Source organism: Argentina silus (genome assembly GCF_951799395.1).
Source record: "Argentina silus genome assembly, chromosome: 18".
NCBI classification, from domain to species: domain Eukaryota; kingdom Metazoa; phylum Chordata; class Actinopteri; order Argentiniformes; family Argentinidae; genus Argentina; species Argentina silus.
Window position 1 is genome coordinate 14,864,661 of NC_139672.1, and position 63,458 is coordinate 14,928,118.

General features: G+C 47.8%; 6 protein-coding genes across 6 annotated transcripts; 2 read left to right on the forward strand and 4 right to left on the reverse strand.

Annotated features, from left to right (window-relative positions):
* Positions 1-2,749: 2,749 nt before the first annotated feature.
* Positions 2,750-10,072, reverse strand: elovl8a (ELOVL fatty acid elongase 8a; the record flags this gene model as incomplete). Its single annotated transcript, XM_083689609.1, is given in 9 exon segments — positions 2,750-2,806; positions 2,808-2,883; positions 3,070-3,110; positions 4,103-4,159; positions 4,578-4,622; positions 4,626-4,658; positions 6,996-7,038; positions 7,040-7,159; positions 9,969-10,072. Coding segments are annotated over 9 exon segments (576 nt in total).
* A 111-nt stretch (positions 10,073-10,183) lies between these two features.
* Positions 10,184-11,668, reverse strand: selenop2 (selenoprotein P2; the record flags this gene model as incomplete). The annotated part of the gene is made up of 4 exons (XM_083690654.1): positions 10,184-10,234; positions 10,443-10,551; positions 11,009-11,221; positions 11,439-11,668. The coding sequence occupies 4 exons, from the start codon at positions 11,666-11,668 to the stop codon at positions 10,226-10,228; spliced, it is 561 nt and encodes a 186-aa protein (XP_083546780.1). The 3' UTR covers positions 10,184-10,225.
* Positions 11,669-13,612: 1,944 nt separating this feature from the next.
* Positions 13,613-16,420, reverse strand: LOC310819402 (THAP domain-containing protein 1). Its single transcript, XM_083690684.1, has 4 exons — positions 16,022-16,420; positions 15,688-15,844; positions 15,315-15,490; positions 13,613-15,110 (listed from the first exon to the last, which is right to left on the reverse strand). The coding sequence occupies exons 1-4, from the start codon at positions 16,169-16,171 to the stop codon at positions 14,730-14,732; spliced, it is 864 nt and encodes a 287-aa protein (XP_083546810.1). The 5' UTR covers positions 16,172-16,420; the 3' UTR covers positions 13,613-14,729.
* A 205-nt stretch (positions 16,421-16,625) lies between these two features.
* Positions 16,626-20,419, forward strand: toe1 (target of EGR1, exonuclease). Its single transcript, XM_083689590.1, has 7 exons — positions 16,626-17,116; positions 17,375-17,415; positions 17,624-17,720; positions 17,832-17,990; positions 18,125-18,384; positions 18,876-19,056; positions 19,336-20,419. The coding sequence occupies exons 1-7, from the start codon at positions 17,003-17,005 to the stop codon at positions 20,125-20,127; spliced, it is 1,644 nt and encodes a 547-aa protein (XP_083545716.1). The 5' UTR covers positions 16,626-17,002; the 3' UTR covers positions 20,128-20,419.
* Positions 20,420-22,268: 1,849 nt separating this feature from the next.
* Positions 22,269-48,748, reverse strand: tesk2 (testis associated actin remodelling kinase 2). The gene is made up of 11 exons (XM_083689661.1): positions 48,392-48,748; positions 45,530-45,864; positions 40,401-40,522; positions 37,613-37,661; positions 31,688-31,834; positions 29,911-29,993; positions 28,172-28,250; positions 27,647-27,730; positions 27,230-27,316; positions 26,122-26,257; positions 22,269-24,163 (listed from the first exon to the last, which is right to left on the reverse strand). Exons 2-11 carry the CDS (start codon positions 45,752-45,754, stop codon positions 23,154-23,156), a joined length of 2,022 nt encoding a protein of 673 aa, XP_083545787.1. The 5' UTR covers positions 45,755-45,864; positions 48,392-48,748; the 3' UTR covers positions 22,269-23,153.
* A 1,583-nt stretch (positions 48,749-50,331) lies between these two features.
* On the forward strand, positions 50,332-52,652 carry tmem53 (transmembrane protein 53). Its single transcript, XM_083689941.1, has 3 exons — positions 50,332-50,516; positions 50,944-51,047; positions 51,601-52,652. The coding sequence occupies exons 1-3, from the start codon at positions 50,459-50,461 to the stop codon at positions 52,309-52,311; spliced, it is 873 nt and encodes a 290-aa protein (XP_083546067.1). The 5' UTR covers positions 50,332-50,458; the 3' UTR covers positions 52,312-52,652.
* The last annotated feature ends 10,806 nt before the right edge of the window (positions 52,653-63,458 follow it).

Genomic DNA, 63,458 nt, shown 5'->3' on the forward strand with positions numbered 1-63,458 from the left:
TTTCATCCCCCTTTCAGTTCCCCTTATCAAACGTCCACAGCTGAGGGACGTGAGGCGCGGATACTTAAAGTGACAGTGGCATTAAAGAATGGCCTTCATCGGGCGTCTCAGGGGAGGAATGACATTTAACTGCAACTCCCAGCAACCTGGCAGCTGTTTATTACAGCAGACATTGAGGAGACAGATACAGTAAATCAGCTGTCTCAGACCGGCACCGGCTTCAATCAGAACCAGCGCATCCCTCTATCCCCCCCCGTTCCTGTCTCTCAGACCCTTGCCTTAACAGACAAGTCCTCGACCGGGAGGACATCTTGTCTTGTCAGGATACGTGACAGGCCTCAGGAGCATTCGTTTGTCCTCTGGTTATAATAGGAGAGGGGGTTGGGGAAACAGTGCTGTTTATCAATCTGGCATTCATGTCAAGTCTGTGTGTTATTCTGCATAGATACAATCAATGTGACGGTGGAAAAGGGAGACAGCATATTCTGGAGTGGAGATGTTCGTCAAAGCCACAGACGTGAGCCTGTGGTCTTGTATAGGTGGGCAACCGGGTTCGAACCGAGGTCTCCTCTGCGCCACAAGACTGTGTTAGCCCGCTGAGCTAAAGCCTATGCATCAGCATTGGGAGCTGACACGCGTCTTTAGAGGTCTCCAGGCAAGGTTCCAAACCACCTCCGTTACAAACGGCGGGGATATAGACTGACAGCAATACGGCTCGTCGCAACCGTCTCTGCTGTCCTACACGTCCCAGGAGCAGCAATGTGAGGCCGACTGAAGTGACACACATGTCCCCAAATGTTCTCTTGGCAATCTGGGGAGGATATGAGCTGTGACACTCATACTAGCAGAGAGAGGGGGAGAGGGAGAGGGAGGGAGGGAGGGAGGGAGAGATAGATAGATAGAGAGAGTGAGTGAGTGAGAGAGGGAGGGAGAGAGAGGGTAAGAGAGGGAGAGAGAGAGGAATAAACAGAGAGAGAGACAGATAGACAGATAGATAGATAGATAGATAGATAGATAGATAGAGAGAGTGAGAGAGAGCAATGAGCTTGCCAGCAGCATATGGGCCTGCAACTCTACACAGCTGTATCAAAGAGAGAGACAATTATGGCAACAAAGCCCCCCTCTGTCCCCGGCGGTGACACGTGTCACTGTGACGTCACGGTGCCCGGACGATTGTGCTGGCTGAATATGAAACTGCTCTTTAAACAGACAGCTGGCACGGTGTCCCACACAGCAGTCTTGTGTGAATGCTTTCTGAGGCAAGGCTCGGGCTATAGGCCCGAGGCTACGTCATGTCCCAATGCTTATGAATGGGGGGAGTTATGCCCCGCGATGGAATACTAGAATAGTCCGTCATTCCAGAGCTTCTAGAATGGTCAGTCGTTCTAGAATAGTCGGCCGTTCTAGAATGAGAATGATCAGTCGTTCTAGAATGGTCAGTCGTTGGGGATCCTACTACCAGGCATCACTTGACATGTTCCACCCCAAGGCAGCTGACCACAACCCAGAGAATAAACAAGTATACACAAGCTGGAAAACCCTTCCAAGCCCTGGATGGTGGAAAGACACACAGACATATTATAACCAAGGGGTTGAGCTGAGAGGCAGGAGGCTCTCCACTCACAACCCTTGAGGACAATATTGAGTTAAAAATGAATGAAATGTCAACAATAATAAAAGAGGAACCTGACCTGCAGGAGTAGGCTACGTGTGTGTGTGTGTGTGTGTGTCTGTGTGTGTGTGTGTGTGTGTGTGTGTGTGTGTGTGTGTGTGTGTGTGTGTGTGTGTGTGTATATGTGTGTGTGTGTGTGCTTTTAAAATGGTGGCCTGACTGTTTCAGGGAACTGGAGCTAATTGATGAGCCCTGATCTTGGGCCCCTGGCCTGATGGACTGGTGTGTAAATGGTGCCTGTCAGGGGGATGGGCAGGGTGGAGGGGAGGGGAGGGAGGGAGGGAGGGAGGGAGGGGGGGGGGGGGGGAGGATAGGGGATGGATGGGAGTGAAGTGGGGTGCAGGAGTCAATGGGACTCCCTACGGAACACAGAGAGAGGGTGGGGGGGCTTACTACTAGGCCGCCCAGCTGACTGGCTATTGGCTCCTTCCCAGCCAATGACTCCAAAGACAAATGGAGTGTCACCGAGGGAGATTAGATAAGTAAGTGGAGAGAAGAGCAGGAGGCGCGCTCGGCTTTATTTCAATTTGGCAGAGTCGCCAGAGCGGGGCTGGGACTTCATCCTTAATGACCACCGGGAGGGGGAGGGGAGGGAATGGGAGACGGGTGTGTGTGTGCAGGGGAGAGAGAGAGCGATATATTGTGTATGTGTGTGTGTGTGTGTGTGTGTGTGCGTGCGTGCCTGTGTGTGTGTGTGTGTGTGTGTGTGTGTGTGTGTGCGTGCGTGCGTGTGTGTGTGTGCGTGCCTGTGTGTGTGTGTGTGTGTGTGTGTGCGTGCCTGTGTGTGTGTGTGTGTGTGTGTGTGTGTGTGTGCGTGCGTGCGTGCGTGTGTGTGCGTGCCTGTGTGTGTGTGTGCGTGCCTGTGTGTGTGCGTTACCTCACACAGTCTAGAGACGAGGTAGAAACAGACTTAAGAGTCACTTAGCTTCAGTAAAGACCTGCTTCACCAAAACATAACATCAACACACCAAGCATTTAAAAAGACAACGTCTTTGGTTTACACACGTATCACATGTCAACAACATACGTAACTGGCCATCCATCCATCATTGCCTCTCCTCTTTTCCCCAGTCGGGGTCATGGGTCAAGGTAGCTCTGGTAGTAGAAGTTACTGAAGAGGGCTCTGAGACTGAGGGGGCGGGGCGTAGGAGAACACCATCACGTTCATGGAGTCAGGGAGGTCACAGCCAGAGAACACGTTGTAGGGGGCGCTTGGTGGCGTAGCACACTAATGCGCTTACCACGTAATCGCAAGGTTCCTGGTTCGATTCCGACCTTCGACATGTCTTGCATGTCATCCCTCCTCTCTCTCACCCATGATTCCTGTCAATCTCTACTGTCTCTGTCCCAATAAAGCAGAAATGCCCTAAAAATATATAAAAAAAAAAAAAGAGAACACGTTGTAGGAGCTGTGGACCGTCAACAGGACGAACTGGAGCTGGAGGAGGAGGACAAGACAAAGAGGGTCAGGAAAACCAACCGCTCTCCTAAACAAACCAACTGCTCTACCTTCCCTTTCCATCACTAAAAGCAAGAAAGTTTAGATACTTCGGTTCCACCTTATGTGGCTCTGCAGATAATACCATGTCTGATCGGAAAGATTGTGCGGTCTTTCAAAAACCTCAAACAGAGACAAAAAAAAAAAAACCTAATCAGAGCCTTAATCAGCAGACTAACCAGTCAGCTATGCGTCAGCAGAACTAACGCTAAATACATATGGTGCCGTTTCCATTGTCTCGTTACAACAGTAATCCACTCTTCCCAGATGGGCTCTGTAACCTAAGGCCCAGGGTTAGCCCGGGTTAGAAGGGGTTAAGGGGGTTAGGAGCGTTGGGGGGATAGAAGGGTTATTAGGGGGGTTCGGGGGGAGGGGTTAGTAATGCTCTGATGCTCATTATCCCCCCCCCCCCCCCCCCTCCCCCCAGGACTAAGGCTGTTAACTGGTCTTCCATTGACCAGTTGGATGACTGGGTTAATTAGTGGGGAGCACTGGGAGACGCGGAGGGGTTAAAGGGACCACGTTACCACGTGTACGAGAGAGTTGATCAGGCCTATGAGGCTGGGGAGAACACACACACACACACACACACACACACACACGTACACACGTACACACGTACACACACACACACACACACACACACACACACACAAAGCGTGTACTATTCACCCAGTTTATTCCCAGAAGAGATTTCCTCTAAAGGTAGTTTCTGTTGTCTGTCATTTGGTCACACAGTTTCATTTAACAGGTAAACAATAAACAAAACCATATTTCAGTTGTTGGTGACGTGTACGAGACAGCCCTTACCCTGACGCCCCCCCCCCCCTCCCCCCCGGCACGTACCTGACCCCTGGCCCACCAGTTGGCAGGCTAAAACAGCGTTGTAACATGCAGACAACCAAGGTTCAATCCCCTGTGGATGTACTCACTGCGTCACTGAGTTCTATGACTTTGGAGAAGTAGAACCACCAGCAGACTTCAGCCATCTGTCGACCACAAAGACCAGATACATTTCAACAGTAGGCTTATGTCTGTTCACATGGACACCAGTGTCTTTCCTGTAATACCCCAGTTTACCGGTTTCACACGTTTCATTAAAACGTAGCCTAACGAACTGATCAGTGAGAAAGGAAGGATCAGACGTACTCTGTCGTCAGAAGATCGTTAACTAACTGTAGAACTGCGTGGAGGCAGAAATCGGAGGACGGGCTCAATGTAATGCGTGGAATGGAAAGAGGAATGGTATCAATTCCATGCATTACAATGAGCCCCTCCTCCGGTGTCTACCTCCATCAGCCCCCGCTGGATCAGACATACTGTTACGAGAGAGGATCATTAACTAGCTGTATAACTGCCATTAGACAATAGCAGCGTATTGCCATGACAATAGGCAGACTTAGTTACCGTGGTTGCCAGCGGGTTATCACCATAGTCCACCGGCTGACACAGCTAACTGTAGTTGGCCAACGAGGAGGAAGCTGTGAACTGGGAGAGACAGAGGAAGGCATTAAAAACACACTCATATTCACAGGACAAGCCTATTAACTGTTCCTCGTTGATTACATATTCAGTAGATGAAGTTACTAGTAAAGTGCACTCTAGACGTCCATCCAACAAAAGGTTCCGGTCAATCAAGACCAAAACCTCGCGCCACCTGAACAGTTTCTTCCCCATGCCAGTGGGGCTCACAAACAAGCTCCCTGCCTCTCACTGACTCTGGGACTTTTTTATTTTTTATTTTTTTTATTTTGTAAATTTGCTATTGTTTTCTATGTTTGATATATTTATGTTTTGAACCTCACCAAGTCAATCTCCTGTATGTGCAAATAGAATTCTTATTCTGATTCTGATTCTAATTCTAATATAGTGCTATAAGAAGATAATATGCACCATAAATATTGACATAGTTATTGTTATTCCAGTTCTGGAGTATGCACATCCAACAAGAACAGAATCTGAGAATAACTGAAAGATGATGACAGACACCAGACTGTCGGCTTCTGTTTACAACATGAATAATACAGTATAATAATAAGCTGTATTTATATACTGTATATATTTCTGCTTAAGCTAACCTTTCACTGGGTGGCACTCAGTGAAAGACAATATTACATTTATGGGTAATAAAAGTCAATGGAAAAGCCAAGGGAGTTGTCCAGTCTGTCTTAGGTAGACCATGTCTCAGGACCTCGTAGAACATGTAGGGGGACAGGTAGACCATGTCTCAGGACCTCGTAGGACATGTAGGGGGACAGGTAGACCATGTCTCAGGACCTCGTAGGACATGTAGGGGGACAGGTAGACCATGTCTCAGGACCTCGTAGAACATGTAGGGGGACAGGTAGACCAAGTCTCAGGACCTCGTAGAACATGTAGGGGGACAGGTGGACCATGTCTCAGGACCTCGTAGGACATGTAGGGGGACAGGTGGACCATGTCTCAGGACCTCGTAGGACATGTAGGGGGACAGGTAGACCATGTCTCAGGACCTCGTAGGACATGTAGGGGGACAGGTAGACCATGTCTCAGGACCTCGTAGGACATGTAGGGGGACAGGTAGACCATGTCTCAGGACCTCGTAGGACATGTAGGGGGACAGGTAGACCATGTCTCAGGACCTCGTAGGACATGTAGGGGGACAGGTAGACCATGTCTCAGGACCTCGTAGGACATGTAGGGGGACAGGTAGACCATGTCTCAGGACCTCGTAGGACATGTAGGGGGACAGGTAGACCATGTCTCAGGACCTCGTAGGACATGTAGGGGGACAGGTAGACCATGTCTCAGGACCTCGTAGGACATGTAGGGGGACAGGTAGACCATGTCTCAGGACCTCGTAGGACATGTAGGGGGACAGGTAGACCATGTCTCAGGACCTCGTAGGACATGTAGGGGGACAGGTAGACCATGTCTCAGGACCTCGTAGGACATGTAGGGGGACAGGTAGACCATGTCTCAGGACCTCGTAGGACATGTAGGGGGACAGGTAGACCATCTCACTTACCTGGGGGCCGCTGGAGGTAGAGTCTGGGTGAGGCTGGGCCGCATCAAGTATTCCACAAAAAAAGGGTTTCAAGTATTCCAAAAAAAAGTACAACTGATCCAATCTTCTCAATCTTTATTAATAACAATTCAGAACATAGGCTTCTCTTACCTACGCTTCCTCTTACACAGCTGAGCCACATTCGTCTTGAGGGAGGAAGCAACTGAGACCCTAAGTACGGCTTGAAGACGCTCATCAGTAAGTTTGGACCTGTACTTTGAAAACTTTATCATTGTTCATAGCTTTTTTGAGCACTTCGTTTTTCTTATCATTATTAAATGTATCAATCGTGTTCTCTCTCAGGTGTTTATACCTTTCACATTCATAAATAAAGTGATCTAGATTTCCGGAATCACGTTTCAACCAAGTGGCTAACGTTGCTAATTCGCGTTGGCTAACTTGTCAACGAACACCACCGGAAGCTGTCGCGAGCCTGAGCTATGGTCGCCCAGGGCAACGACTCGGCGAAAAGGCGCGTGTGAGAAAAACGCGCGGGCCGCACGAACACTAAACTTTCATGTCAAGAAGGGGGGCACAAAATATAGTCCCGCGGGCCGCGAGTTTGAGGCCCCTGATGTAGGGGGACAGGTAGACCATGTCTCAGAACCTCATAGATCATGCAGGCGGACAGGTAGACCATGTCTCAGAACCTCATAGATCATGCAGGCGGACAGACAGACCATGTCTCAGAACCTCATAGATCATGCAGGCGGACAGGTAGACCATGTCTCAGAACCTCATAGATCATGCAGGCGGACAGACAGACCATGTCTCAGAACCTCATAGATCACGCAGGCGGACAGGTAGACCATGGTGAATTTAGACGATGAGGACAGACTTGAGGTTGATTGGCTGCCTGTGTTCCATCAGCTTAGGCCCCGCCCATATGAGGAGCAGGTAGCACAGGAAGATGCATGTGATTGGCAAAGGGGAGTAGACCAGCAGTCAACCAATTCGTTGGTTGTCATATCATTCAAGAATATTTGATTACGAGTAGGTTTTGTGTACTTCAATGTATATATATATTATTTGTGTATAACAGTTAGAGCTTGAGTGAATTATACAGTGATGGATATAAATAATTACCTTAGAATCCATTGGGAGAAGATTTGGATCTTCTGCCACGTTGTGGCCATTTGTGTACCGAGTGAACGATATTGTGAAATCAGAATGTACAAAAGAGTTGCTGAGTATTAAAAATGGTGGACGAACCACAATGTCTCCCTATTTGCAACCGCAAAAGTTCTCCACTTCATTTGCCACAAAGACAGACATTTCTATGGGCGAGAAAGTGCTGCCACCTAACGTGCAAAAGCTGTAAGAGGGGGGACGCAAAATTACAAAACGCTCTGACTACAAATGATGCGCTGACCGAAGAGTGACCTATGCCTGCATTTTGTTTGGCCTGCTGGATAAGCGTAATAGTAGTTTATCTTCTAGAGCCAAGAGGATTAAGAAAATCCCCTCCATAACCACACTTATTCAACCTGACCTTAGACACCGAAGAGATCGGTTACTACTATTACAACGGGCTACAATTAGGCGACCGATACTGATTCAAAGAAAAAATACACAGGCTTATATAAAACGTTCAACTAACATTGTAGGTGTTGCACTATAATGAAAGTCAAAAATAAGATACAAATAACAAAACATAGGCTATAACATGTCAATAAAACAAACTATAATAAATGACAATAACAGACTACAGGGCATGATGAACAACACTTACTTTGAGCCCACTAAAATATACAACCATTATGAACCCTGGTGATGTTTTAACACCATGCCATCAGATTTAAATCAAACTACTGTAGTTGAATTCCTCCTCCGCGGTTTCTCTGTTCTCTGAGCTCCAATACTGGAACTCCGCCCACATACTTCCGGTCAATGCAAATTTTATGTAAATGAAGATGTATTCAAAATGAAAGCGCCCACGTTGAATTTGTTGAAGCATTTAGAAATACTAAATATGGATAAAGGAACCACAAATTATATGTAACTATAACTGGGAATAAACATTTAATCATCTCAATGTGTTATTTGTGTTTTTAAGGGTTCGCAATTCTTCTTTAACCTTGCTGCACTGTATAGCGGACACATAATGGACTGTACGCAAAATATTTTCCAAGGCTAAATATGATTTTCACTACCACTGTACAACACTTTTAGTATCCATATCAACTGAGTGTCAACCATGAGCGATGTCATACGAACAATTATTGACCCTTTACTGTAACAGCTAAAGGCGCCACCTCTGAATTGCGTAGGGAACACATTATGGACGGTACACAAAAAAAAATCAAAGGCTGAACATGATTTTCATGGACAGTTTGGACAGTTGGTTAGAGACAGCACGTTCAAGGGTTTTAGGTAAGAAGGAGAGAAGAGATACCGGTCTGTAGTTTTGGACAGCAGACGGGTCAAGAGTTGGTTTCTTGAGAAGAGGCTTAACTCTGGCTGTCTTAAAGACGGCTGGGACAGATTCTGTGGATAGAGAGAAGAACTGATTGTGGTGGTAAGGAACGGAAGGAGGTATTTGGAAATGGATTGGAGAAAGGGATATCGTGATCCCATCACTTTCCAGTCATGTTTTAACTCACACTTTTATTTTGAAGACGCGAATACGGCGAAAAGCGAGACCGGAAGTATTAATAGGGCCAGTTGGAGCTAGTTAGAGCTCAGAGAACACAGCTTTTGGGGGTTAATTTGGCTCCTATAAAGTAACCCACCTGCTGTGGGCGTGTGGTGTGGCATGGCTTTTAATAGGCTATAGGAGCCTTGGAAACAGGAAATATATGCATAAAGAATGATGAATATGTTTATGAATATGTCTACACAGCAACAGCAGAATACGGATAATTCTAAAATCATAAACCTCATTGATAATCTAAATCACTATAATTTGCGTGCAGGAGGTGAAATAACTGACCTGGCCTCGCCTATTCATAATTCATGCCTTTCTCAGGTTAAATAGGACAGAACTGAGTGTTTGTGTAGCTTCACTGTAGGTCAACGGTATTTGCTGCTATGCTAATACTCTATTCAGTCCCCTCACAGCATCCACGACTTATATGAAAATGTCCTCAGAATTTATTTCAATGCTTGGGGCTCAAGTGTAACACAAGGAGAAAGACCAAACAAACTATTGGTCTAATCTCTTTATTACATTCATAGCACATAACATGTCACAGTGCATTCAGACCAGTGGAGGCTGGTGGAGGTAGAAATCGGAGGACCATTCCGTGCATTACAATGAATGACACCGTCCTCCGATTTCTACCTCCAGCAGCCTCCACTGATGTACACGTTCGTAAATAGTCTGGCACACAACCTTGGAGACTCATGTAACCCTTGAAGGTCCTACTCTTCCCTGCGTGAGTTAAGGTGACTGTCAGTCCATCTCTCCTCCACAGAACATCCATCCGCAGACACCTGACTGAGGTTTGAACTGCAGACTTCATAAACTGCAGAAGAAGAGGAGGACCGCGCTGTCACCCAACCACCTGTAGAGGGAGACACTGCGTCTATCCAGAGCCTACGGTCCAGTAGAACTAACTGTGAAGTTGGCTCATATTTCCAGGTTCAATCAACAGTTTATCCAGATATAGGAAATCATCTTTATAGATTAGACATTGGTGGCAATTAGTCACTGGTACAAGCCACCATAACTGTTATCATGACATGCTATGCTAACTTGTGGTAACAAACTACAAATGATATTAATTGGAGTCCTGTAGTTGTGCCTCTACCCCATGGTTTTGGCTGTTGTGATGCTGATGCTGGTGATGCTGATGCTGATGATGATGATGATGATGATGGTGAAGATGTACGCTTTGCCATCCTCAGGCAACATGGCATCTGCTGACTCTCCTTCACTTGGAGCCAGGTCGGTGAGGACTGTGGGTAGTGTAGTCTTCTCTATGCTGCCTGTTGTGTTAACACTCACCCCTGTGCTCAGAGTCTCCTGGACCTGGGTGCTGTTCAGTCCAGCTGACAGGGTGGAGTTTTAGCCCACCTGTTAAAGAAAACACAGCAGACGCGTACATGGAGGAGATTATAGGTCAGATCCACTCTATGTACATCTATTGTATGAGTGAGTGTGTGTGTGTGTGTGTGTGTGTAGTCACTGTGTGCAGTTACATATGTCCTTGTGATAGGTGGTGTGTGTGTGTGTGTGTGTGTGTGTGTGTGTGTGTGTGTGTGTGTGTGTGCGTGTGACACACCGTGCAGTTACAGATGTCCCTGTGGTAAGTGGCTCTGATGGCTGCCTCTATGTAGGGGTTGTTGAGGAAGCTGTAGGGAAGAACTATGTGGAATGTCAGGCGCCCACATCTAGGAGGGGAAGAGAGGAGAGGAGAGGAGAGGAGAGGAGAGGGAAAAGGAGAGGAGGAGAGGAGGAGATTGGGGAGTAAGAGAGGGGGAAAGGGAGAAAGATACATGGTCAAATCAATGAGAAGTCACCACAATAAATGAAAGAGATCAGTCCAGAAAATACATTTCCATTAGTTCTTTAAACCTGACAGGCTTTGTATGCACCAATGTGTAATATGTATAATTCTGAGAATAGTGACAGAATTCTGAGTCCCCTGTCCTTCCCCTAGATGCTAAGTGGGATCCTTGGGACGACCCTACCCTAAACCCTAGACTTTATTTACCCTACACCCTAACCTTAACCCTTACCTATATCCCTAACCCTAAACGTTTTCAACCTCAGGTTCAATGGGGTGACCAACGTCAGAGTCGGCCTTCCCAAGCATCCCACTTAGCATCCACCCTCCCTCCTTCCTACCTGTCGTATACTAGGAAGTCATCCTTGTCTCCATCCAGGGCCTCCCAGACGTCGTCCTGTAGCGGGGCCTGCTGGTACACAGGGACACCAGGGGGCGCTCTCCTCTTCAGCTCCCAGTACATGGCTCTGGACTTGGCCTCGCGCTCGTTCACGATGAGGTAGGACACGTCCGTCAGGTTGCTGCGGAGCAGTCTGTCACGCAGGCCTCCGATTCTGCTCAGAGACATGGATTATTAAGCCAACATGTCAACATGCTGTTTTTCTCTCTCTCTCTTCTGTACAATAGAATTTTGACGCTTAGATTAGAAATAGAACAAATTAACATTTTCGATATTCCACTGATATTGTAATTTCTTTTATTATATATATTTTCGGACAGTTTAGAATATTCCACTGACCACTAGGTGGCACTGTTCATTCTTTCTCTTACTTGGTGGCCTGTGTGAGACAGAAGTGTCAGCTGGCTTTCAGCAGAGCCACGACAACTACATTTCCCATGAGCGCCGTCATCGGGGCTCCGAGTCCTTTGATCTCCCAGTGTGGCGCAGGCTTGCAGATCCAGGAGGTGCTGTTGCTGTCCTCCCCCTTCACAACCAGAGGGGAAGCCCATAACAGCCCTGGCAGAAGAGCAGACAGACACAGAGTCCAGAGACCCTGCATGTCTCCTCTCGTTTACGGGGCCACTGTAGGTCTCCTCCAATCCTCAACCTAAAACACACCCAGATCAGGAGCGGGAGAGAGCAGAACGGTCATCTTCCATCCATCGTATCAACAGTTCGTTCCAAATTAAAAGGAGGCTGGTGGAGGTAGAAATCTGAGGACAGGCTCATTGTAATGCACAGAATGTTTGATACCGTTCCTCATTCCGTTCCATGCATTAGAATGAGCCCGTCCTCCGATTTCTACCTCCACTAGCCTCCCCTGATCTCTACTTAGGAGCACATGAATGCCACATGATATACATTATGAAATTATTGAAAATTATCTAAAAATTCATCCCATGTGCTGTAATGATTATAAATGATAACTGGTATCACTAACCTCTCTGTCCAGGGTTGGCCTCCTTTCTGCTTGACACTGACATGGTTTCTGCTGTTTTTAAGCCCTCATTTCAGCTAAGCACAGCCCCCAAAAAACAAATGGATGAGCCAATCTGTCAGGGGGTTAAGGGGTTGGGTAAACAACTCAATGGCCTGGGGGAAGGGAACATCTCCTGCTCATCTGATCAATAAAGTGAGTAGGTGGTTCGTACTAAGCCAAAAACATTCACTTTTAGTTCGCCATCTGTCGCTGTGTGCCTCTGGTTAATATTTGGTTGTACAATAATGTGGGCAAGTTTGAAGCAGTGAAAACTAATTCCTCCTAAAAAATAAACTAATTCCTCCTAAATCACCTGTGTTATATATCAGGGGAGGTAGAAATCGGAGGACGGGCTCATTGTAATGCATGGAATGGAATGAGGAACGGTATCAAACACGTGTGCTAAAGTAACCTCCAACCAAAGACTTGAGAAGGCCGCCTTGTTTATATTGTGTCAAGGGGCGTCATTGATCACAGTAGAGTAAGGTTTACTACGTGGGTCAGGGTTGAAAAACAAACGTGTGGCCAACCAGCCCATGTCCCTAAGGATGGCAGGTCGACAGAATCATTCATAAATCATAAATCATTTCGATCATTCACCATAATCAATAATAACTCATTCTACTGATTCCCTCTGACCACTTGTCTAGTTGTCCTGTCTTCTCCACAGCATGTCCACACGACACAAATAACTGTATATTCACACTCAACAGACTCCCTTCAGCCTCAATCTCAACTCAAACGAATACTTGAAACGAATACCTTGTTGTTTTACGACAAGCATGTTCTCAATAATCTCAGCACACAAACAGTGTTGGTCTTTCTCCCCTGAATGATTGAGGCTGGGTCAAAGTACAGGGCAAAGTAAACGAACAGGAGCGTACTGTAGGTTCTCTGGACTGGTCACATTCCACCCAGGAGCGTCGTACACACCAATGTTAATCACCAGACGGCCTTACACAAAGGAAACAAAGATGCAACTCGGATCAAAACAGTGTCCGTTTGTGCGTCTGAATTCAATCTCCATGGGAGCGTTCCAGAGTTGCGGACATTCCTTTTTCCTTTGACATGTTCTTCTGTCCTGCACCTGATCATTTAGATGTGCATATTTTTCTCTTTGTCTAATACAATATGTCAATATATATATATATATATATATATACATATACACACACACACACACACACACATACATATACACACACACACTTGCACAGGGGGGTAGTGGGGATGAAGAGGCCTTTAGGAGGGACAGTTAAGATTCCCAAATATGCACCTCAGTCTTCCCAAGGCATTCAAATGTATTTCTTGTCAGTTGCTTTGGATAAAGGCATCTGCTAAATGCCAGAAATGTAAATGTAAATGTAAATGTAAATGTAAATGTAAATGCATTCTCCAGTGAAAGCGATGACCCACTCACTGCCCACTTCCTCAGCCATCTTGGCTACTATCAAATCCTTAAACGGTGGATGCTTGATCACACCAAAAATAAACCACACTTACTTTTCCATAGAATTCTTTATTCTTTCAAACAGTACCGTTGTTTTGTACGGGGTACGCTTGACAGGAGGTGGCCAGCTAGGTCCCCTTCTAGTGCACCTTCAGTGTGTGGTCTACAACTAAAGCTAACTGTTCCTCCTACTAGGGGGGGCTTCTGCACATTCTGGCATCTGTTTCATACCGTCTATGGATATAACTCAATAGCTCTGGAATTCATAATTCACTAAGCCCAACATATAGCAGTGGGGAGCAACACAGGATTCCAAGAGCAGGGTTCTCCCCATAGGATGCGCCACGCTGTGAACTTTGCGGTGCCACGATGTAAACATTTCAAGGCAAATGAAACGATATACTTGGTAATGATAAGAGTAATCTTTGATCGCCAACGACATCGTTGTTAAAAAACGAAAGTGATGTGAATTCAGCGTTTTAGCGTGTGTTTTAACGTGTGTTTTGCGCATTTTTGGCTTGAGTAATTCTGGGGAGAACACTGCAAAAGGCTATGCTGACCTTTCCAAACCCCACTGAACTATTTGCACCACAATTGATTAGATATTAAAGTCATCTGCTTTTGTATATTTCCAAGTGGACAACACGGGCAACTCAAAAAACCTGCAAACGGTGTCTCGAGCTCTTCAGTTCCCTTGCATTAGTAAAGCATTCTCTGCTGAAAGAGAAAAAAAAAGGAGGTATATTGCAGAACAGCAAATATCATATAATATATCAGCTTTGAAACGACGACCAAGCAGCTCTGAATTGCAGTGGCGGAAATTGTATTGGTGTTGTATAACTACCACATCTTGCTGTGCCTCACAAGCACAAGGCAGATGACTGCTGCTCTTCATTGTTTTGAGGAAGCTTAGGTTTCATTCATAAAACAAGCACCGTATTCTAGAACCTTCAGCATACTGTGAGGGACCCATCCTGGGAGATATTATAAACTAACTCCAGAGCAAAGAACACCAACCCCAACCCCCAACGTCCCTATGATCCCACACTTCCACACCTCCTTCATATGTTGTTTCCTTCGTGGTAATAACTGTCTCTGGGCCATGTATTGTCCTTCCACCCGCTGTGTGTCATCCCAAACTGAAACACACATTCCAACCTAAACATGGGCCTGTCAGGGAAGCTCCATCTATCACGACATCACTCCGATGAGCTCCTCTTCTTCGTGCTCTCCGTCCCCCTCGGGGCTGTCACACGTGGTCATGATGCCCAGTCCCAGCTCCGCCAGCTCCTCACAGCTCATGGCCGTGGCCACCATGATCTTGGTCTCCAGGCGGTTACACAACGTCCTGTAGGAGGGCAGGGGGTAGCCGATCTCCCGGAGGAACTCGTAGCCCTTGGTGCCCACCGCGCAGCGGATCTTGCGGGCCTTGAGGACCGTCTCCGGGGACCACACGGCCCTCCGCGAGCGCTTGGTCAGGGACAGGGCCCGGATCTGGTCCTCGTATAGAAAGTTCTGGAGGCCCTTCTCGATCTTGTCCAGTTTGTAGAGCCGCTTCTTCATCTCCTCCGCCTGCACGAGAGAGACAGCAGACACGGTCAGGTGTTATTTTAAGACAAAATTTGCATTTTGTGGAGAAAAAACAACAACACAGGACTAGACTAGAGACAGTATTCTTGTTTTTTGTATCGAACTGCACAGGGAATGATGAGGCAAAAAAAGTGTGTGCGTGTGTGTGTGTGTGTGTGTGTGTGTTTGTGTGATATACCAACGCACCTCTTTCTGAAGTCTGGCTGTGTGTTGCATCTCCTGCTCCAGCTGTTTCTTGTAGCACTGACACTGTGTACACGGGCGCTCATCCTCCTTGTCTACGTCCACGTCCCCGTCCTCCATGCCCAGCAGGGGCTGCCTCCGCGCGTAGCCGTGGTCCCCGACGTTCAGGTCCCTCTCCACTAAGACAGAACGAACATAAACACAACTATTCATCACAGACACACAGACAAGACACACAACTTAATCCATTACTGCAATCCGCATTCATTTACATCACCTCAAACAACAAATCATTCTGTATTCAAGCACAACCCAGCATGTACTATTATGGCATCATTGTTGAAATAAAACACAAAAGGTTTGTTTGGTTACTAACCAGGCTCTGCTTTCAGTGGAAGCAATATCTGGGGGGTGGCAATGGGATAGGGTGGGTCTCGCACGTTGAACAGAGTGGGAATAGCATTTGGCTTCAGCTTCTTTCCCCCTGCTGGTGACCTCGCGATCTCCTCAAACTGACTCTGCTCAAAATGGTCCTGAACGAGAGGAGACAGAATGAGCAGGATTCATTCACATAGCTTTTCGATCTGACATGCAACGGGAATTGATTGCATATTTATTACACCCAATTTAATTTAACTTCCGATTGTTGACAAACAACAACACATGACAACATGTAAACATGTTTTCTGGGAGCTGATTAACAAACTTGCCTGGCACAGTCTGGAATGAGGAGTTGGTACAAAATCACGCCGGCAGTTTACAACCCATTTCCTCTTGCGTACGGGATCTTTTGGGAAACGAAATAGTTGTTTCCCAATAGTTGTTGAGTTCGAGCAATTAGGAGCGGAGCACCCACCCATTCTAATCCTGCTAAATGTAGCGAGCTAGCTGCAACTACTCAGCAGAGCTCAGCTATCAGGGGCTGCTGTGGCAAGCACAACTTTCCACTTTCTCTAACGAATCAAAACTAAATGAAATGTCACCTAGGTTGGAAAATAAACTCATGGGAAGATATTCTATCGCACCCCAGTCGCTTCCAAATATGTTTCGCTAGTTTTAAGTTAAAACATTATCAAATTGCAAAGAAATGAAATTCCGACTTTGTTTGAGCCAAAATGGCCCCTTGCCCTCAACGGTTGGGTGTGCTGATGTCATGAGTACGATCTGCCCACCACAACCGCCTCCCGAAAATATGTATTCAACAGGGAAATATCACCAACTATTTGGACAGACATTATACAAATTACCAACAATGTTTAATTACATGAATTGGCTAACCGAAGAGAGCATTACAGAGAGGTACAGACAAATGTGTATTATATTTCTAGACATGCAACACTATCAACACCCAGTGAGGTCCTTTATGCGTCGGTGACGTAACGTCAGAGGACCCGAAGCAGAGCACGTTGGAATGTTTACAGTGTTGTCAGTAGCTGCACGCATGGACTCCTACGATGAATGACCAATAGTTTCATATTTCCCCCTTAATAAAGAGCCAGCTTACGTAGTGAAAAGGGATCAGGTTAGTCTGACATATGCGAAGAATAGTGCATTGCTTATACTTATACATTTGAGGTTCAATATTTGGGTAGTCAGCCACCAATGTCCTGCAAAACTTAGCTCCTCATTCTGTGAAGTTTAAGCACTGCACTGTTTGCTACTGTACTCCAATCCATAACGATCTGCTAGATATGACGTCGTCAATGGTTGTGCCGGTCATTGATGTGCAGAATGACAACTTTAAAGAGCTGTGGCCTGCCATGGTCCTTGCAATCCAAACGTCCTCCTTCATCGCACTGGATACCGTGAGTACACGATGTTCTTAAACCTTGGCCCTGCGGAGGCAGCGTAGCCGGGCCTTTTCCACCCCCAACACTAACACAACTGATTAACCTTTACCGAGCCAAAGACCAGGTGAATCAGGTGTGTTAGGACGTGACTGGAACAAAAGTTTTGTTATTGCCATTGCTATTACCTTAAAAAACGACTTTTTAAGATGTGGATGTACTGTAGTAGCCTAAACCTGCCTGTACTGATCATATTTGGTGCCTGTTGTGTTTCAGGAGTTGAGTGGTCTCGGAGCCCGGAAGGCTTTGCTGGCAGAGTGAGTCCTGGATGCTATTTATTTATTGCCAGTTGAATCAGAAATGTCTAAATATCAATTGTTACCCTTCGGAACCTGAACTTGATTGAAATGGCTGTCACTTCAGCTCTGTGAATGTACTGTAGTGTCCTTTGCTTTATACATCTCAGGTGTCAATCACAAGTGTATGTCTAGTGATCATTGGATGTGTTTATGATATCACTCCCAGATGCATCGAGGAACGTTATAAAGCCATATGCAATGCAGCTCGGACACGTTCAGTCCTGTCCCTGGGCTTCGCCTGCTATAAGAAACTTGACAACAAGGTATTCCCCGTCCAACCTCTGCATATACTTCGACATTCTCACAGCTTGACCATCACATCGACTCTCGTGAGCTGATTGAATGAGTTGATGGATTTCCCTGTGGTTTTTCAGGAAGCGGATACGTACATGGTGCAGGTGTACAACCTGACGTTGCTCTGCTCCGAGGAGTACGTGATCGAGCCTCAGTCAGTGCAGTTCCTGGTGCAGCATGGCTTTGACTTCAACAAGCAATACGCTCAGGGGGTCTCTTACTACAAGGGCAATGACAAGGTGAGAACACACACACAGTCAGACACACACACACACACACACAGTCAGACACACACACACACACTCCCTCCTTCAAATGTGTGGACACACACACACACACTCACACTCACACTCACACTCTGTCTGTTCTCCAGGGAAGCAATGCCCAGGGCTTCAACATGCGGACCCTGTTTACGGAGCTCCTGCGTGCCCGTAAGCCCCTGGTGCTTCACAACGGCCTGATCGACATGGTGTTTCTATACCAGTGCTTCTATGCCCACCTCCCCGAGAAGCTGGGCACCTTCACAGCCGACCTGTCCCAGATGTTCCCCGCTGGCATATACGACACCAAGTACGCCACAGAGTATCAGCTTCGCTTCGCTGCCTCCTACCTGGAGTACGCCTACAAGAAATGGTTGGTGTACTAAACATAGTACATATTCAACTCCTCCACTCACGTAGCGGGTCGGTAGTATATCAGTTCAGTACTACTGTACTACTGACCCACCTGGTCCTCTGTGGCTCAGTTGGTAGAGCACGGCGCTAACAACGCTTAGGTTGTGGGTTTGATTCCTGCTGGGACCATATATACTGAAATGGATGCACTCACTGCAATGTAAGTTGCTTTGGATAAAAGCGTCAGCTAATTGGCATATATTATATTATATTATATTACATTTGTAATAATACAGTTGTTAATCTAAAGTAAGTCCACAATGGAAATAAGCCTTCAGGCTTTTTTTTGTGGGGGGTTTTTCTGAATTTTTAATGTGTCTACTGATTTCTCCAGCTGGAGCAGATGACCACTTTTAATTATCCCAAAAATAAATTCAGAATTCAATTAATCATTTAACTCTGTTGTAGTTTGAAATCATTAATTGTCCTGTTCTCCCTGGTCCCTCCCAGTAAGCTGGACAACAGCCGGTCCCAGGAAGAAGCTGGTGACGGTGGTGGTTCTGGTGGGACACGACTGTTCCTGGAGTTCTGTAACTACTCGGGTCACATGTCCAACTACGTGGACTACAGGCCCTGTCTGGCCGAGTCCAGCCCAGATGGAGAAGAGCTGGACGTCTGCCAGCGCTTCTCTGTAAGTCGTCCAAATCTCTACGTCTGGAAACAAAAACAGAACATAAATGCTTGTAAATGAGTAGGCCAGGGCGTAGGTCCAGAGATTCTTAAGAGCTGTCTGTGGTAGAAACATCCGGCAGCACTGGTATAAAAATAAATAAATAAATATATATATATATATATATATATATATGACATCACACCTTAAAACCAGATAGAGAACAATACAATGTTACGCATCACCAGACTAAAGTAATCAATCTGATCTATCGGCCCTGTCTTCTTCTGTGTTCTCCAGGCGTACGGTTGGTGCCCCAACGGATCACAGTGTCCCCAGTCACATGACACCGACCTCATCATCAAACAGGACGAGAAGAGCACGGAGGACAAGAAGAAGAAGAAGAGGAAGAAGAGGAATAAGAATAAGAACAGGAAGGACGGACAGGAGGAGGAGACAGGGGAGGTTGACTTCGAGGGTGCCCCCCAGAACAAGAAGCCCCATATGGATCTGGACCCAGAGGAGGGAGAACAGGCCCAGACCCAGACCCAGAACGAGACCAAGCCTCTCCCAGTGACAAAGCAGGGGAATGGGGCTCCGGATCAGGGGGAGCATGGGGATGATGTCCAAATGAATACAGATAAAGCAAAAGTCGAGGGGAACGGAATCTCCGCGTCCGTCTCTGAGCCTCAGGCTATGTCTGTAGACGGGGTGACCCCTGACCCTCAGACCCCGCAGACCGGGACCGCACCCCCGGCCGGCGACGCCGCGACCACACCCGCCACCGTCGCCAAGGCAGACGCCAAGAAGAAGAAAAAGATGGAGGGCGGCACCCACCGGGCGGGGTTCGACGCCTTCATGACGGGGTACATCTTCTCCTTCGCCAGCACTCTGGCGGAGAGGACGGAAGAGGCCCCCTGGCTGCCGGACTGCCTCAACAAGGTGTACCTCAGCGGGAAGGCGGTCCCGCTCCACATCGCCAAGAGCACCTTCTCCAAGTCCTCCAAGGCTCACGTCCACAAGATGGACCTGGTGTGGGGGAAGGGCCTGTCCAACAAGGCAGGCAGCAGTGGCGCGGAGGGGGCGGTGTAGACGGGGGAACCATGGGGCTCTCTTTATGAAATGCAGACCCAGATCGTACTGTAGCCGGCTCGGGTGATTACTTTTCAGTCTCCTCTCTCTCCAACACTGTTACACACAGCTCTGGTGGCTGCCTAACCAGGCCAGCAGCGTACAGCTAAGATAATGTGATTAGGGTTAAACTGTATGTTGAGGTTTTATCTTTTTGGGTTGTTTTTTTTAGATGTTTGTGGATTATAAGTCATTTGATACAGTACTTTTTTGTACAGTATGACATTTCAATAAAATATATTTGTGTTGGTTATGTACGTGTGTATGATTATCTTATGTCTTGAAAACCAAAGCAAATGAACTGGCTTTATATACCATGAAGTCAAGGGTTTTCTCAAGTGCAGTGAGCAATACAGTCACCATCATCAGGGCCCAGAATTAAAAAACTTGTAATCTGGATCAGAATGATAGCCCTGTAATAATCCCCTATGATACAACAAATCTGACAGATGGATTTGATCCAGGATAGTGAAAGATAATCTGAATCATTCTGATCTAGATTAAAGTTTTAAGATACCAGGTCAGGTGTAAAACAGCTAGGTTCATAGGGACACAGAGATGAACACAGGAAGCAAAAGTTACACATTTATTATAAAGCGATTGGGGATACATACACACGTTCTGTCATCAACAATGTTTAAAAAAAAAAAAAAAGGTTAAAACTTAGTCCAGATTTGGGGAAGAAGTCATCCTAAGCAGTCTGAACTTTGGATGCAACAAGTTCTGTTACATACTGATGGAAATTCACAACACAACCTATAACAGAGGGACAATGAATTAAGAAAATACTGTACAAAGTACATGTTTTTACAACAAACATCTCAGTCAATATCGCACCAACACATGCCTCTTTTCAACAAACTGTATACAGACAAGAGTAACACATAAAATCGTTCATCTTTTTCATAAATATCAAAATAGACCTTCTTATGTAAAACAAACCTGACACAGTTACACTTGTTGCAGACATGTAGTGATGGACTATAGAAGTTAACTCATGAACAGTACCAGTCAAAAGTTTAGACACACCTTCTCATTCAATGGTTTGTCTTTATTTTTTATTATTTTCTACATTGTAGATTAATATTGAAGACATCAGGACTATGAAGGAACACATATGGAATTATGGAGTAAACAAAAAAGTGTTAAACAAACCAGAATATGTTTTATATTTTAGATTCTTCAAAGTAGCCACCTTTTGCTTTGATGACAGCTTTGCACACTCTTGGTGAGGTGTGTCCAAACTTTTGACTGGTACTGTACATGTTTCTTTTCAAGTGCAATTTGACGGTTAAAGTAGTTACAGACGGACTGGACTATTTCAGGAGACGGGGAGGGAACCAACCGAGGGAGTCGTGAGCCAAGGTGAGATAGATCCAAACCGACTAGAGCTGTTTGACACAGCTGTTACCCATAGAGCTGCTGTGTTAAGACCCAAGTGCCCAAACTAAACATTAGGCTCCGGTGGGAAGCATAGAAATAGAATGATTCCAACATAGAAATAGAATGATTCCAACATAGATTAGAATCATTCTATCTGTTCCAAATCACTGCAGTGGAGATGGAAGACAGAGAGAGAAGTATTGACAATGAAAACAGAATGTTCAAACGGACAGTTGGAGGCATCATCATCCAGGGTGGAGCCCAGATAATAAGTTAATCTATAATGAGTGTTGTCAGCAACAAACATTATGTTTAAAATGTCATCGCGTGAAAGAAAAGTGTGAACACCAACACACAACTAACGTTTTTTGTGTGTATTTTTTTTAAACAACTTAAGTGAGTACAAACACTAGAACCTGGGTACAGCTATCAAATCAAATCAAATCAAATCAAATCAGTGCTTGTGAATCGTGAGGGTGGCCAGCCCATATATGGGCACCAAGTGGGTACATTTAAACAAACCATGTGGTTTTACTGCAAGTAAGTGCTCTAAAATAGGACCCTCATAATAAAAGACCTCCATGTATAGTCTGGTCTACCTCCAACTAAAAGCCCACTCATATGGTTTGGATCCATCCCAGGGGGGAGGCTGGTGGAGGTAGAAATCAGAGGATTACAATGAGCCCGTCCTCCGATTTCTACCTCCACCAGCCTCTCCTGATCTATCCCCTACAGCTTGGTTAGGACTCAACCTCCAGCAGGCATGCTAGTCTAGGACAACACCAGTCGTATCGAAGGCAGGGGTCTCAGTTTAAGGAAATGTTTGTGAGTGCTGGTTTTTATTCCGGCTGTACCCCCTTCCCCTGGTAAGACTGCTAGATTTAGATTAAATATACTAAATACATTTTCTCTCCTGAATTTCTTTCATTTACGCCTGGTAGACGAACACATACAGTAGGCTCAATATTTCAATGTGAACACTTCTCAAACCATTTACTAAACTGTATCGAGGAGGAGACAGGAGCTAAAAACCAGCGCGCACACACACACACACACACAGACACAGACACACACACACACACACAGACACAGACACACACACACACACACACACACACACACACACACACACACACACACACACACACACACACACACACACACACACACACACACACACACACACACACACAGACACACACACAGACACACAGACACACAGACACACAGACAACCTCCAGGAATTTGAGACCCCTGGTTCCTTGCTTTAGGGAACTCCTTATCTTATAAGAAACAATACATTTACATATGTTTTGAAATCAGTATATTAAATATAAACACCTTTTAAAAAAAATAATCTCTTATTGTCTGCAGAGCGTCCATTGAGAGGCTCACACATCATTGCTATCTGAGTGAGGAGTGTCTCTCTCCGTAAAAAACAAAACAAAAGAAGAAAACAGTTCCGGAGCTCCGTTCTCCTAGGTCACAATGCTGCTGTGGAACGTTCCCAATCAGATAGAAACACATCAGGTAGAACAGCCAGCATATTTCTAACTGAGGAGTCCAGTATAGAGGCCCAGCAGCCTCCAGAATGTGACCCAGTTCTAGGTGTCACAGGTGGAGGGACGGTCTGTGGAGGCCAGGGCTGGGGCGAGGCAGGGCATCAGTATGATGGGACTCAGGTCCTTGTCCATGGGGGGGAGGACCAAGGGGAAGGGGGTGTCCTCTAGCATAGTTATCCCCTCCTGGTCCTCTGCCTCCATGTCCTCACACACTGTGGCCCTGTCGCCCATGCCGTTGTGGCCCTGGGGCTGGGTCAGAATGGGACAGAGGAGGAGAGTGTCTTTATCCTGGATGTCCTCCAGGAGGCTACCTCTGCTACTAGAACAATCCATGGCCTCTGCAGAATCACTGGGCAGCATGGGAGACCAGCTCTCATCCACCCTTACACCCTCCTCCTCCTCCTCCTCCTCCTCCTCCTCACAGTCCTCCCTCATCGCCCGGGCGCGGTACGGGGGGATCTCCATCACGGCGTACTTCCTGGCCCAGCCGTTCAGCACCTTCTGACGGACTTCATTACCCAGCTGCCCCGGGTCGGCGCACTTGGACACGGTGGCCGAGAGGTTGGTGTAGAAGGCGTCCGAGAGCGGGAGCTGCGGCGAGGCGGGCAGTGAGTGACACTGGCGCCCCGGGAGCTGCCAGGGGTCCTGCGGCCACTGGCCCGCGGGGGGGGCTCCTCCTCCTCCTCCCCCCAGGTGGGGGGGCTGTGTCTGGGACGAGGAGAAGACGCTGCCCTCGGGGGAGTGGAGGTCGAACATCAGTGAGAACACTGACTTGCTCGGCATGTCGAAGAACTTGATCTTGCCTCCCCGGAGGTCCTCGCGGGCGTTGAAGGGGTTAATTTTGCGCGCCCCTGGCGGCGCCCGGGGGCCGGGGTTGTAGTACGGGTCGTGTACGTTGACTTTTCTGCCGGGCTTGCGGGAGAAGATGTCCGATTGGCTGCGGGACAGCCAGATGTTCCGACGGGGGCGGGGCGACTTTGGAGGGATCTTGTCGTCCTGGAGACCGAGGGAGGGGTTTAACCTCTTGATGCCCTGGAGCTTCTCACCTGGAACTGGAGGAGGGAGGGAGGGAGGGGGGGAGAGAGGTAAAGAGGAACAGTTAATAATTACAACCATAACTACTGTATAGTTGCTGTATGACATTCCCAATATCATGAGTGGATAACAAATCCAACCACCAGGGGGCAGTAGAGGCTAAAATGTGTAGTTCAAGAAAATAACTTTTATTATAATGGTCCCATAATATAGCACTTGCAGTAAAACCACCTAGTTTGTTTGAATGCCCATCCTGTGCCCATATATGGCCTGGCCACCCTCACGATTCACAAGCACTGATTTGATTTGATTTGATATGATTTGATTTGATAGCTGTATCCAGGTTCTAGAGTGTGTACTCACTTAAATTGTAAACAAATAACTTACTTAAATACTTAAAATAAACGGATGACTGTTTATAGAAGTACTTAGTATAGGTAACATTATTACATTACACTTATGCACATAAGCAGGATATTTATTCCACAATATGTAAGCAGACAGGTCTGCAGTTATGTAATAGAAATATCAAAGTGCACAGGGGCTTCAGGAGACACAGATACATAAACTGAGGGAGGGGAGGAGAGGAGAGGGGAGGGGAGGGGACGGGAGGGGAGAGGAGGGGACGGGAGGGGAGGGGAGGGGACGTGAGGGGAGGAGAGGAGAGGGGAGGGGAGGAGAGGGGAGGAGAGGGGACGGGAGGGGAGGAGAGGAGAGGGGAGGGGAGGAGAGGAGAGGGGAGGGGAGGAGAGGGGAGGGGAGGAGAGGAGAGGGGAGGGGAGGGGACGGGAGGGGAGAGGGGAGGGGACGGGAGGGGAGGGGAGGGGACGTGAGGGGAGGAGAGGGGACGGGAGGAGAGGGGAGGTGTCTACGCAGGATGGAAAAAAAAATTATAAAAGAAAAACAAAAAACAAAAGCCCAGCAGCACTCCTCCAGATTAGCTACCGAACCAAATTAGAAATGAAACTGGACCTGAAAAATGCTGGAATGATTTAGAACCTCCAATGGACACATGTGGTTTGCTCATTAGATCTCTCATCAGCCAATGGTTCACCACTATCTCCTTCTACCCAGTTTTGGATCAGGACATTGCAGAACCAAAACGCTCTGTGGTTACATTCATGTAACGAGAGACTGCAAGGCAACTTGAACCGGCAGGCAGACGCTGCGCATCGTAAAAGCAGTGTTTAAGAACCAGGGACAACTGGAGGGGAGAGGGAGGGAGAGAGAGAGAGATAAACAGAGAGAGAGAGAGAGAGAGAGAGAGAGAGAGAGAGAGAGGTAAACAGAGAGAGAGAGAGAGAGAGAGAGAGAGAGAGAGAGAGATGTCCTGGTAGGATACTGGAGCTATTTAGACCAGCCAGATATGCAACACTGAGTGACAGATTACCCCCAGCAGCAGCCCCTGGCACACCGCCCCACTGCTGCCGCTTCCCTGTTCCAGGAAAGTCTTTGGTCTGGCCCGCACTCATTACATGGAAAGTGGTGTCAAATGATGCGGGATAAACCATTGGGAGGGGTGGTGGTGGTGGGTGGGTGTGTGTGTGTGTGTGTGTGGGGGGGGGGGGGGGGGGGGGGGAGACTTGTGTGTGTGGGGGGGGGGGGTTGTCGTGAGGAGAGGGTATAGCAAGTGAGTTTTATTGCCTGTGGCTTAATGGACCACAGACTTGGAGCATCAATGTCACCGGGTGTGAACTTTGTGGGTAGGTGTGTGTGTGTGTGTGTGTGTGTGTGTGTGTGTGTGTGCGCGTGCGTGTTGTTTGAGGCTTTTAACGGGTGGTGGTGATGTTTACTCTGTACTGTTATGTTACAATATTATGTCCGTGGAATTTTTCCTCAGCATTAAAATAGATTCACCAGCCAGTGTTGCCAGATATGACTGACACTTTCCAGCCCAAGCAGAGCCTAAATCCCGCCCAATCTTTCAGAAAGTAACCCAACGTCAAGAGGGCTTTGAGAGGGTTAGAGGCGGCACCTTTCGGGGGGAGGAAGGGCTTCTTGTCCATGTCCAGGCTCAGAGACCGCTCACACTCCTCCGCTTTCAGACGACACAGGATCTCCTCCAGCCTCTTTACCAGGTCAGGGAAGGACGGACGCAGCTTGGGGTCCATCTGGAGAGAGGGGGAGAGGGGGGAGGAGGGAGAGGGTCCAACAAGATCAGATCAGATTGTCTTGTACACTACTAATGTAGGGTACCAGGGGAGGCAGGTCATTGTAATTCATGGATTGGAATGAGGAATGGTATCAATCACACGGCTGACACCATTCCTCATTCCATGCATTACCATTCCATTCCATGCATTACCATTCCTCATTCCATGCATTACCATTCCATACCATGCATTACCATTCCTCATTCCATGCATTACCATTCCATTCCATGCATTACAGTGACCCGGTCCTCCAGCAGAGCTCTACTAATGTAAGTGTTGTACTAACAGCAGTAAATCGTGTCAGCAGTCGGTGTAATGTACATGTGATTTGCATTTCTCTTTCGACCATGTGGTATCTGTACCTAAACCATCATAGAAATGAAAGACAATAATAGAAATGGAGATTTATGTTTTTTCCTAACCCCCCCCCGTACACAAGAGAATACATATCTGGGAAGTGGTTGTGTGCATCAGAGGCTAGAGAGAGAGAGAGAGAGAGAGAGAGAGAGAGAGAGAGAGAGGGAGGGAGAGAGAGAGAGAGAGAGGGAGGGAGAGAGAGAGCGAGAACAACAGAGGGAGAGAGAGAGAGAGGGAGGGAGAGAGAGAACAACAGAGAGAGAGAGAGAGAGAGAGAGAGAGAGAGAGAACAACAGAGAGAGAGGGAGAGAGAGAGAGAGGGAGGGAGGGAGGGAGGGAGAGAGGGAGAGAGAGAACAGAGAGAGAGGGAGGGAGAGAGAGAGGGAGAGAGAGAACAACAGAGAGAGAGAGAGAGAGAGAGAGAGGGAGGGAGAGAGGCAGAGAGAGAGAGAGGGAGAGAGATTGAGAGTGAGAGAGAGAACAACAGAGAGAAAGGGAGAGAGAGTGAGAGAGAGAGAACAACAGAGGGAGAGAGAGAGAGAGAGAGAGAGAGAGAGAGAGAGAGAGACTCACGTTGCAGCAGTTGAAGGCCAGCTGGAGGAAGTCGGGGGGGCAGTCTCCCACCATGTGTTGGAAGGCATGGTAGTCCAGGCCAAAGTTCTACCAGGGGAGGGGGGGGGGAGAGGGAGGGGGGGGGAGAGGGAGGGAGGGAGAGAGAGAGAGAGAGAGAAAAAGAGAAGGGGGGGGGGGTCAGACAGGAAATCCATACTTTGCGATGTCATGTCAAACTATTCCTGGCATCTAAAACGATCCATCGGGAGATCCGACCTCCGGTGAGCCCCCGGTGTCAACGCGACCTCTGAGCCCCGGTGCCAACGCCATGTCCACTTCACCAGATACATTATCAGACGCCTCATGGGATGCAGGACAACTGAGGGGACAGGAGGGGGACGGGAGGGGGACAGGAGGGGGACAGCGGGGAATACTCACTTCAGTGCGGGGAAGGTAGTCGGGGTCGGCCTGTATCCTGGCGATGACCTCACACAGAACGATACCGTAGGAGAACACATCAGCCTGGTCATGGGGTAATACAGAGAGATTAATTATTAAGTATTAATTAAGAATTATAATTAATTAATTATTAATTATAAATTATTAAGTATTAATGATGTGTCCTCTGTCAGGGGAGGCTGGTGGAGGTAGAAATCGGAGGACGGGCTCATTGTAATGCGTGGAACGGAGTGAGGGATGTCGTGTTTGCCATGCATTACAACGAGCCCGTCCTCCGATTTCCGATTCCTGCCTCCACCAGCCTCCACCAGCCTCCACCAGCCTCCACCAGCCTCCACCAGCCCCCTCTAGCTGTGTGTCTCTTCAAAACAAAATACTAAATAGTCTAGGAATTCCCGGAAAGAAAAACAAGCATGTTGTCATATGCCTGGGGGTTGATGGGTATCATCCCTGGCCTGTCCCGTCCTGTGGAAAGGTCAGAGGTCAGGAGACAGGAGATCTTACCTTCTCGTTGTAGGGTTCATCTCTCAGCACCTCCGGGGCCATCCAGTAGGGAGAGCCCACCACGGCTAGCTTCTCAGACCTGCCACACACACACACACACAGCCATGAGAGAGTGTCATAGGCAGGCACTGACTGCCTGTCTGTGTGCAGGCCTTAAGCTTATGCACCTCTGGAGGTGAAAACACATGGAGGCAGACAACACACACACACACACACACACACGATTTTTAGACTGGCTGAAAGCTATGGAAATGAACAGGGGGAGGAGAGTTGAAGTAGAGTTTAAGTGTATACTATGTACTTCGGCTGTCAATCAACACGTCCTGTTTTTCCCTTTTGGAGCACAACATCAAGCCAAAACAAACCCAACGCATGTTCCTTCTCCAACGCATGAAGTCAGAGAGCTGTGTGAGATCATAGCTATTCCTATGCATATAGACATAACGCTAGGCCATGGTGTGTGTGTGTGTGTGAGTGTGTGTGTGTGTGTGTGTGTGAGTGTGAGTGTGTGTGTGTGTGTGTGTGTGTGTGTGTATGAGAGTGTGTGTCTGTGTGTGTGAGTGTGAGTGTGTGTGTGTGAGTGTGTGTGTGTGTGTGTATGTATGTGTGTGTGTGTGTGTGTGTGATAGTGTGTGTGTGTGTGTATGTGTGTGTGTGAGTGTGATAGTGTGTGTGAGAGTGTGTGTGTGAGTGTGTGTGTGTGTGTGTGTGTGAGTGTGAGTGTGTGTGTGTGTGTGTGTGTGTGTGTGTGTGTGTGTATGAGAGTGTGTGTCTGTGTGTGTGAGTGTGAGTGTGTGTATGTGTGTGTGTGTGAGTGTGTGTGTGTGTGTGTATGTATGTGTGTGTGTGTGTGTGTGTGATAGTGTGTGTGTGTGTGTATGTGTGTGTGTGAGTGTGATAGTGTGTGTGTGTGTGTGTGTGTGTGTGTGTGTGTGTGTGTGAGATGTGAGTAGGTCACCGTTGACCAGGCTAATACATGTCATAATGAAGCCATCTGAGACCAACAGTATTATTAGCTCAGAGGTTTATTCATGAACGCGATATTCCAGCCTAGTCCAACGACCCTGACTCTCTGACCACTGGCCTGTGTCTGTCCGTCCTGCGTCGGACGGCCATCCATCCATCCATCCATCCATCCATCCATCCATCCTCCCCTTCCCATACTAGCATAGAGACAGGGGAGGCTAGGGGAGGTAGAAATCAGAGGACGGGCTCATTGTAATGCATGGAATGGAATGAGGTATGAATGGTATGAAACACTCCATTCCTCATTCCATGTATTACAATGACCCGTCCTCTGACCTCAACCTCCCCCGGCCTCCCCTACATAGAGACATTATGCTGGGCTTCACTCTGAAGGAGCTAATCAGGCTTTACTACAGCAGGTTTCATCTTATTAGTTTATTTGTCGGGGTGGGATGGGGTGGGGTGGGGTGAGGTGGGGTGGGATGGGGTGGGATGGGATGGGGGGCTGCACACACATGCTGTAAGTATTGCATCAGATTTAAGCTACGCAGCTAATTTCCATCTGCAGTCCCAGATAACAACAAACGCCTTATGTACACTATTTGGATTCAGGCGTAAGTCTGTTCAACATCTTAGAGTTCTAGTTGAATCTGGAGCATGTTATGGGTGTGTCTCTGTCGTGCTTTCAACATGTTTAAATCTGGAACATCAACCCAGAGAACGCCTTGTTTGTGTAGCGCTTAACCCTGTTTAATAAATAAACCTTTGCTTACTCGTGATTGGGTATCTTCTCGGCGAGGCCAAAGTCCCCGACCACGGCCGTGTAGCTGCTCTCCTCACATTTTATCAGGCAGTTCTGAGGACACAAACACAAACACACCGTCATCATCATCATCTTCATCACTATCTTCATCACTATCCTCATTATCATCACTATCCTCATCATCACAATCCTCATTATCATCACCATCCTCATCATCACTATCCTCATCATCATCATCATCATCATTATTATCCTCGTCTTCCTCATCACTATCCTCCTCCTCCTCATCATCATCATCATCACTATCCTCATCATCATCATCCTCATCATCAACACAATCCTCATTATCATCACTATCATTTATTCCATCACCTGGAATTAATTATTAGCACAATAAAGAATGGATGACACATTCCCAGGGTGACAGTCGTTGTCAGAGGAACCGTGTGACTCATGGTGAATGAGTAATAGTTCCCTGGTGCCACATTCAGCCTCCTGCCTGACAGAACAGCATGATCATCCACAGAGAGGCTCCATTGAAAGTGCAGGGGTAAGCTTAATCTGTGTCCATTAAAAAAAATAAGTCCCATAATGTCCCATACATAACACGTGTCTTGTTATGACCTATGACCCCCAAGAGAGTGGTTTAGGTTTCACCCCTGGCTGGCACGCAGCAAAGGCCAAAGCCTGATGTGGCTCCATTTCAACCCCTGAACACATGAAGCCGCTTTACACAGATTAGCACATCTCATCATTACATCACATCCTCCAGCAAAAAAACAACAGCAGCAGCAACTACAGATTGAGGCAGTTTGACGGGTAAACACTGGAACAGTGTGTTGGTGCGTGGAGAGGCAGGTGGAGAGGCGCGTGGAGAGGCAGGTGTAGAGGCAGGTGGAGAGGCAGATTCCTATCGCTGTTGTCGTCTAGCTGTGACATGGCTAGTCTAGTGTTTATTATCATGGGGTATGCTTGTGGGGTAGACCCAATACTAATCAAGTCCAGCCATATCAGGTCTGCTACGGCCTAGAAAGAAGGCCTACACTACAGGGCCGAACCAAACCATTGGGTGCTGGCTTGGACACCTTCCTCTCCCATTGTCTCTTCCAGGACCGTTCCAGCTACTATGATGGAGGTGTGCACCTGGCTTATGTGCACCTGGTAAAAAAAAAGAGCCACTCTACTCTCACGTCCCAGGGCTCTACTCTGGTCCTGCTGGGACCATATATACAGAAACGTATGCACTCCCTGCAATGTAAGTCGCTTTGGATAAAAGCGTCAGCTAAATGGCGTATATTACTCTCAGCCCAGTAGCCCAGCCCAGCACAGCTCGGCTCGGTTCAGCCCAGTAGTGTGACAGGGGTCTTAGTGACGGTCCCCCTACCTTGGAGGTGAGGTCCCGATGTGACAGGGGTCTTAGTGACGGTCCCCCTACCTTGGAGGTGAGGTCTCGGTGTGACAGGGGTCTTAGTGACGGTCCCCTACCTTGGAGGTGAGGTCTCGGTGTGACAGGGGTCTTAGTGACGGTCCCCCTACCTTGGAGGTGAGGTCTCGGTGTGACAGGGGTCTTAGTGACGGTCCCCTACCTTGGAGGTGAGGTCTCGGTGTGACAGGGGTCTTAGTGACGGTCCCCTACCTTGGAGGTGAGGTCTCGGTGTGACAGGGGTCTTAGTGACGGTCCCCCTACCTTGGAGGTGAGGTCTCGGTGTGACAGGGGTTTTAGTGACGGTCCCCTACCTTGGAGGTGAGGTCTCGGTGTGACAGGGGTTTTAGTGACGGTCCCCTACCTTGGAGGTGAGGTCCCGGTGGAAGATGCCTTTGGAGTGCAGGTAGCCCAGGCCCATGGCGATCTCACAGGCTAGCTTCACCCTGGTGGACCAGCTCAGGTGCTGGTTACTGTCCAACAGCTGCTCCAGGTTTCCCCCGTTGATGTACTGCAGAGGAGGGGGAGGGGGAGGGAGAGGGAGGGAGGGAGGGAGGGGGAGGGGGGAGACAACAACGCTTAGGTTACGTGGTTGGAGGGTTGACGGTCCGACTGTTGGCTGGTGGAGGTCCAACTGAGGCTGGTGGAGGTAGAAATGAGAGGACGTGCTCTTTGTAATGCATGGAATGGAATGAGGAATGGTATCAAGTACGTGTGTGTTTGATATCCTTCCTCATTCCGTTCCATGCATTACAATGAGTCCGTCCTCCCATTTCTACCTCCACCAGCCTCCCCTGGTGTGCATAGATTGTACATGTTGATTTGCTCTCCAGAATATACAGTAGAGGGGAAGATACAAGGGTCACACCAGGAAGGTTGAACTTTACACAAGCATCAGGATCTAGATATGATCCAAGTTACTGTATTATACTTCATCTGTTATCTGCCCTTAGTAATTCAGGTTGAACAGTTTTCAAAGGACTTCAGAAAAAAAAAAATTAACCAAATCAAACAAGAAAGTCGTATTTGAGTAGAAACGTCAATATTACCAGTAAGTAAACATGCTCATGACTTAAGTAACCACATCCTGTTTCTATACAGAGTTCATATAGGGTACTACAGTAGGCCTCACCACTGTAACAGTCTTTCCCATTGGTCACGCATTTACCCCATTCAGGAAGTCAGGCCACAGACCTCAATCGACTGTCTGAGCACTCTAAGCATGGCACCAATCAGATGCCAGCCACACTGACTGACAGGTGACATCATGACCGACAAACTGACTGACTGACTGACTGACTGACTGACTGACTGACTGGCTGACTGCGTACAAGGAAGGGGAAAGCTGAGTGGGAATCCGATAAGAGGTTTTAAAAGTAACCCTCTCTCTCTCTTTACGCTACAGATGAATCAGATGAAACCCTGCCAAGCCTGCATCACACAACCACACAGAACAGCCAGACAATGACATGTACTGCAGAACGTTCAGGCCACACGGCCCCTCGCTACTAAGAACACAACTGAAACCAGAATGACCTGAAGACATACCCTAAAGCTTACAACTGAAACAAAAAAAACCAATACAGGCTCTTTATCCAACTTGGGTAAAACACCTAGACAGGCTGCCAGGATGACAGGCACCATGTCAGTCGGAACTCTAGGTGCTTTACCCAGGTTCTAGAACCGTCGTTGTCATGGCGTTGGCTAACGCACAAACAGATCTGGATGTTTACCAAAGTTCTAGAACTGTTGCTGTCATGGCGTTGGCTGAAGTTCTAGAACTGAAGTTCTAGAACCGTTGCTGTCCTGGCGTTGGCTAACGCACACACAGATCTGGATGTTTACCAAAGTTCTAGAACCGTCGTTGTCATGGCGTTGGCTAATGCACAAACAGATCTGGATGTTTACCAAAGTTCTAGAACCGTCGTTGTCCTGGCATTGGCCGAAGCACAAACAGATCTGGATGTTTACCAAAGTTCTAGAACCGTCGTTGTCATGGCGTTGGCTAACACACAAACAACAGATCTGGATATTTACCTAAGTTCTAGAACCATCGTTGTCATGGCGTTGACTAATGCACAAACAGATCTGGATGTTTACCCAAGTTCTAGAACCGTCGTTGTCATGGCGTTGGCCGAAGGACAAACAACAGATCTGTATAATCCCAGGCAAGCCAAGTGAAACCACTGAGATTAATGAAACGAAGTGAACAAATCAATGACTGAGACGATTAATCTGAGTGTCATCCGCGTAATGAGGCCAGTGGGTGATGAGTGGGCAGGGAGACAGGACAGGCCTGACTGACCTACTTCTGTCTCTGCTGCATCCGATGGCCTGGAGCACTGATCAGGGGAGGCACGCCACAACGTCACTCTGGGACGTGGGAACCCACCACTGGGGAAATCACTAAGGACTCATAAGAGCTCGTAAAATGTTGGGAGAATTATTGTCACTGTGGGGGATCTCTGTGTCGTTCCCGATACCACCCCCAAACTAACTTCTGATATGTCGAAGCTGTAATGTGTGAACTCCCATGCTATCTTACTTCACTTCACTGGAGATCCAGTTTCTCAGATCAGAATCAGATGCGGTCTCAAGATAAGTTAGTCCTTGAGGTCCCATGTGTCTCCTCTGAGCTAGGGAGAAGTGCCTTTAGTCACTGTGCTCCTAGGGCATGGAATGACCTGCAGGGTACACAGAGACTCAATGCCTTAGTTTCACTGGACCATTTCAGAAAGTTGGAACTAGATTCTGCCGATTTCTTGGTGGAGGACTGTTGTTATGAATGATTGTTGTCTATAAAAACTGTATGTAAATGTATTGTCAATGGAATGGATTGTAAATAGTGATGTGTTTAGATGATATATTTTGTTGTTGTTGTTTTTGTTGTTTGTTCTGTAATCAGACAGTAATAAGCCACACTTAAAAAAGAGACCCTGGTCTTGAGGGGCTCTCCCCTGTATAAACAAAGGATAAATAAAATAAATAAATAAAATAACCAAGGCAAAACACTCACTATGGCTTTAATCAACGACTTTAACGTAACGTTAAAGATGCTAGTCAAAAGCTTGAGTGTTCAGTTAGAGCTGAACACTCAGGCCGGTCTCTGAACACTGCTAGGTCTAACCCCCCCCTGTTTACCTTTTCCTGATTAACCTTTCCATGGGATTAGAGTGCAGGATTAAGTCTGGCCGCGTAGGGAAGAGGTCAGTCACTCTTGATTCCTACTTTCCGTCGTCTGGCTTTGTCCAGGAAGTAGCATAATCATGACAACATGCCCAATCAGATAGAGGTGTTGAAGGGAAGCGCTACAAGTAAGCAAGATAGCAAGACACTGTGTGTGTGTGTGTGTGTGTGTGTGTGTATGTGTGTGTGTGTGTATGAGTGAATGTGTGCATATGAGTGAGTGAGCATCTATGTGCGTGAGTGTGTGTGTGTGTGTGTGTGTGTGTGTGTGTGTATGTGAGTGATTGCGTGTATGCATGAGTGAGTGTGTGCGTATGAGTGAGTGTGTGCATGAGTGCAAGTGTGTGCGACTGTGAGTGTGCAACTGTGCATGCTTGCGTGCAAGGCTCTAAAGCACTGAAGCCCCCCCCCCCCGGTGCTATCCTTGGTAAGACTCTCTCTGACCCCCCTCAGTCTGGCGTCCTCCCCCCCTGCAGACGGACCATTCCTAACACAATCCCAGACACAGGAGAGGATTACCACGACTTTGCCGGCAAATTCCTCTGTAGCCCCCCCCCGCATCTGTCGTCTGCCCGCCGAGCCAACACTAGGAGTACCACAGCGCTAGGAACCCTCTACTTCTCAAGCCCTGACAAATCCTTCTGCTAGTCCCACTGTTTGGACACGCTCCGAGCCCCCGACACCGTTGGCTGAGCGAGGGGCTCTCGGCTGATTGGAGGAGAAGGTGAGCCAGGGTCGAGAGTTGATTGGCTGACATTAGGCTCCTGTTTGAGGCTCTGAAGCCAGGTCACCTCACCCCGATGACATCATATGTATTGTGTCCCTGGCACATGGACCTACGGAAGTCGATCAGAGAGCAGGGTTAGTGGATAAAGCCAGTTCACCCTCAACCCCCACAGACAACGGAAAGCCCTTTAAATCCAATCCATTGTGATTACCTTTATCAGTGGAGGTAAGAAATCGGAGGACGGTGCTCATTGTAACGCATGGAATGGAATGAGAAATTGCACGTTTGACACCATTCCTCATTCCATTCCATTCCATGCATTACAATGAGTCCCGTCCTCCGATTTCTTACCTCCACCAGCCTCCCCGGCAGTGAATGCAAGAGGAGAATGAGAGGGAAGGACCCAGCCAAAGTCACGCTGATGATGGACAGACTTACTAGTGACACACAGACAGAGCTATTCTTAGAAGATGACCATCTGATGATATGACTCAAAATCACATGTTTATGACTGAAGTAAGGAACAGTTCCCAAATGAAAGGAGAAAATAGCCCAGGAGATTGTCTTCTTTGGCCGCCGCAAGCAGCTTCACATAATAATCTAATCTCCCCCATGGGTCGTGGATTAGTCCAGATTATAATAGTCCTAATGCGTCTTTCCGTAACGTGCATCAGGCAGTGGGAAAGCAGAGCATGGGGAAATGGACAAGACAAAGAGATTTAGTTTAGACAGAGAGGACGCATGTCAAAAGTCTAGCCTGGCTTTCTCTCTTCTAATTTCCTTTCCTTTCTCTGTTTCTTTCTCCTCTCCTCTCCTCTCCTCTCCTCTCCTCTCCTCTCCTCTCCTCTCCTCTCCTCTCCTCTCCCCTCATGAACTGATGTAGAAAGAACCGGTGAAAGGACAAGTGACAGCAGAGTCTCAGTATGGATACATTCTCCATATCTCTTTCACCTATCCTAATGGGCCTACACTGTCAGCTCAGTGCAGCAGAATGAGAGGAGACAGGGAGGGGAGGAGGCCACTGCAGCCAGACTGGGGGCCAGGAGCCAGGAGCCAGGCCAGGAGCCTTTGACCGCACAGTAACCCGACTCCTCATTTCCTAGGGGACTCCCTGCTACTCCCTGCTCCCGTGGGCCATCCAGTAGCGAAGGTCAGGGTCTAGCGTAAGCAGTGCAGGCTCTGTTGACGCAACAGCAGGATAATAAACCACTACAGTTTCCTCACTACTGTTGATAATCTGCGGCTCGGAGTTGACACACAAGACAGTTGGATTTGTATCTCACTGTAAGAAAGGGGATGGGGGTGTGTGTGTGAGGGTGTGTGTGTGTGTGAGAGAGAGAAAGAGTGTGTGTGTGTTTGTCAGTGTGTGTGTGTGTGTGAGAGAGAGAAAGAGAATGTGTGTGTATGAGTGAGTGCGTGTGTGAGAGAAAGAGAGAGTGAGTGAGTGAGTGTGTGTGTGTGTGTGGGTGTGAGAGAGATAGTGTGCGTACGTGTGTGTATGTGAGTGTGTGTGTGTGTGTGTGAGAGGTACGTGTGTGTGTGTGTGTGTGTCAGCCACTTCTCCTTCTCCCTCCATCTCAACAGATAAACAAGCTCAACTTCCTTTTCTGCCACCATTCACAAAGCTCAACAGCTCCTCTCTAAAAGCTCTGCTCAGGAACGTGGTTCTTCTCACCCAACCAACACTGACGCTAATCAGTAGCACAAGGTTATCTATCTGCATCACGCCACAAGCATGCACAGCCCAGCCCAGCCCAGCCCAGCCCAGCCCAGCCCAGCCCAGCCCAGCCCAGCCCAGCCCAGCCCGGCACAGCACGGCACAGCACAGCACAGCACAGCACAGCACACGGTGATTCAGTCACACACAGAGAGAGGTCAAAAATAAGTCAAGCATGAATACATGCCACATACACCTGATAGATGTCTTCCTTTAGGCCTCTGGTTGAACACCAAGACTGCTTTGTACCCTCACTCCTGACTCCTGACTGTGTGTGTGTGTGTGTGTGTGTGTGTGTGTGTGTGTGTGTGTGTGTGTGTGTGTGTGCGTGTGTGTGTGTTCGTGCCAGGGAACACAGTGTTCTTTCTTTTTCAATTACAGGTTGAAGTCCTGCTAGGTGACGTATTGCTCACCCGAGAAAACCCCTTAATGAATAGTTGTTTAGGCGTCTGTCTGTGCCTACACACACACGCGGTGGGTCACGCAAACACACACACGGCCAGGTGCACCCACGCACCCACACACAAACGCACACCTACACACAAACTCTCTCTCCCCTTTTCATTATTCTCACACACACACACACACACACACACACACACACACACACACACACACACACACACACTCCCAGAGGTAAACAGTGATCCCTCTCTTACCTCTGTCAGAGCATGAAGCTGGCCCTCCTGAACACACACTCCCATGAACCTGGAGGAACGACAGACAGACAAAAAAAACTGGTCAGTAAATGACAGCATTGAAGAGACAGGGACAATGTGGTGTGTGTGTGTGTGTGTGTCATCTTCAGCTGGGCATCTCTCACTGACACACGGCAAGTCATTTCTACTGACAAGTCAGATATTGTACTGCTAAACGATGGGGGTGTAAAATGTGAGATTTGAGTCGGCCGTCTGCAAACTGCGAAAAAGCCTTCATGCAGCCTGAGGCTAGCACGTTCCTCTCAGGGGGAAAATGACAATGCAGGTTACCTGGAAAGGAAATGGTTAAAATATTTCCACAGTGGTGGGCAAGACCCAACAAGGAGTGCAAACAAGAATGTCATTTTCAGGAAGGAGGGAAAAACAAGAACCTGCATTCCACTGCTTGCACATTTCAACAAGCCAGCAGCAGAAAGCCCCAAGTCAAAGTCGTTTTTCTACATGACACCCATTAGCTGTATCAATATCCTTCTCTCTCACGCACACACACACTGTCTCTCACTCTCTCTCTCTCTCTCTCACACACACACACACACTGTCTCTCACTCTCTCTCTCTCTGTCTCTCACACACACAGTCTTTCTCACTCTCTCTCTCTCTCTCTCTCTCTCTCTCACACACACACACACACACACTCCCTCTCTCTCTTTCTCTCTCACACACACACACAGTGTCTTTCTCACTCACACACACACACACACAAGCTAGTGTTGTTGGAGCATTCACGGTAGTTATGGCCCCAATAAACATGAGACTCAACTTTGAGGGTCCTCATAGGATTTCCCTAAACAAAGACCCCCTCAGAATGCCCTTCAAAGCCCCCCCACCCCCCACCCCCCACCGCCGTAGAAGTAACTGCAACAAAGATGTGATTGTAGCGCACAGACCCAGTCTCACTCCCCAACCCACCAGCTATGGTAGAATGTGTGGTTTGTAGAGTATTAGAATAAATCAAGCTGTGGTATGAGAATCACAGATATGGAATAACTTGGAGGACGGCACGATAAATCATTCAAAGCCGTGATGAAGTCATCCGAGGATAGGGGTCGACCACTACTTAGCGGTTAGTAATGGATTAGAAACCGCTCAAATTTAATTGTCCATAAAAAAACATAAAAGTAGATAATAGAATGACGTAACGGGAAAGGGTTTCATCCCGTTCCCATCATAAGACATCGAGTTCAACGGGGTCAAAATAATCACATTTTAATGTTCCCCCAGCTCAATGATTGATTGCGTCTGTGATGTTATGTGTCTGACTGGATACTTTTTGTGTAGAAGAACGTGGAAAAAAAAACACATGCACAGTACCAGTCAAAAGTTTGGACACACCTTGCCAAGAGTGTGCAAAGCTGTCATCAAAGCAAAAGGTGGCTACTTTGAAGAATCTAAAATATAAAACATATTCTGGTTTGTTTAACACTTTTTTGTTTACTACGGTACATAATTCCATATGTGTTCCTTCATAGTTTTGATGTCTTCAATATTAATTTACAATGTAGAAAATAATAAAAATAAAGAAAAACCATTGAATGAGAAGGTGTCCAAACTTTTGACTGGTACTGTATGTGAACACCCTGACGAACGTCTGTTGACAAAACATTAGTATCTTCCCACAAACATGTGAACTAGCAAGTAGCAAGAGTGTGTGTTTTCTAATGTCCCATTTACCAGCCCGCAACACGCCAGGAAAACAAACTAACTAACTAACTAACTCACTAACTCACTAACTCACTAACAGCCTTGGCAGCTAAGAAACTAGGAGGTAGAAAGTGAAAGGGGTAGTGTTCCTCCCAGGGTAAAGGCGAGGCTTAGATCTACATGTCAACGGAATCCAAACCCTGGGGTGGCGTTTCAGATTAATCCATTGTTAATAGGTTTGTGACCTGCTTTCACTGGAACACAGGAGATCGAGGTCACAATCAGACGAGTGATTCCATTACGAAGGAGGAGAGGGACGAGGAGGAGGAGGAGGAGGAGGAGGAAGAGGAGAAGGAAAAGGAGGAGGAGGTTAATGTAATGTTAAGTGAAGGCTACAGCTCTCCCAGACTCCTTGAAAGATTAAAGAAGGGGGGAACAAACAGCGAAGATATTCCGTCACTTTCTGGAAATAAAGAGGATTACAAAGCAGTCGGTCGGTGAGGCAAACTCCTGACGCAGAAAATAAGATGTTATATGAATATTAGGGCATTAGTGTTGCTCACAAGAAGACCTTTGTAGGTCTGCGTTAAATTTAAATCAATAATAGGCTTACAAATATCCATTTAAGATTAGGTTAATGAAAAAAGATGTGGTTATTCAATAATCCTACAATATAATCAATTCTTTAATATCATTAGTGGAATGTTCTCATACTGTACAGGCCTAGATAGGGGTGGGCCCAGTCTTTCAAAACCTTTAATCTAGATCAGAATGATCCAGATTCTTTTTTGCTATCCAGGATCAGATCTAACTAGCATACTTTGAGCAGTATAGGAGAAATCAGCCGGCTCGATCTGATCCTGGATAGCAAAAATGAAGCCGGGTCATTCTAATCCAGATTAAACGTTTTGAAACACTGGTCCCTGGACACAGATTAACCCTGCTCTTGGACTAGAGAGCCCTTTTGATGGAGAACACATCTATTGCTCCATGCTCTTTAGTCCAGGGCTAGGCTGGGTTGGGACAGTTGGCCTGAAGCAGCCCATAATACTACCCGGTAACACAGCGTCATGGTAACGGTGACATACTTGAGGATGTTGGGATGGGACAGCCGGTTCATCAGCTGGACCTCCCTCAGCATGTTGGCTCTGTTGCTGCTCAGCTTGTTCATCTTCAGAGCCATCACCTGGTCTGACGCTCGGTGGCGCACCTGGAGACACACAACAACACAACCATGCCGTCAGTCAGGCTACGCCTGAACACTACGCCTGAACACTACTGGGAACACACAGGTAACACACCTGGTCAGAGGCTCTGTGGCGCACCTGAAATGATACAAAACAACTGTTGGCTACATGAGTAGCTCTAGAAATGCACAGGTACAGGTATGCAGCAAGACATGTACAGGGAGAGGTAGAGGTAGAGGTAGAGGTAGAGGTACAGGTAGCCATATACTAAGACATTGTGCATTGGGGACATACAGTACCAGTCAAAAGTTTGGACACACCTTCTCATTCAATGGTTTTTCTTTTTTTTTTTAAATTATTTTCTACATTGTAGATTAATATTGAAGACATCAAAACTATGAAGGAACACATATGGAATTATGTAGTAAACAAAAAAAGTGTTAAACAAACCAGAATATGTTGTATATTTTATATTCTTCAAAGTAGCCACCTTTTGCTTTGATGACAGCTTTGCACACTCTTGGCAAGTTTGTGTCCAAACGTTTGACTGGGTACTGTATCACACAGCTATTGGTGAAGGAAACCACAGTTTTTTTGGTACCTATATCCCCTTGGTTATGAGGAAGTCGCTTTGTTATTCAGCAGCAAAAACCCCAAGCAGACAAATATTTTAAAAAGTGACTCCGTGGCAACAAGAGCCAGAACAATAGAAAGTAAATACTTCTGCTTCACAGCGTGTTAAAGGAGGTCAGTCTGCTGCAGCAGGCTGCCATGCGGGGTTCCATGCAGTGTCAACGCAGCGGTGATGCCTACTGCTGCAGATGAGATCAAGGATGAGTAGTCGACAGTCATCCAGCGGCACTGGTGTGTTGCAACACTAGATCTGGGTCAAATCCATCTGTCGGGATCTGTGCTTGATTTAGCTTGCCTGGTACAAAACAAACCGATGGTACAGTCCTTTAATTAAAGTATAGGCCTGGGCCGGCTGTACCGCAAATGGGCTACTTTCAAGAGGATTATATTTGGCCTAGGTCTGTGCAGCAGCAGCAGCATCAGCAGCCCTCACTTGAGAGAATACGGAACACAGGCGGAAAAAAAAAAAGAACGCCCTCTCTGGCTAAGAAACCACACAGAGAACAGGAACATCTACGACCTCACAGAACGACCACGGTGACCATGTTCCTCTTGATGCAAGTGAGAGGCTAAAACACCCCCCCCCAAAAAAAACATGAATGCTTAAGTCTGATAAGCCACAACAAACAACATGACATGTCTGCCTCAAACCCTGACAGGACGGGCCCCCGTTATGGCTCATTTTGATATTGCGTTCTCAGAAGGAGAACATACATAGCTACAGGAAGAGAGATGCGTCCGGGTGAGAACGTATCTAGCGCTGCTGCTTCTCACTTCCTCTAGCTGTAGATGTGGATGTATTGAAACCAAAACAACAGGGACTGAGATGAGATGACAGTTGACTGGCTGGGGCTCTCTGTGTGTCTCTCTCTCTCTGTGTCTCTCTCTCTCTGTGTCTCTCTCTCTCTGTGTCTCTCTCTCTCTGTGTCTCTCTCTGTGTGTCTCTCTCTGTGTGTCTCTCTCTCTGTGTCTCTCTGTGTCTCTCTCTCTCTGTGTCTCCCTGTGTCTCTCTCTCTCTGTGTCTCTCTCTCTCTCTCTCTGTGTCTCTCTCTCTGTGTCTCTCTCTCTGTGTGTCTCTCTGTGTCTCTCTCTCTGTGTCTCCCTGTGTGTCTCTCTCTGTGTCTCTCTCTGTGTCTCTCTCTCTGTGTGTCTCCCTATGTCTCTCTCTCTGTGTCTCTCTGTGTCTCTCTCTCTCTCTGTGTCTCTCTGTGTCTGTGTCTCTCTCTCTCTCTGTGTGTCTCTCTCTCTGTGTCTCTCTGTGTCTCTCTCTCTGTCTCTCTCTCTGTGTGTCTCCCTGTGTCTCTCTCTGTGTCTCTCTCTCTGTGTCTCTCTCTCTGTGTGTCTCCCTGTGTCTCTCTCTCTGTGTCTCTCTCTGTGTCTCTCTCTCTCTCTGTGTCTCTCTCTGTGTCTCTCTCTCTCTCTGTGTCTCTCTGTGTCTGTGTCTCTCTCTCTCTCTGTGTCTCTCTCTCTGTGTCTCTCTCTCTCTCTGTGTCTCTCTCTCTCTCTCTGTGTCTCTCTCTCTCTCTCTGTGTCTCTCCCACATAGTTGCTGAAACAGGGCTGGAAAGGACAATGTGAAAGGAAGACACCCGGGCCAGGACAGTAAGGTTCGGGTCGGATTGGATTGGATCGACCCTGTTGTGTGTAAAGCTCCTCTGTCTTCCCGTGCCTGGTGTAAAGACCTCCAGGTGTGAGGTCAGTCTACTGAGTGAAAGGCAGGGGAGGCTGGTGGAGGTAGAAATCGGAGGACGGGCTCATTGTAATGCATGGAATGGAATAAGGAATGGCATCAAGCCTGTGCGTCTGATACCATTCCTCATTCCATTCCATACCATTCCTCATTCCATTCCATACCTTTCCTCATTCCATGCATTACAACGAGCCTCCGATTCCTCCCTCCACCAGCCTCCACTGGTGTAAAAGTAACATCAAAACAGGCGACCAACAGTTTTGCATCCATGTAGCACTTCACACGTGATGTTAAAACGCCCTGTAGCCTAATTCTCTCAGGTAGATACGAGTTCATCGGCCACCCCAGAGAGCAGAGAGGCGAGGGGGTGTGTGACACTGAAGGGGGCCGTAGTTATCAGACGTGTCCAGCGTTCCGGCACAACTCAGCTCTGGCGTTCTACATGTCATGATGTGTCTTCTTCTTCAGCTGCTCTTGGGGTTCTTGTCCAATGGCAGGGAGGGAGGGAAGGAGGGAGGGAGGGAGGGGCCGGTCTTTCCTGTGTGAGTGAAGTACAACCAGATGGTCTCCTTAGACCACTTCCCCCCCCCTCCCCTCCCCTCACCCCGCTCTCCCCACCTCCCCTACCCCTCCCTCCCCTCTCTCCCCACCAAGAGAGAGAGCAGCCTGTCACAAACAAAAGCCCATACGCTGCCCCAGTAAGGCGCTTCACCTCCAATCTGTCTCTGCCACCACCTCTCCTCTATACTGTACCTAGCAACCGACACACAAAGCTGACTGTTCAATTCAATTCCGATCTTTATACAGATACAAGCAGATAGCAAATAGATAGCACTACTAAATTGAGTTATCACCATCAGTTGAACCATCAAGCCAACTGCCTCAGTGCTGCATCTCACAGTAGCAAAGGTTAGAAACATCGCCACCATTTTATGGCCATCATGTTTAATGGCACTGATTTACGATAAAGAAATATCAACTTCTGGTGAAAAGTTCACGCAAGCTGGGGAGAGTTTTTATTGACGCCATCAGCAAGGGGATTGCCTGCAAGCCAGCAATGCCTGAAAGTCCTCTGGAGGTTGGGGATCCCCGAGATAGACCAGCCTACATGGCGTAATGACTTCCCCCTTCAAACTGGGGCATGAGCCCACTTAACCACCATCCAGCCCATCCCCCCACTAAGTCAGAGCTGGGGATTGTGTATTAACCCCTTGAATCCCACGGGTGGGCAGCTACTGGATACAGTCCCCACCGTACATCACTGTGGCCATTCTGGAAGCCAAAGCACTGCAGACATTCTGTACTGTGCATGGTTCTAGAACTAGAACAACACATCGTGCTCTCTCTGCTCTGGAACTGAGGATGTTACTGTTCTGTTAGGTGCACCTAGAGTGTCTGGAGTTATGCTCCAGAACATTCCATCTGTACTGTAGTCCATGCCCTGTGGGCAGACATGAGATAGAGTGTATTTAGATAGTGTATTTTAAGGCTGCAGGACACAGACAAAGTGTCAAAGCAGAGAATAGGACCTGAATACGATAACCAAAAATTAAACAAATCTTGTATCCATGAGTTTTTGTTTGTTTGATTGACCAACATTGGCCTTTTTTTCTTGAGTGTCAAAGAAAGGCCACAATTGCAGCAATATGGATATTGGACATATTGCGACATCGATAGTTAAAAACATACTTCGTGAAGGCCTAGCCCTAGCTAAACATTAGCTTGTATTCAAACGACCTAACTGCATTGAAAGTTAACGTGCCTGACCATCCATGTGCCCAGACTATGGAGGAAACGGTATATAGGTTACAACAAAACCCATAGATGTGAACTCCACTTAACCTCAAAATGTCGGTGAGGGACTTTCACACATCTCAGCAGTCATTTCTGTCCCCAGTACCAACAAACACATCAGACCGAGTGAGAGTAACTGACTGTACAGAACTCAGAGAGCCATTATGAGTAGTAGCCTGTACAGAAGAAGCTCTTTCAGAGCTAGACCTGAGACACTGAAATAGAAGGGCTTGTTCGCACGAAGGCTACAGTGCCAAGCTGGCCTGTGTCGATTCGGGTGGATGAGAGAATTGATCGACGTACTGCAAGCAATGATGAAAGGGAAAGCCACATGATGTGCTCCCAGGGCCTGTTTGACCTCTTGTGTATAGTGTGTGTATGTGTGTGTGTGTGTGTGTGTGTGTGTGTGTGTGTGTGTGTGACATCCCGCTCCATCAGTGGCAGGCTATGGTACTCCTGGGTGTTGTGGGGGGAGGAGGGGGTTTCCAATGTGGAACTCTACATTCAGTTCAGTTTCAACTGTGGACTGCGCCACTAGGTTGGGTTTAACAATATGGACCATTGTTTTAGAGTTTTCCAATTCCATAACCAACTATTGCAGAGTAGACCACACCATAGGCCTACAGTACATCTGGTCATATCTTACAGAGCAGGCTAGACGACATTAGATCTTGACAGGGACCTAGGCTGTATGCCATCTAACCTGAGATCACCACCTTCACTCCAATACAACCTGGAACTCTTCCATTTAGATTTGGTAGACGCTAAGTGGGATCCTTGGGACAGCCCGACCCTAAACCCTAACCGTTTTAAAGCTCAACTTCAACGGGGTGACGTCAGAGTCGGGCCGTCGCAGGCATCCCACTTAGCGCTTCCCATTTCGTCTCTCGGCCGCTCAACCGCCGGCGTCTCACCTTGTAGACCTCGGAGAAGAAGCCGGAGCCGATCCACTCGCAGGTGAAGTCATCGAGGCGCGTCAGGCAGGAGAAGGCACTGATGAGGGCGCGGTAGGAGGAGGGGCGGCACACCCTGCCCATGTGAGAGGGCGCCATCGTCTCCCCGCCGCCGTCGCGGTCCTCCAGGCGCTCGGGCCTCGTGGGGAAGCCTGCGATGGAGTTGCGCTTGTTCATCCTGTCCATAGTACCTTCGTCTTCCTCGTCTTCTTCACAACAGAGAACTATGTGGGGGACTTGTCCTCGACGACGAGGCTTTCACATTTTCGACAACTGCTTGGCAACTCTTTGCAGACCTAGGGAGAATTGAAATATGGGACATTCAGCGTTACGAAAACTCAACGGTGTGTGTGTGTGTGTGTGTGTGTGTGACTGCGTTCAAAGCTGCGTGCAAAGCTCTCAAGCACTGCAACCCCCCATTACTATCACTGGTAAGACTCAATCTACCCCGTGTGTGTTTGTGTGCGTGTGTGTATGCGTGCACACATCTGTACTAATCTAAGCTCCATACCATTAAAACAGAGCATGGTTGTGTTTTCATGCGAAGTCTAACGAGGCTAATCTATTTATCACATTCCTGTGACATCGGCCCAGTATCCCATTTACTTTCAACTCCTTTTTTTCCAACAACTAACACCAGAACCTCATCGCCCGACAGGGTCGATCCACTTAACACATTGAAACGGGGCCGGCTCGCCTCTCTCCCTTCTCTGACAAGCCCAGAAATAATGGCTCTAATAGGGATTGATGGTCTAATTATATGAGATTAACCGAGATTAAGACCGAGAGCCAAAACAAAACCAGAGCGATGAGGGAGACGGACAAAAGAAGAGGAACAGAACCCCCCCCCCCCCACACCGCTCCCGAGTCGCTTCGCCAGAGGACCTCGACATGATCACAGAGGATCCAACGGTCCTTTGATCTAAATGATGACTGAGTGGGGAGGAGGATGACCTTACACATAGCTGCACTGGTGCTTTGAAGCTTCCCATAGCTGCACTGGTGCTTTGAAGCTTCCCATAGCTGCACTGGTGCTTTGAAGCTTCCCATAGCTGCACTGGTGCTTTGAAGCTTCCCATAGCTGCACTGGTGCTTTGAAGCTTCCCGGACTGGTGGTTAGCCTACTAAACCATGACAATTAAGCCTGGGCCTATAGCTGAATGTTGCGTTCACTAAGGACTATCACAGACAGACACTGGCACTACGGTGTATTACATCACAGGCCTGTTCCAGATTTATTGGACAACTTCAGGGATCTTTCTGCTGCTCCAGCTCAGCTGCATCCTTAAAAGGATTGTTCATCCCCCCCCCCCCCCTCCACTGAAGGCTTCTTCTTTGCCATTTTGCAATTGTATTCCAGCGATCTCAAAACTCCCTCCGCCAAAAGAATGTTGAAGTTGCTATTTTGAGTAACTTGGCTTTTTTTTTTCACGAGCAGAGCAGACGGGAGTTATTTCATTTCAATCGCTGCCCGGTGCCCGGCGTCCGCCCAACAACCGCTCAGCAATAACATGATACATTTCCCTTCTTTCATGGCAGAAGCACAACACAAAGCAGAAAACGGATGTCGTATCAACACTCCCACAGCAGGTTCTCATAAGGAGGCCTAGGCCACTGTACACAGGGCAACTGGACGGATTTCTCCAGTCTAAACACTAACATCCAACACTCAGCTACAACAGTGCATGTCTGTGCCATGAGGAAACTACTAGGTCTTGTGTATGCACTCTTTGGAAGATTGTAAACACACAACCCAAAGGGAGAGCTTTTTGCATGGAAAAGTGGAGGAATTTTGACAGCGAAATTGGGTTTGTGAAGTGTAGTCTCGTCCTGCTATTAAAAACCAGATGGGACATGCCCCCACAAGCCTCAGGCAACGTCTTTTAGCACCCACTTATATCCAGCTGTGTACAACGAGTAATGATTATAATAAAATATGTTCAGTATAAATCACCTTCAGGACAGCTGTCTGGGTCTGGGGAGCTGCTATGAGAATACTCCTCCAGACGAGCTGGGAGGATGCGATGGGAGAGAGTGAGTGTGGATTTTTTTTTTTTTTTTAAATCTTTATTTTTAATGGGTTAGTCTCACTGAGATTAACTATCTATTTTACAAGAGAGACCTGGCCAAAATGGATGTGGGGGTTACAGTAAGTGTGTGTGTGTGTGTGTGTGTGTGTGTGTGTGTGTGTGTGTGTGTGTGTGTGTGTGTGTGTGTGTGTGTGTGTTCCTCTATGCATCATCTCAATACCCACTCCTTCCCCGCCACAGACACACACCTCTAAAACACAAATGTTCAGTCTTCCTTGCCGGGCCAAACTAATATTCCCTGGTACAAAGGTGAATGCATTTTATCCATTAACCACAATAGTTCAGCAGGGCACTGAAATGAAACCGTTTATCATACAATCAAACCGTTGCATGATGCGGGCTGGGTTACAACAGAAACTCCTTCTGTTGGGAAATGATTAACAGATACCATTCACCAAATGGGGAAGGTTTTTCTAAATGACACTATCAGACAACAGTCTCTGCCAACATGAGGATATCAGGGAATCAGCATACCTTACATTCCTGAGACTTCAAATAATGACCAAGTCTAGAGCACCGACACTGGCCCTATCTCTAGATTAGGTATCACCAACCTTTAAGCAAGTCCTATAATATCCAAAGTCTAAAAACATGTTGAATAAGATGTATGCAGTTAAATACAATTCTAAAAAGATAAGGCTAAAAATCCATCCTCGTTGAAGAGCAACATTTCTTATCGCAGAATATAATCTGTCAACTGTTTTGCCCTGCAAAGTAAAGTTCAACTTCTTACCTGGGCATTTGTCATGAAGATAATGAGGTGATTTGTCTCTTCAACAATAACTGCGATAACAAGCTAAACTCGGGTCGACATCTTTCTCTCAGCTTTCCTGCGATAGATAGTATCCTCCTGGGAAGCAGTTAGTTGTCAACAAGACATAAAGCCAGCTAGCGTGTTAGCTAGCAAGCTACCAACAAACGAGAAGTTAGAAAAATAACGTTTTGAAGTATGCCTCTACACGCGAAACACAACCCCGACATGCATGTTCTGTGGCATGAGTATCCCTGACGGAAAGAGACTATTGTCGTCCGTCGCAGAGGGAGAATTGAACCGTTTTGACAGTTCCAGTCGGTCGCTCCTCGGCTGCCTGCTCCCTCCACACTCCCACTGAACCGCCCTCCCCCACATGGAATCTCATCTGTCATCGGCCCCGCTTGTGGGATTGACAGCTGAAGCCGCCACTCAGCGACGAGGAGGAGCCACGGCGCACCGTCCCGCTGTTTGTTTTTGTTTACGTTAGCCTACACGATATTGAAGATGAATGGATGGACGGAGGCCGTCGGTGAACGTGGAACATTCAACACACTGGTTTGGATCACTCCATTATAGGACTGCGTATGCACTTTTAGATCACTTTCTATTTCGAAGTATTACCTTAAAATAAGTTGCATGTAGCAAGTATCAAGTTGCGCAACCATTACTGAAATATCAATTATGAATGCATTGGTTGTCTAATTGTTGTGTAATTAATTTCTGCCAAAAAGCTTTGCGTGCAAATATTGTCGGCATAAGCATGCTCTTCTGCATGAATTCTGCAGGAAGATTACTGTGAATTTATGAAATTGTATGGACATTGTGCGCCATCTCGTGGAAGCCTAGGGTTACGTTTTAGAGTATGGACATTATACGCCATCTCGTGGAAGACCAGGGTTAGGTTTTAGAGTAGGGTCGTCCCAAGGACGGGGTTGACATGTCCAAGGTTTTCACGCCAAATTGGGCTACTTTGAAAACGAGGTCGTAGGTGAAAATGTTTTGACCAGGGAATTTCTCTTTTTCACCGTCATCTGCTGTTTACTATTAGGCAGTGAGGCAGGTTGTTGCTGAGTGAGTGAGTGAGTGGGGATGGGAGGGAGGGGGAACCGGAGGTGTGTGTGTGTGTGTGTGTGTGTGTGTGTGTGTGTGTGTGTGTGTGTGTGTGTGTGTGTGTTTGTGTTTAGAGAGCGTGGGACACTCACAATTGTTTGTGTGTGTATGCGTGTGTGTGTGTGTGTGTGTGTGTGTGTGTGTGTGTGTGTGTGTGTGTGTTTAGAGAGCGTACAACACTCACAATTGTTTGTGTATGTATGCGTGTGTGTGTGTGTTTGTGGATTACTGTATTAACATGAAGCTGTTTGACCCCCAGCTGTGTATTGAGGGAGTAAACACACAACAACAAACTAACAGCACTGGCTACAAACTTGTCCCTCATGATCTTGTTTGACTAGTTCGTTCTATCTAACTATCTGAATTATTTTAATGAAATAAAAAAAGCAAACTGTTTAGGCTTTTCGATTGTTATGCTCCAGTTGAAAATAAGATTATTTTAACATTGTGTAACACCATTTCAATTTTGTTTTCTAAAACAAACAAAAAAATCAATCACTTCTACAGTTCAGATTAAATAAAATGGTGTGATGAACAAATAACAAAGGGACAAATGCAGAGAACAAAATAAAGAAAATGATAACCGTTCTAAATGTGGCAACACCTCTCCCTTCCTGCGAAAATAAAGAAATTGCGCTAGTTTTCAGGCCTTATGGGCGGGTTTTGAGTGGCCATTGGGCTGGACATTTCAGCCAGACCTGGCAACCCTGCCCAAAGATCCCACTTAGCGTCTACCGCGGCTGAACGCACGGTCGCGCCGCCGCGCCGCCGCCTCGCCGCCTCCTCAGTCAAAACATAACACACGCCTACCGTTCCAAAGTCAGGTCCAGACAACGCTTGTCACTTCAACTATCGAGCTTGCTAACCTAACGTTGACCAAATGAATCATATGGCATAAGGACAACATATAATATAGCTCGATAACCGATAATAAAGATGGCAGATGATGATGGGATAGACTACAACATTGTGTTTCCAGATGCGTTGATCTCGGGTGAGCATCTCTGTTGTTGTCGAAAGCTAACCCTGCTATCTAGGCTAGCTGTTAGCCAAGCTAGCCCGCAGAGCGATGTCTGTATGAGCTAAGCTAGCTAGCTGGCTAGTAAACTAGCTATTGTCACCTACCGTGCTAGCATGACAGCTCAAGCTGCAAATAATATGGACACAGAACAAAATTTTAAATTGCATAAAAACATCAGCATGACAGTTATAATATATATATATTTATTTATTTATTTTTATTAATATATATATATATACCAAAAAATACGAATACAGGTAGTTGTTGGTTCTTGTCATTCTAGTTTTTAGTAAGCTGCATTGAAAGGTTGTTAAGTTAACTCAATAAATGACCACTTTTATGGTATTACGGTCGAAAAATATCTCTGCTTGTAACTGATGGCTTTGTTCTCTTCTTTCAGAAAGGCACTGGCATGGGACAAAGGAGCCGGTTGTCATCCTGCTGGGATGGGCAGGCAGCAGGGACAAACATCTGTCCAAGTACAGCTCCATCTACAACGAACAGGTTGGTCGGAGGAACAATATGACTTGTCAGCACTGGAATGACCTCTGGCCTTGTGTCTAAAAAACGAATGGTGCAGGCAGCGACATTGTATCAGCACGGTATCATGCCGTACCGCTATAACCTGGATATAACCTAACCTGCGGTAGTGATGTTGCCGGCACGCTTTTGCGTCCAGATTGCAATATCAACTTCAAATACGATTTGCATGACAGAGGGACGTGTCTATACTATCTTGCATGCAGCTTGAAAGTGGACACCTTTTATTCGTGACAGCGAGCACATTCACGCAGCTTCGCCTGATCAAGGGATAGTTTTGGCAGGAGCGGGATGCAGTAGTAGACATGACCACAGGAAATGTTCACGCACGTAGACGTTTTGCATGACAGCGGGAGAGCGCAAGAACACATTTTGGAACAACAGCCTGAATTTTAATTATTTAAGATGAGTTAATAATTAATGATTAATTCCTTTTATTTTTCCGAAATGTATACGCTATTCTGTGTGTGTGTGTCTCTCTCTCTTACTTCCCTCTTCCCTCTGTTCTCTCCTCCAGGGATGTGTCACTATCCGCTACACAGCCCCTCTGAAGACGGTGTTCATCTCCGAGTCGTTTGGCTACAAGGAGCTGAGCTGCACGGCCCTCAAGCTCCTGGAGATCCTCTACGACTACGAGGTGGAAAACAGCCCCATCTTTTTCCACATCTTCAGCAACGGGGGGTTCATGCTGTACCGTTACATCGTGGAGCTCTTGCACAGCCACAAACAGTTCAGCTCCCTGTGTATCGTAGGGGCGGTGGTGGACAGCGCCCCGGGCAGTGGCAACGTGAGGGGGGCAGTAAGGGCCCTCACAGCCACTCTGGGGCCCAGAATCAACGTGGTGTTGAGGTACGTCCTCCTGACGCTGTTCGCCGTCACCGTGTTCCTGCTCCGGGTTTTGCTGTACCCTGTGACCAAGTACATCCACAGGAACCACTACGACGCCATGCGGGAGCGCCCGGCCTCCTGGCCTCAGCTGTACCTCTACTCCAGGGCCGACAGGGTGATCCGGTGCACGGACGTCGAGGTGATGGTCGAGGCGGTGAAGGGGAAAGGGGTGCGGGTGGAGAGTTTTGACTTTGGGACGACCGCCCACGTGAGCCATTTCCGGGTTTTCCCAGAGGACTACGCCAGGCGGTGCTTGACGTTCCTAACCGACTGTATGAAGGATTCAGAAGGGACCCAGACGAAGAAACGCCACCATGTCCAAAACAGCGGTGAAAACTGAAGCGCCCTGAAGTTGTTGACAGAGGACTTTGCTCTAAAAGGTTGTGGCACATACTGTTTGTTGTGATTCTACTGTAACGTTCCATACACACGTATAAATCTATACCAGGAAACGCAGTGACACCGGCCAGCTAATCTCAAATGCTTAGGCTACATTTTAGAAGTTGAAATGAAACGGGAGGAAAATTAGACTGATGACACCCCTCCATGCCGGCACTGCCATGTTTAATTGATGTGAATATAGAACTGATTGATGTCTGAAGAGAATGTGATTGACCAAGAATGTAAGTACCTGATTAACATGTGTTTTTACTAACGTGCCTTCTTGAAAATAAAACTCACTACGTCAACATTTTAATGATTTTCTACTCCGCTTCTGAGATGGCAAATCGGTCGGAAACCCCAACGTGACCGCTGAAGGTCGACAGTCGCGGTTCACATGACCTTCCGTATGAAATGATTGGGTTAGGACAGTATGTCCCAGTTAGAAGCAAGCATAACGTCCTCATAAAATGCACATGTAACATATTATATTACACTACACCTATACTTAGTATATGCTCAATTATGTCACACAATAGGGTCATATTCCAACTTGACTTTCCACATGCTAGGATTGGAGGGCCTGATCCAATGGGAAAGCAGAGAACCCAGACAGGCAGGCAGAGAGAGAGCACGGCTACCTTTGGCCCCGTCTGTCTGTCTGTCTGTCTATCTGTCTGTCTCTGAGATATTGTACCTCCAGGCAGACAAACTCAACCTTCGCCTCGCCCCAGACGTCATGTCAGTGAGTGTTTGAAGAGCAGGCCTCTAAATTGGTCAGGCAGAGATGGTTATTGAATGTCCCTGACTGTCATAGTTGACATTTTGGAGCGAGTCACTGGCATTTGTCTCCCCAGAAGGCTCAGCCAAGCACTTCATACATCATTTAGAGCCACTCGGAGGGAAAGGAGACGGGAGGGTAAAGTTTATATATCTGTAGAGACACATGATCATCGCTTATTGGAGTGCATAGTAGATCCTTTTGGTTTCCCCTCCATGGGTGGGTGGCTCACATTGCCATTCAAGCCGGTTGTTTTGGACATGTTTGACAAGCGATGCAGACACGGCTGACCTGATTCAAACCCCCCCCCCCCAACTGGTTTTCCCTGAGTTAAGACTTCTATTCCAAAAGAAAATACAAATGTTCTGTTTGAATGATTGGTGTGAAGCAAGGACACATAGATATGACATACTGTAGACATTACACATAGGATGATGATACATTGCATGCTAACAGAATTATGAGTAAACCATTCAAGCTATGAACCTTACCACCTTTCCAGGTACCAGAAAGTAGGTCATTTAGATAGCTCCCTGATAGATCAATGTCCACTGCCAACAGCAGCCGCCTTGTGAGTCAAATGCTAGAGAACCTTTGGCAGATCGATACCTCTATCTTGTAGTTACAGCTATGTGCCTGTGGGGGGCAGTATATACCCATTATTATCCACCACACCATCTCTATCATCTCATAACAAAGAGTGGACCTGAAGTAATAGGCCAAAAGCAGACCATAGACAGTTTTAGTAATAAAAAAAAAACCTCTATACCTTGTTATTACTGAAATGTGAAATGGGTAGATTTTTGGCAGTGTATTTTACAGTATATTTACATTAATCTACAATCCATAGACCTTCAAAGGACCCCTGTGTCACACACTGTGTGATGAGCTTTTTCCGCTGATAGAGTAGGGCGGCGGTAACGGACAGAAGGCCGTAATGACGATGCTTCAGAAATGCACTCAAATTGCCCCGAGAGTTAATGAAGTCTCACAACACGACGAGGGGGAAATTGTAGTGAAGCGGGGTCAATGATTCTCCTTAGCCTCCTCTTCTGAGGAAAATGGCTACTGTCAAGTCCCATACATAAGTAGAGGACGCTGAGTGTTCCTACAGCAAGCTGGGGCTGAGATTAATGGTAGCGTTTAGCATTGGGTTAACAACTCTTCTATTTTCGAGATGATAATTTCGCATAGGCTACGTTACGTGCTGTAGATCGAATGTCACAAACATCTCAACATCATATAATCATACCAGTGACATTTCTCGTCTTTACCAGTGACCAGTTTTTTTTATTTTTTATTTTTTTTAAGCCCCAGTTTCCCTTCTGGACCCTGATTATGGATCAAATGCATAAGTGTTGACATGACTACCCCAGGCTATCAGCCTTGTAAAGGCTACCAAAGCATCAAACCTGAGGAGTGAATTCTAATGTCTGCTTTGGGTAGGCTGCATTTGTTTGGTCTCTCAGTTTAATGTGAGGCTGTGTGTTTGATTCAAGGGGAATTCGTTTGAAGGAATAACACCACTTATGTTTTGGATGCTTTGCAGTTAACAGTCAATAGGCCTGCACCGTCATCCAGACACTGCTTATGAATTCATACTAGATCAGTGAATGTTGTACATGTGATTGTATCTGCCTGTTTTTAGTCAGATGCTGTATGCCTTGATATTATATGATGTTGTTGGATATGGTTGATATTTGAAATTATGTCATAATTTACTTTAACTGAATTTCCTTCACATTAAACAGACAATAGATTCTAATTCTGACTATATGAAGTAATGAGACATGTTGTGATATAGTCTTTATTTTTTAATGCTATTCTATTGTGTCGTGTGTGTTGTCCCTTGAGTGAAGAAAACTGGGAAGACAGCCAGGACAGGACACAGTCAAAGACGACTTCAGATTTACAATCATTTATTAATGTCAAATGTAGTTTACAAACGGGAAAGACACGTACCATTTTCAAGAATATACAAGACACAAATTATTTTTGACACAATCATCTCGTTGTGCAATTTGTCATCTTTGGGGCAGGTTCGTTCACGTGAACCTCCAGTCGGGAGGAATACGCAGAATGCCAGAGAGAGAGAGAGAGAGAGAGAGAGACAAGACCTTAACCCTCCATTCTCACCTATGCTGCCATGTAGCTTCACTGAACTGAACTGAACAGACAGAGAGTGACAGCTCCTAACTCACAGGTGTGGCTAGGTACAGCTAGCTCAAAACATCCTTTATCAAGGTTCCAGCGAGCTCAAACATCCTATATCAAGGGGCTTCCAGGTTGCCCCAACAAACACATAAGCACAGCTGTAAGTGTTCATTTAATTTGCCTATGCATGGTTACCTGTACAACGGACTACAAAGTGGAACTAGAACACAAATGATACATGGTGTAGGAACAGAGAGAATGGAATAAAAAGAACATTACATCATAGTGGATGGAACAATTCTACGGGTTCTGGACCTAGAACGTTCACCAAACATCTTCTGACCCAGGCTGCCCCAAAACGTTGATACTGTAGTAAAGATGTCGGGCTGCCTGGCAACTGCTTTTATGAAAACAAAAGGAATAACATTTGCTGCATGTCTACATTGTAGCCATCTTAATTGATCAATCCTTGTAAAATAGCATCTAATCCACAATGGAGGGGGATAATTATTATTATCAAAGATAATCTTAGACCTACAGGAAAAATAGAGCCAGGCGCTAAATAACAGACACACCTCGGGAAAATGCAGTCCATCAATAAAATGGACCTGTATGGAATAAGAAGAAATAAATATCCAACTCTTTTGCATTGAGACTAAGGCCATTGATTTCCCCCTTACGATGAAAATGGAATATTTCTCTGTACATATAATCTGCAGGTTTGCATTGGGGTTGAACTCAGTCATCACCACCTTTCATTAGTTTTATTTTTTTGTCTCTTACATCAATACAGACATCACAAGATACATAGTTTTACAAATACAAAGCACACCACCACCACCACCACCACCGGACTGTGGGGGAACGTTATGGGACTGGGTTGCCAAGTTGGCCCAACCCCTCCCTCCCTCCCTCCTTCCCTCCCTCCCTCCATCTTTATCTGGGAAGGACCTGCCTTTGCGGTTGCCAGGTAGGAGCTTTTGTTTGGCTGTGTAGCGGAATCATGAAACAGTCAAAAACATTTCTTCAGTAGCATCTTATGAGGCTTTAGCGGAAAAGGAGAAACAAAGTAAAGTCTTTATGCGTCTTGATGTGGTCAGCATGTATGTCGACTGAGAAGAAACAAGAGTTGGAAGGGTTACTGAACTGAACTGAACTCCAATTTGTGATTTAGAAAATGGCTGTTCATTTGGCCAGCGTTGCAATTACAGCACAATTCTAAGCCGTCACCTTTCCGCGTGTTGGGTTAGGGCAATTTGAATCATTCCATTTCATAAAAATAAAAAATAAAACATACCAAAAAAACAAAATCCTTGCTTCTGGGTTTTAATCTACGGCTTTTTACTGTATAGAGTTGAATGAAAAATGTACACCATCTTAACCTTGAATTTCTAGTTTGAGTAGTTTATTATTATTTTAATTACTTAATTTTTATTCCTGTACAATGAAATAAAACTTCAACCTCAATACCACAACATCTGTTTTAAAAATAGAGAGGGCCTTCTTTTAACATCATTCCCTGCCCCTCCCCCAAACTCAAACTAAAAACTGTGGACTTTAATAATATATACTTCTGTGTTTATGTGTGTGTGTGTGTGTATGTGTGCGTGCGTATGTATGTGTGTGTGTATTTGTGTGTTCATGGGTGTGTATTCATGTGTGTACATATGTATACAAGTGTGAACTCTATGTCCTTAACACACAACACTGTAAACATACATAGACTATTATACATGTGCTTGCACTGCGTCTTGGGAGATTTGGTTGACTTCACTAGAACACCACAAAAGAAGAAGAAATAGAAGAAGAAGAAGAGAGAAGGAAAAAGGTTTTTCTTTTTTTTCTTTTTTAAAACAAGGATCCCCTGGTCGGTTTTGAGGTTGTTGTCTGTTTGGTTTGAAAGCTGAGGCTGAATTGACCAGTTCTCTCTCCCTTCACCAAGGCTCCCAGCAGGGGGACAGCCCAGGGCTAAATGTCTAGCTTGGCTGCCGCTCCGCAAGGTTTGGACTAGGGGAGGTTCCGTAGGGGGGAGCAGTGACGGTCAGGGGGCGGGCACAAACCAGCTTCTGGAAGCTGAAGACATCTCAGCACGGACGATCGATGAGGCAAGCACAGGGGGGAGGGGCCAGGGGCGGGGCTCCACCGGTAACACAACAGCCAGGATTGGCCGGCCGGGTTGTGTGGGTACACAAGGTCAAAAACACAGGAACCAGGAAGTGCCGGGTAGGTGGGTGTGAGAATTACCGATAAAAGCCACTAGAGGGCAGTGTGGTGGTGGGGTGGGGGTGGTGGGGCGGGGCGGGGGGAGCCAGGGGGGGAAGAGGGGCAGTTGTTTGGAGTCACGCCCAGTAGCATGCTCTGTCACAGCGGCCCACTGGGTTGTTGTGTTTCTCAAGCCTCATTGGTTGACCAGTCTGTCAATCAGTCAGTCAGCACCTCCCCTGTCGGTAGAGTCCTTATAGACAACAGTCTCATCTGTCTGCTCTGAGGGAGGGAGGGGGGGAGGGAGGGTGGGGGGGGTTATCAAACCCAGGCCCACGCGGAATCAAGGACAAACCTACACAGTGAGAGCGAAAAAGGAAATCAAAAGGAGTAGATGGAGGGATGGATGGAGGGAGGGCAGGAGGGGGAGGGGGGGGGGTGTGGGAGGTCGTTCAGACGACGCCTTCTTCACAAGTAGACGCGTCTCAGATCGCCTGGCGACGTGATGGTGTTGCATTGTGGGCACAGCTTCTTGTTTCCCTGCAGGACGGAGAGAAGGAGAGAGTAGAGAGAGAGAGAGAGAGAGAGAGAGAGAGAGAGAGAGAGAGAGAGAGAGAGAGAGAGAGGTTAGTGTTCTGTTCTTTGGTTTATCAACTTTCTCATACAACATGCAGGCTAGTAAATGGATTTTAAGACCATCACAAATAGACACCAGTGAGTAAAACAAACCAGGTAAACAGCCACGGTATGAGAGCACTTGAAGAGGGGCTGGCTGACAAACTAACAGCGTTGTATGTGAGACCACATCAAGACGCTCATGAAGTTCCAGAGTTAAGTAGCCTAGGTACAGTATGCCTCTAAGGCCTAACGCGCGCACACACACACACACACACACACACACACACACACACACACACACACACACACACACAGAGCATCAAAGCCAGCTCATCGCCGCCCCAGGGCCCTCTCTCTCTACCACTCTGAGACTCTGCCATGCCCAATAAAGACCAGGGCCGTATAAAGCCAGCGGGGGCAGGAGCTGTGGGAGCGGGGCAGGGCGGGGCGAGGCAGAGGTGTGTGTGTGTGTGTGTGTGTGTGTGTGTGTGTCTGTGTGGTCTCTCCTCTCTCTGCGTGCCACACATCAGACAGCCGCCTGCCACGCCAGGGAGGTGTGTGCGCCCTCAGCATAAAGCTGGCATAGCCTGGCACGGCAACAGAGAGGCACCGTTTCTCAGACCGGCCTGCTCAGATTATCAGGTCGTTATGGTGGAGTTGATGTGATTCCTGCCATGATAAAAACACGTCTTCAGGCACTGGAAACTTCTAGAAGGGTTTGTGTGAGTCTGCAATGGACGCACCCTATATGAACCCTGCATGCCACACTGGAGAAGTGGGCTCTGTGTGTGTATGTGTGTTGTGTGTGTGTGTGTGTGTGTGTGTGTGTACCTGCTCGAGCTACACACTGCTCCTCTCATTGACTCATGTAGTGGTGTGTGAAGGTTGGTGGTCCACTGTGATGTGTGGAGAAGAGCTGTAACTGTGTGTGTTCAGCACACACACACACACACACCAGTCAACGTCTAACTCACTGGGGCCTGAGTAAAGTCTGGGACCCTGCCTGCCTGGGGCCTGACTAACGTCTGGGGTTCTACCGGGCTGACCTGTGGCTGGTGAACCCAGGTGGTCCACAGTACATAGAGGTCACATAGTCAGAGTTCCTTGACTTGGGGGGTGAGTTCATACACTGACCGCACTCTGTGTGTGTGTGTGTGAGTGTGTTTGAATGTGTGTGTGTGCACACCTGAGTGCACAGGGTTAGAGCAGTAGCTTACAGGAAGGGGGTGTATAAATCTTCCCCCAGACAAGAGCTCACTCAGATGTTAGCAAACAGCACCGTCTCCTGTGCCAGGGTCGGGGGTCTGTGTGTGTGTGTGTGTGTGTCGGGGGTCTAGGTACCTCTGTAACTCACACCCCTGTGTAAAGAGGATTTGTGGCTCCTTACAGGGGCTACTCATGTCTAGAGCAAAGAGGACCGTGCTGGGGGGGGGGGGGGGGGGGGGGTCTGCTGTGGTCTGCTTCATACATGGAGCTTCAGACCACCATAACACAGACACACACACACACTTAAACTGGTCTACAACGTCCCTGACAGATAGATCCACAACCATACTACTTTGTGTAGTAGTGTATACCTCATCCAGACTGCTGTGGTTTCACTAAGACGCCCCCCTCCCTCTCTCCCCCCCTCCCTCCTACCTACAATAAGAAACAGGTTGCTCCCCCCTTCCCCCCTCCCTCCATCTCTCCTTAAACCAAAAAAAAAGCCAAAAAAAGCAAATGACGGCTTTTTCTTTCTTCATATAAAACAAAGGAGTTACCTTGATTTTTAATGAGCCCTGTGTGTGTGTGTGTGTGTGTGTGTGTGTGTAATAAGTGTATATGTGTGTGTGTGTGTGTGTGCGCGGGCGCGACGCGGGTCTCCTCACATCCCTCGCCAGCCGGCCAGCTGCCGCTCAGCTCTATTAAATTCAGCGAGGGAAAGGGCCTCGACGGTAACCCGCGGTAACTAGATTACACGCATTTACTTTGATCAGGACGCGGGGAGGCCTGGCCGCGCGCCGCCGCCACCGCCGCGCTTTATTGCTGTCTTCAGGCCACGTTTTAATGCCCGCATTAGGGAACAAGCTGCCGGGGAAGCAAGCTAGGCAAGGCTGGCACATTTCTGATTCTCTCTCTCTCTCCCCCCCCCCACCCCACCTCTCACTCAGTCTACCTACCCCCCCCCCCCCACCACACACACAAGGCTTTGTGATGAAAAAAAAAGAAAAAAAAAAAAGAATATATATATATATATATGAACGCCGTATTTAATATGTTGTATATTGGTGGAGGAGGAGGGAGGGAGGTGGGGGCTGAGGGAGTTGGGGAGGTGGGGGCTGAGGGAGGCTGGGAAATATGTTGTTATTAATTGCTTCCGTGTGTAGTAGTAGAAAGCGTTGGAGGATAATAACGGCAGCTAGCTCCCTGGAGAGGAGGAGGGAGGGAGGGAGGGAGGGAGGAGAAGTACAGGAGGAAGAAGAAGAAGAGGAGGAGAGGGGGAGTGTGTAGGGAGAACTAATCCTCGCCTAAAACATCCTAAAGCATTCCCTGCCTGAGAGATTCATGCCCAATGAGAGGAGGGGAGAGAGAGACTCAAACCACCTGCTCTGGGCCAGAGGACATGACTTCACTGTGTTTGTTAGAGGAGAGGGGGAGGAGAGGAGAGGAGAGGAGAGGAGAGGAGAGGAGAGGAGAAGGAGAGGGGAGGGGGAGAAGAGGGGACGAGAGGAGAGGAGAGGAGAGGAGAAGGGGAGGGGAGGGGAGGGGGAGAAGAGGGGACGAGAGGAGAGGAGAGGAGAGGAGAGGAGAGGAATACAGTATAACTACCTGTACCCCCTCTGGTCAACAACAACATTCTCTAAATCATTACTTCATTATCCCCGACTTACACCACGCTAATCACTGACCGACGGCTACATCAGCCAAACTAATAACCACACAAACACCGTGTGTGTGTGTGTGTGTGTGTGTGTGTGTGTGTGTGTGTGTGTGTGTGTGTGTGTGTGTGTGTGTGTGTGTGTGTGTGTGTGTGCGCGCGCGCGCCCAGACCTAGGGGAAAACTGTATATAATTCACACAGTGGTTAGAATCAACCACTTTATTCCAGAGTTTAACGAGGCGTTCGGGGACCGCTGAGTGTTCCCGTTTCCCTGTTGGAATGTTCCTGGGAGAGGGTCAGCTCAGACGCCCTGGAACGCCACGGCAACGAGGGACTGTTATGGAGCGTTGCTGTGCAACGGGGTGAGTGTGTGTGCGAGTGTGTGTGAGAGAGAAAGAGAGAGAGAGAGAGACTGTGTGTGTGTGTGTGTTGGGTTCTCACCAGAGTCCTGAGCCAGCATTCTTCACAGTGGACGTGCCAGCACTGGATGGAGGTGAGGGGCATCGTGTACGAATCCTGAGAGAGAGAGAGAGAGAGAGAGAGAAATATGAACATAAGAGGTTAAAGGGGCAGAAATGTGGACACGGACACACACACACACACAACACACACACACACCCACCACTGTACAACAGACCCTGACGATGGAAACGACAACGACACCACTGCACTGGCACAACCAGAAGCACAGGCATGGAGGAACAGACAGCAGCCGGCCGGGTGAGCAGGCGGGCAGGCAGGCAGGCGGGCGGGCGGGCAGGCAGGCGGGCACAGGGGGGGGAGGGATGGGAGAGGGAGGGATGGGGAGGGGAGGGGAGGGATGGAGGGAGGGAGGGGGGGAGGGAGGGAGGGAGGGGTGGACAGAGCCTTACCCTCCGTAGCGGGAGCAGTCTCTTTATCCCACCGCAGCCCATTACGTAGCCTCTATACAAACAGTAAATGCTCAGGGGGAGGGGCTTAGAGCTCTCTGCCCGCCGCTCAGCTTTGGTCGCCGCGGCGACGGGCGCCAGGGCGAGGGTGTGGCCGTGGCCGTGGGCGGGGCCCAGGTGCTTGTCGTCGGCCCCTGTTTGGAAACGCTTCCTCTGCAGGGGATCAATGCAAGAGTGGTGCTCAGCTGGAGGGTGTGGCGGTGACTCAGCGCGCGCACACACACTTAGTCACACACACACACACACACACACACAGTCAGTCAGTCACATACATACACAGTCAGTCAGTCACGTACGTACACACACACACACACACACACACACACACACACACACACACACACACACACACACACAGTCAGTCACATACATACACAGTCAGTCAGTCACGTACGTACGTACACACACACACACACACACACACGCACACACACACTCAACTACAGAAAGTAACATGTATGGATGGACATCGACACATGCACTCTCTCATCCACATCTAGAACCACACTGAGGGCCTTCAGGCCAGAGCCCCCCCACACCTAGAACCACGCTGAGGGCCTTCAGGCCAGAGCCCCCCCACACCTAGAACCACACTGAGGGCCTTCAGGCCAGAGCCCCCCCACACCTAGAACCACACTGAGGGCCTTCAGGCCAGAGCCCCCCCACACCTACAACCAGGCTGAGGGCCTTCAGGCCAGAGCCTCCTCATCTAGAACCACACTGAGGGTCTTCAGGCCAGAGCCGACCAGAGATCTGTTGCTGGGGGTCAGAGGTCTCTGTGCCTTGTGTTGTACATTGGCACCACACTACTACACTGGAGCTCCTCTCAGGTCAGTCTCCCCTCCAAACTCTCTCCGTGGTCTGACTGTACACGCTGAATAGGACCAAATGCAACTTTACTGTCCCACCGACGCGGGACGACGGACGGTGCGATTTCTCTGGCGCGTCCGTCTCTGTGGGACACCAATTAAGAGCATGCCGTTCCTCGCGGCGCCAGCAGGTGGTGCTAGAGATCCACGGATGAAGGCGACCCCCGGCGCTAGCCGAGGCTGCCTACGGGGGGGGGGGGGCTAGCATGAGGGGCTACCGCTTCTCCAGGGGAGCGGGTGGAGAGACAGGACAGATGCTAACCCTGCGCTCTCACTTCCAACGTGACCGATGAGGGGTAAGTGGTCATATCTGACACCTGTCCCGTCCCGGTGGCCCTCTCAGGCCGTTACCTCAGAGCCTAACGCTGCTTCCTCATTCCTCACCGCCCTTTTAGAAACCCCAACGCATCTAAAAACCCTGCCAACAGCCAGGTGTGGCAGAGGGGGTGGGCAGAGTGTCTTCAGTTGGCAGAGAGAGAGAGAGGGAGAGAGAGAGACAGAGGGGGGGAGAGAGAGAGAGAGAGACAGGGGGGGAGAGAGAGAGACAGGGGGGGAGAGACAGGGGGAGAGAGAGAGATGTGTGACGCGGAGAGGACAGTCAGTGACAGATGAGATTTACCCAGGTCGTCACCGAAGGGCAGGAGAGGTGATCAATATGCATCCCTGTCACCCCCCCTTCCCCCCCTCCCCC

Bases quoted from the DNA above. Each gene is read 5' to 3' on its own strand.
- tmem53 (XM_083689941.1), top strand. From the start codon at position 50,459: ATGGCAGATGATGATGGGATAGACTACAACATTGTGTTTCCAGATGCG. The intron at 50,517-50,943 runs GTGAGCATCTCT...CTCTTCTTTCAG, and splicing joins TCCAGATGCGTTGATCTCGG to AAAGGCACTGGCATGGGACA. The intron at 51,048-51,600 runs GTTGGTCGGAGG...TCTCTCCTCCAG, and splicing joins GCTCCATCTACAACGAACAG to GGATGTGTCACTATCCGCTA.
- toe1 (XM_083689590.1), top strand. From the start codon at position 17,003: ATGACGTCGTCAATGGTTGTGCCGGTCATTGATGTGCAGAATGACAAC. The intron at 17,721-17,831 runs GTATTCCCCGTC...GTGGTTTTTCAG, and splicing joins ATAAGAAACTTGACAACAAG to GAAGCGGATACGTACATGGT. The intron at 19,057-19,335 runs GTAAGTCGTCCA...TGTGTTCTCCAG, and splicing joins ACGTCTGCCAGCGCTTCTCT to GCGTACGGTTGGTGCCCCAA.
- LOC310819402 (XM_083690684.1), bottom strand. From the start codon at position 16,171: ATGGGTGGGTGCTCCGCTCCTAATTGCTCGAACTCAACAACTATTGGG. The intron at 15,845-16,021 runs GCAAGTTTGTTA...CCTCTCGTTCAG, and splicing joins CTCATTCCAGACTGTGCCAG to GACCATTTTGAGCAGAGTCA. The intron at 15,491-15,687 runs GTTAGTAACCAA...GTTCTGTCTTAG, and splicing joins TCCACTGAAAGCAGAGCCTG to TGGAGAGGGACCTGAACGTC.
- tesk2 (XM_083689661.1), bottom strand. From the start codon at position 45,754: ATGGACAGGATGAACAAGCGCAACTCCATCGCAGGCTTCCCCACGAGG. The intron at 31,835-37,612 runs GTAAGAGAGGGA...CCTCCTCTGCAG, and splicing joins AGCTTCATGCTCTGACAGAG to TACATCAACGGGGGAAACCT. The intron at 29,994-31,687 runs GTAGGGGACCGT...TTGTGTCCTCAG, and splicing joins ACCGGGACCTCACCTCCAAG to AACTGCCTGATAAAATGTGA.